We start from the raw sequence: 72,089 nt of genomic DNA on the forward strand, positions 1-72,089 counted from the left end.
GTGTCCGAAGACCGATACCCACGAGAGCATGCTGAAGACTCGAGCTCAGCCTCCCCAGCCACCTGAGGAAGCAGGGTCCGGTCCATCCACGTTTCCGGGCCTATCAGGACTTTGAAAAAGAAAAAGCATGTGTGCCAGGAGACGCCTCAGGTGACCAGACCCCACGGGGGACTGCACATGCGACTGTGCTGGCTGGCCTCTCCTGGTCAACCCTCACGACTCTAGCGGGCGGGTCCCCACCTCCGGAGTGCGTCGCGCAAAACACCTCGGTCAGAAAGAACCCGAGAACCTGGACCCAGGCATACCCTCCAGCGACCTCCATGCCACAGTCTGGGCCGGTCCCACCTCCAGAGGGGTCCAAGGGTGAAGCGAAAGCTCCTGAGGGCGGCCCAGGGTGCCAGACCTCCGAGTCCGAGTCCAGACGCTCCAGGCAGGGAAGACCCTCTCCCTGCCCACCGTACCGGCCCGGCCCAAGTAGGGTCTGGTCGGTCGGTCTCCGCAGCCGCAGAGGCACGGGGAGATGCTGGTCGACCCGGTCAGGCCACCCCAGAACTTGGATCTGGAGCATCGCGATGATCACCCACCTCAGAAACCTAGAGAACCAATCTCCTGCAACAGCAGGACATCCCTAGGCCTCGGCAAAACCGAGACTGTCGCCGCCAGCGTAGCCGGTGTCTGAGAGCTCTGCCTCGGGCCCTGCGGCTGAGTCACAACCCTCATGAAGGTCTCGCGGAAGCTCTAGAGTGGAGGGATAATATAAAAGCGGCCGCCAGGTGGCTCCCGACAACCGGCTTGACCGTCCCGAGGACGGGTCGCAGTCTCCGGCCACGGAGGAAGCCACAGCGCTGGACGCCCAAACAACCAAGCTCCGCCGGGAGCCTCCGCCGCCGAGCGACGCAACGCGATGCAACGCGACCCCGGCCACAGAAGAAGGGAGAGGAGCTGGTAAATATCTCCTCAGGAGGCTGCCATGAAGGAGACGCGCTCCCCCACGTGATTCCAGGGTGGTGGCGGGACATTCCATGGAGATGTTGGCGGCGGGGCTCACACGGGGCGGTGTTGGTGGAGAGAGGAGCACCAGTGACATCTCAGGCTCCCCTGCCTCCCCTCCTCCGAAAGAGGGAGGGAGGGACCGGCAAAGCAAAACCAGGCAAGCGCTGCTCGGAAAATCAAAGCAGGACTTTCGAAAGCATACACAGACAAAGACATGCAAGCCCAGGAGCAAGAAAGGAAAAGAAGGAGACACTTGGACCTCCAACAAGAGAAAGCAAAACTCGCTGGGTAGAGACCATGACAAAGTCCAAAGACAACAAACACAAGCATGCATGGGTGGGTGGGGAAAGTGTACTTGAGGTCAGGAGAACATGGATTTCAAAATAACTGGCCACAAACACCGGAAAGGCAGGTAGCTGGGCGGTCTGGGGTGGCAGGGCTGCAGGGGTGGGGGTTGGGGGCCGGGGGGTGGGTTGAGGGGTGCAGTGGTGAGGAGGACGGAGTCAATAGGGGTCCACTAAATAAACCCTGGGTTCCATGATAACAGCCAATTACATGAATACACAATTTCTTGAAGTAGGACAGAAATGAAATGAAACAAAACCACCAAGCAGAAAAGTCAAGTCGTAGAACAGCTCTGGCAGCTTAAACGTCATAGATGCACACACAGATACACATATGCAAACACACATGTACATGCATGTATGCTGGCATGTATACATGCACATACATATAAGTAATTGTACATGTGCATATGTGCATATATACACGTCTGTGTAGATGTCTACGTGTGTGCATGTATGTATATATAGGTGTATATATGTACATATATATACTCACAGACATACACGTACATACACGAATGGAAACACACATCCATGTGAGTGTGTGTGTGTGTGTGTGTGTGTGTGTGAGCATGTGTGCACACACACCCGTATATATGGGGAAGATGCAAGCACTTTGCAAAAGGGGCTTTTCTGTCCAAAACTAATCAAGGCATCAGACAACTCAACCTCCAAAAGAGAAACAACTCCCAATGAGTGAAGGGGGCAGGAGGCCCAAACACCTTTATTCAAAATAAAGGTAGAACAGACAGATACACAGAAGCACAAGGTAGAAAACAAATCACTGGCAGGGCTGGACTGGGCTGGGGCTGTGGGGAGGGGGTGAAGGGTGGGGGAAGGCTCACGGAAGCACCCAGGGGTCTTTATCTGGACAATGATTATTCTAATTCGGAGGGGAAAGGCCCAGGAGCTGGAATCACAATCGTGACAGCAAGTTCAAAACATCAAAAGACAGTGGCTCCTGATAGATCAAATGTGTCTTTTCTGCAGCTGAGAAAAATGGTGGCGGACTCAGAGAGATCAGATCTCATTACCTGGCACCTCACAGAGAGAGAAACCATATCACTAGGGAAAAGATTCCTGTGATCCCTCGGAACACTCCACCAAAGATTCCCCATTCGACCCAACCCACCAATTCTACAGAGTGCCCACGGAGGGGACAAAGAAGATGTGGACGTATGTATGTGTGATATTGACACCTAAACCTAGGTAGACATCTGTACAAACATAATGATAGAAGTCTGTGTGCCTATGCCTGTATCTATCTATTCATGTGCACGTGTGCGCATGTGCATGCAGACACACACACACACACACACACACACACACAGAGGAATGGGACTCAACCACCAGAAGGGAATGAAATCTCACAGTCTGCAGGAACTTGGAGAGACCTTTAGAGGGTATTATGCTAAATGAAATACCTCAGATCAGTCGTTTCCATGCAGAACCTACCAAATGATACATGGTGAACAGAACAAAACAGAAGCAGGCTCATAGATACCACAAAAGGAACACATGGGTGGTGGTCAGAGGAGGGAGAGGGGGAACTGGTGGTGGGGATGGGGTGGGAGGCAGAATGAGTGAGTGCCACTGGTGAGGGAGACAGACGAAGTGGTGCAAGCTTCCACTTATGAAATAAGTGAGTCACAGGTAAGTCATGACACCAAATATCATTTGTCATGATACCAAGGGTGATGGACAGTCACTAACTAGATGTATCTTGGTGATTGCTGTGTCATGAACTACACTAAAAATCTCATCTGTATAGCTGAAAATTAATGGGGGAATCAAAAAACAAAACAAAAAAAAAAAAAGAAAGAAGGAAGGAAGGAAGGAAAGAAGGCAAAAGAAAACATTGTCAGACAGTTAGACGTCAATCTGAGAAGAGTGGGATTTGGAGGGGGGGAGGTGGGGAGAGAAACTAGGGTGAGAAGGAAGAGGAGCAGGAGGAGGAGAAAGAAAAGGACCAATTGTCTTGAGGGGGAGGGGAAGAGAAAGGATCCAAAGAGTGGACAGGACGGTCAAGTGAGTGCCATAGGGAAAGGAAATGAAGCCAACGAACACACTCCCAACAGTGGTTTTGTGCAGTCCAAGATCAAGATGTGGATAGCACAGTGTTCTCCAGGACACAGCAACACACAGGCCTCACTTGGCAGGAAGTTCAGGATAACCCTGAAAGCTGAAGCGGACTAAAGAAGCCATCACGTTCATCCATGGCTGAAAAGTACCATAGTCCCATGACATTCAAAAATCCTATCAATCCATTGAAAGACTCTCTCACTCACTCACCATTAAAATGTAGAGAACAGAAAAGGAGCGAAACGATGGTGGATGGATGGATGAATGGATGGATTTCCATGATAGTCTGATTATGGAAACCATTGACAGAAAAGCATCCAATTCACTTTTGTAAAGAATCTGTCTTGCCTTCTCGGCCTGGTGTCTTTCCTATGTCTGGATGACTCCCTCCCCCACCCACCACTCCCAGCTTTAAGATCAGCCTCCAAAATGAAGTCCTTTGTGCTCGCAAGGTCCCGCCAGAACTCTCTCTTCGGAGCGCCCTTCTGAAGGGGAACGTTTTCAACAAATTCATAGCCCTGATACAGCTTCAGCCTGTCCATCCCCACCCACTCTCTCTCACCCCATCCCCCGCCTCCCTCCCTCCCTCCTGCTCCTCTTCCTCCTCCTCTGAACTCTTGAGCTCTCCTCGCACTGGCCTTTCACCCCACACGGTGGCAGTATTGGCCTAGGTATCCTCAGGTGTCTCCTAATCGCATCCAAGTGGACTGCCACTGTTTCTCGGCTGCATTGTTGTGGGACCATTTTTTCCTGGCCTTTTCCACGGGTGGGGGAGACCCGGACAGGCCGGGGCCAGGCGGGGTGGGGGAGCCTGCATGTGGGGGGAAGTGTGGGGACAGAGAGGAGGAGGAGGAAGAGGAGCAGTTTGGGGGCAAGTTTTGGGCTTCCCGCAGTTAGAACTGTTCACCCATTGTGGAAACAGGCGTCTGAAACACAAGGGGTTTCAGACTCTCCGTGCGATGTCCACAAGCCATAGCCATTGAAATGTGTTCACACTGGAGCTGCTGTGCAGAGGGAAATCTCATCTGGCTCCATGTGTTCTTCCAGTGAGTAAGCCGGGATCTCAGAAAGAACAGAAATCCAGAGAGTTGAGTGAATCTGACCATCACGCTTTCAGAATCCAAGTGAACCAGAAATGAGGTTCACTCACATGTGGGTTTGTCTTTCCATAGGATTAATCCTTTCTTTGGGCAGATTAGGGTTCCAGGGTCAAAATGGAGCAGAGAGGACAGAGAGTTCCCTTAGGTCCCCTGCTCCTCCTGCAAGCGTGCACTCCCCAACGGCCCTAGGAACATCCTGCCCCAGAGGAGTGTGCTGGGCACAACCCACGTACACGGAGACGTCAGTGTCAGTCAGAGTCAGTCATCCTCGTCCAGAGTCTTCCATCTGCCCTCGCCTTCACGCCTGGCATTGTCCATTCTGTAGGTTTGTATCTGGAGCCCAGTGGCATCTTCCCAGATCAGGGATCGATTGAAAACACCCTGTCCCCTGCCTCATCGGCAAGTGGATTCTTAACCACTAAACCACAAAGCAGGGAAATCCCTTCACAGCCTTCTAAAATCATCTACCCTGAAACATTAAATGTCGTCCTCCAAATCACTGGACCATCACAACTGAAATGAAGGAAAATATGTTAGTTAAAGAAAGTCTTAACTCCTCAGTGCTTCTCTCTCTCTCTCTCTCTCTCTCTCTCTCTCTCTCTCTCTCACACACACACACACAGAGGTGGGCTCGTAGTCCAAAAGAAACCAGCTTTTCTGTTTATCCATCCCACTTGTTGTGACTGTCATGCCGTCACTAGTCAAAGAAGCTGATCTAATATGGAATCTGACGTCTTCTTTCTAGGACACTTCGAGAAGCAGCAAGAGTGCTGGTTTGTGAGAACCAAAGGTCAAACCAACATGATGGAACCCAGGGATGTGTGTACTCAGAGGCCCACCTACATTCAAACTCCAATTCACAGAGGGGAGCAGTGGGAACAGGAGTGTGGACTGTGAGTCAAATCATCACCTTATGAAAAGGCAAATAAGGAAAAAAATAAGGGAAAAAACCTTACTCCCTTATCAGCGTCTGCATGGATCCTCCTAGCCTCAATGATCACACTGACAGTATGTACATGTTGTGTTCTTTTTCCAGGCCTGATCGTTTAGAAACTCTCCAATAAAAAGTGGTGACATAAAGATATCATTCTTGAGTTTGGGACTGGGGCTTCCCTGATGGCTCCGTGGTAAACAATCCCATGCCCATGCAGGAGGCACAGGTTTCATCCCCGGTCCAGGAAGATCCCACATGTTACAGAGCAACTAAGCCCATATGCCTCGGTTATTGAGTCTGTGCTCTAGATCCTGGCCACTGCAAGTGTTGAGCCCACACCAAGCAAAGACTGAAGCCCATGTGCCCCAGTGCCCATGCTCCCAAGAGGAACCACAGCAATGAGAAGCCCAGACACACAACCATAGAGTGGCCCCCTCTCTCCACAAAGAACAGCTTGCAGAGCAATGAAGACACAGCACACCCCAAAATAAATAAATATAATGATTTTAAAGCAATACAGTCTAAGATTGGATGCAATTGGCCAATACCTAGTACTATCACTTGGGAAGCTTACTGAATCTTCTGTAGACAAAATAAAGAAATCATAACTCACTGTGCCATTGGAATTGTGGGAAGCTCTCCATATAGTGCTGAGAGCACAGTTGAGATGTACCAGTGGGGACCACGATCATGCCTGTTATCATTAAGTCCTTCACAGTTTGGGCTCTGGATTGGCCCATACGAACCTGCAGACGATGTATGTCCATCCCTCTCAGCTCACTGCATGCTCACTGGTCCAGGTGTGCCATGCCCCCAGCACCTGCTAGCATCTTCTAGGCCTGTCTCCCCCGTTTTGCTCCATTAATTTTTAATCATTCTCACCTCTTGTCTGACATGTTTTCTTTTCTGTTCAAATAATTCTGGTTCCCCAGGCACAACTTAACATCTTTCTTCTCTTCTCATAGCACTCATCTTGTTGAAATAATTCTTTGTTTCTGCGCTTTGTTCCCTAAGGAGTCTGTAATCATTCCATTCATCTGGGGATTGGCACCTAGGCAACCCTGGTCCATGAAAAGTGTTCAGTGTTTATTGAATGACTTGCTGACTGCAGGGGGCTTGTGGAAGTTTACATGCCATGGAAAGCTGGAAACGGGGAATCATCCTGTGGACACACCCTCTGGTACCATAGTGTTCATGGGAGTGTTTTTGTTGTCATTTTCACTGTATTCCCTAATACCTATACAGTAGCTTTGATTCAAATGTCATATATTTTAAAATAATGAGTAATTAATTGTATAACCTCAGAAGGACTTAGAAAATAGTAGTGGTTGAAAAATTATTGATCCTTCCAACAATCTCACTTCTGAGTATACATCTAAAGAAAATAAAAACAGAATCTCAGAGAGAGATCTGAACTCCCATGTCCATTGCAGCATCCTTCACAATAGTCAAGATATGGAAACAGCCTAAGTGTCCATCAAGGAAAGAATAGATAAAGAAGATACATGATCCAGATAGAGATAGATTGATAGGTAGATATAGATGTAAAATTAAGCAACAGGAATGAAAAATTATTATATTGTAATAGCATGGATGTTACTTAGGGAGTGATGCCATGTGAATAAGTCAGGTAGAGAAAAAAAAGTTTCTAATGTCACTTACATGCCATGGCAATCTAAAAAAATGAAAACTACAATAACAGAGCAGCTGGGGGAGGGATAAATGTGAAGATGTTGATGAAGGGGAAAAAAGCTTCATGTATAAGGTAAATATAACAAATAGCATTGTGATTATAATGGATAATATTATTATTATAGTATTATAATATTAGAAAGTTGTCATGACAGTTGAGGTGAATAATTCTCTTTCCATACAATTGAAGAAGGAAATGGCAACCCACTCTAGTATTCTTGCCTGGAAAATTTCATGCTTGGAGGAGCCTGGTAGGTGACAGTCCATGGGGTCACAAAGAGTCTAACATGACTGAGTGACTTCACTTTCTTTCACATACAACAATGATATTTATGGGTTGTGATAAAGGACAGGAAGAAACACAAGCTGGAATCAAGATTGCCAGGAGAAATATCAATAACCTCAGATATGCAGATGACACCACCCTTATGGCAGAAAGTGAAGAGGAACTAAAAAGCCTCTTGATTAAAGTGAAAGTGGAGAGTGAAAAATTTGGCTTCAAGCTCAACATTCAGAAAACGAAGATCATGGCATCCAGCCCCATCTCTTCATGCCAAATAGATGGGGAAACAGTGGAAACAGTGTCAGACTTTCTTTTTTTGGTCTCCAAAATCACTGCAGATGGTGACTGCAGCCATGAAATTAAAAGACGCTTACTCCATGGAAGGAAAGTTATGACCAACCTAGATATCATATTCAAGAGCAGAGACATTGCTTTGCCAACAAAGGTCCATCGAGTCAAGGCTATGGTTTTTCCTGTGGTCATGTATGGATGTGAGAGTTGGACTGTGAAGAAGGCTGAGCACCGAAGAATTGATGCTTTTGAACTGTGGTGTTGGAGAAGACTCTTGAGAGTCCCTTGGGCTGCAAGGAGAGCCAACCAGTCCATTCTGAAGATCAGCCCTGGGATTTTTTTGGCAGGAATGTTGCTAAAGCTGAAACTCCAGTACTTTGGCCACCTCATGTGAAGAGTTGACTCATTGGAAAAGACTCTGATGCTGGGAGGGATTGGGGGCAGGAGGAAAAGGGGACAACAGAGGATGAGATGGCTGGATGGCATCACTGGCTCGATGGATGTGAGTCTGAGTGAACTCTGGGAGTTGGTGATGGACAGGGAGGCCTGGTGTGCTGCAATTCATGGGGTCTCAAAGAGTCGGACATGAACTGAATTGAACTGAACCACTTTGGTGGTAATTATTTTGCAACATACAAGTGCATCAAGTCAACATTCTGTACGTGTTAGAACTAAAGATGTTACACGTCCTTAACTAAGGAAACTATATTTCAATATGCCTGGAAATTTAAAAAATAAAATCACCTAGTTTTATCATTTTTTGATTAATAGTCAATATTGGCTGCAAAAAAAAAAAAAAGATAGAAAACATTATTTGTGGTTCTTAGATATTGCCATTCAGGGACACAGATTTCAATAAAACCAAGGGAATGTTCCACAGGAAAGAGTCAGGGGCTTAGAATCCTGAAACTCATGAGCTTGTAAAGCCACCTGAGAGCAATTATGATTTGCTGTCATGCAAAATAGGAAATATTTCTTCTTAAATGGTAGACCGTCACAAGTTATTTAGGGAAAGGAGAGAGTAAGATAGGTATTTTGAATTTTGGGAACACTGTTTAGATGATCTGGAGGCCTCTGTTACATAGTAAATGCTCAAAGTTTACATTCCATCCAGACTGAGACATAGACCTCTTCCTCAATGGCCTTCTGTCTCTATTTTGGCGAGCTCTCTTAACACTTCGATTTTTCTTTCACATATCATACCTTTTTTCACTTAAAGATATCATTAAATAATTTTATAAAGAGATCTGGTTTATATTTTAGAGATTATCAGAATTAGACATGATCACTATCTGTTGCATGGTTTCAGGCACTAAAAACCAATATGGGGATAAATTCAAAATCTCTCTTTGCCATAGAGAAAGGATATGTATGGTAAATGATGCCACAGGATTGGTGAGTTCCTCTGGTTCAGCACTCCCTCGACTTGGCTGTGGTTTTGGTTTTGCTCTGTTCTGTTTTTGCTTTCTGACCCACATGATCTCTCTGGATGGGGCAACTCAATCAAAGCTAAAATAAATTGAGTCTGTGTGAATCTTATTCATGCATCAAATGGGGATATCAACGACCTCCATGTGGATCCATAAAAATGGCCTTTTTGTGTTCAAGAGAATCATTTTGTGTTTTCTGGGTGCACTATTTGCTGTCCATTATTTCACATCCCTTTCAGGCATGGCTGATGGAGATGGGCACCAAGCAGCAGGGCGGCAATCTGGCATCTTGGCCTAGAGTGGTTTCACAAGTGACGTATCAGAACCGGGGCTAAGACAGCCATCCCTCTATCCCTCCCTGGGCCCACCTTGGTGGCCGGGGGTGGGGGTGGAGGGGTGAGGTTGAGAGACAGGGGCTGGGGGGGGGAGGAACTGGGCTAGGGGTTGGAGGCACACGAGGCAAGGGGACTGTCCAGGTCCCCCTGAGACGTGAAGGCAGGTTCTGTTCTGCTGAGAACTTCCTGCCTTCAGGCGTGTGAGAGGAGCAGGTTTCTCTCCAATCCAGGGCCATGCATTGTTTTTGCCCTGTTCAAAAAAAAAAAAAGGACAAAAACTTATTTGTTTATCTTGGCTTGCTTTCTGGCCGAGGCCAAAGACCTTTTCCAGCGTGTCCAAAGGGTTTGACAGGATGGGAGGGTGCAGGTCAATCCATTTGTCAAGAGATCCAGAGAATCTGTCACAGCTGTGACTCGGACCTTTTTCAGAAACAGGCCAATTTTGATGATTCCCTGAAAATGAGTCACCCCAGAAGTTTCCTTGAAAGGATCGAGTTGCAGGAGTCTGGGGCGTGCCCCCGCCACCGCCAGAGGGCCTTCTCAGCCCGGCAGGCTGGCCTGCAGTCAGGCAGGCAGGCAAGGGCTATTGTCTGTGGGCCCCACCCCCACTCTCCCCCTGCAGTGCCTCGTCGCATAGCTTCATTCAAAAAAAAAAGAGAAAGCTTTCCAGTCAAGTCAGAGCCTTTGACTTCGCCTCGAGTTTCTCTCTATCGAATGGTGATCTGCTCCACCCACCCCATCCCCATCCCCATTCCCCTATCCGCCCCCCCCCCCATCCCATTTCTCCACCTTGAGACTGCCTCTTTGCTACCGCGCGGAAGAGGGCTGGGGGTGGGGAGGGAGGCCGAGGGACAAACTCGCCTCCTGTCAAGCCAAAGGAGTCTCCTCCTTTTTGTAATCCCGCTCAAGGAAACCTGCTCAAGCATGTGAGGATCATAGACGTGCGTCGAAGCAGCCATCGTCAATTGACATCTTCATCTCCATGGGACGAGGTTTTCATTCCTGTCTACCTTCAGAGAGACAGAAAAGGAGAGAGGGGCAGAGCTTTCCTCTGGTGCTGGCCGACTCTTAAGTCACTTGAATCCAAAATACTCCACAGGGCACGGAGGTTCACCTGCGGTGGGGTGGGATTGGGTGGGGTGGGGATGGCAGCATACTCCATATCCCAGCAGTTCCCTCATCTGACACTTGCCTGGAACCCATGAAAAGCTGAGCTGGTGACTCTGTGTGTGTGTGTGTGTGTGTGTGTGTGTGTGTGTGTGTGTGTGTGTTTGCATGCATGGACGTGTGTACATGAGAGATGGTGCGTGCGCATGGACGTTAGAGACAAAGAAAAAAGGACAGAAAGGAAAGAAAAAAATAATCCTGAAGGAAGGAAGGAAGGAGGGAAGGAGGGAAGGAGGAGGGAGGGACCAAATAGGTTAGTAAGTACGGGCCTCCATGTCGTGGAAAGAGTTTCCGAGCACAGATCCTCTGTTCAGTGAAACAGTTATCCTATCTCTGTGGTGGAGGAGGCTGTGATGTCGATGGACGGGTTCTGGAAAGCATGCCTGGGCTGCAAGCAATTAGATATTTCTTCCTCAGAGGCACTTTTAGAGAAACCAAGGAAACACACACAGGTTCATCCCTGGAGCAGATTTGAAACCAGTCGGTGGAGGGGGAGTCAGTCAAGGAGATTGATTTCTAGATGTCAGGGTCGGGTCCTGGAGCAGGTTACCATTTCCTTTTCCAGGAGGCCTTCCTGGCCCGGGGATGGAACTTGGGTCTCCTCCATTGCAGGCAGACTCTTGACCGTGTGAGCCACCAGGGAAGCTCTGTCAGAAAGGTTCACCAAGTCCTCTAGCTTCCATCCGTAGGGCTTCAGGCACACGGCGTCCCCCTATAAGTCCCCTGTCAGAAGGGTAAGAGAACATGGGAAATGTTCCCCCTGAGAGAGGGTTGTCCCCAGATAATGGAGGCAACTCGGAAAACTTCAGGATCCAGTCCCCCTTTCCGGTGAAGAACCACATGCAAAGGAGCAAACACACATAGCACAGGACTCTCCTATACAGAAGTGTGTATCCCCGTTTCACAGAAACATCTTCTGGGCCCCTAAGGAACATGTGGAAATCACTCTCACCAAGGAGATAAGAATCCTCAATTGAGAGTTTCTGAAGTCTGGAAGGACCAGGTCGAGAGAAAAAGAGAAACGATTCCCTTCTGCTGACAGGGGTGTTGTATGAAGTGACCAAGTGGATGTCCAGCTTTCAAAATTAACATTTTAAACATTGAGTCCTTTCGGTCCTTTGTTTTCTCTTTGTATCTGGAAAGCAACAGATTGAATGGTAGGCCCTTTTATTATTTTATTTATTTATTCATTTTTCCTGTCTGCCTGCCTGCCTGTCTACCTGTCCCACCGTCTGTCTTCTCTCTGTCTCTCTAGCTTTTCACTCAGGTTAGGGAATTTAAAAAATAAATAAATAAAAAATTTGAGAAATCTATATTTCTGCAGGTCAGGAAGCAACAGTTAGAACTAGACATGGAACACAATGGGCTGGTTCCAAATAGGGAAAGGAGTCCATCAAGGCCGTATATTGTCACCCTGCTTATTTAACTTACATGCTGAGTACACATCATGAGACATGCTGGGCTGGATGAAGCACAAGCTGGAATCAAGACTGCGGGGAGAAATATCAATCACCTCAGATATGCACATGACGCCACCCTTATGGCAGAAATGAAGTATAGGGTGGGTTTACAAAGTCGTGTTCATTTCAAGTTTTCAGATTATTTTCCCTTAGAGGTTAATGCAAAGTCATAAGCCTACTTTCCTGTGCTGGCATAGTAGGTCCTTGTTGATTGTTTTGATGATCAGTTTATGTATACATGTTCAACCCAACCTTCTAAGTTGACAGTCCTGCTCCTCCCCCCAATCCTCTTTTCCTCAAGAAGTCCAGGCATCCACTTTACCATCCTATTCCTCAGGTCATCCAACCCCATGGAAGAAGTCATTCCTCCAGTTTTTCCATTGGTTCTCTACACCTTGCCTGATGATGCGAGGTGACTGGACTTCCAGGTGACTGGAAGACTGACAGTTCTGAAGAATTTTGCAAGAGCTTTGGTGAAGGCTCCTAGGATTTGCTTGGTGAAGTAGGTGCCATGTCAATCAGTAGAGACTGTGGAAGGTATGCCCCAAGTGGCAAACACCGTTGTTTTTAGTTGTGGTCGGTTTGCTTGTCTGCAGCGAGGGACAGAAGGAAGGCTTCTACCTTCCACAGAGAAAGCTATACCTAGCATACTAAGGATGTTTGGCCACCCCAGGTTACAGGCGTGACAGGTCAGACTGTAGCAATCTTCATGACAAGGGTGTATTAACAACAGACAGACTCATCTTAAAGGCAACCTGTCCTGTGCAGGTGGAGGGAGGGGAGGGAGGGGGTAGAGGGACGATGAGAAAGGTAAGGAGAAAGAGAGGGACAGGAACACACACAGTATGTGTGTGTGTGGGGGAGTGGTATGTGGTGTGTCTGTGGCATGCACAGGTGCTGTGTGGGTGGTGTGTGGGGCCATGTGTGTGATGTGTGTGTGGGTATGTGTGTGGTGTGGGTGTGGTTTGTACATGTGCCATATGGGGCCGTGTGTGCCATGTGGGTGGCATGGGTGTGTGTGTGGGGTGCGCCTGTGGGTGCAGGTGGGATGGGCAGAGAGACAGAGGCTGAGAGACACAGCCAGGCAAAGAACAACGCAGTGTGTGTTTGTGTGTGTGTGTGTGTACGCATGCACATGTGGGGTGGGTGGTGCGTGGCCGATGTGTGGCATGTGGGGGCAGGCTCTGTGTGGCATGTGGGATGGGGTGTGTGTGGGGGGGCGGTGTGTGTGCACATATGCATGTAGTGTGTGGGCAGAGACAGAGGCAGAGAGACACAGCCAGGCAAAGGACAATTCCATGTGTGTGTGTGTGGCCGGTGTGTAGGGCCGTGTGTGCGTGTGGGGGAGTGTGTGGTGTGTGTGAGGGTATGTGTGTGGTGTGGGTGAGGGTGTGTGGTGTGTGGGGGTGGGGTGCGTTGGGCTAGGTGTGTGTGTGTGGGGTCAGGTCGGGGTGTGTGTGTGTGGTGTGTGTGGGCGGGGTGTGTGTGCAGGTATGCATGTGGTGTGTGGGATTTGCCTGTGGGTGGTGCGGGCAGAGGCAGAGACAGAGAGACACAGCCAGGCAAAGGACAATGCAGTGTGTGTATGGTATGCACGAGGTGTGTGTGAGCATGTGTGTGGTGTGTGGTTTGTGAAGGCGTGGGGTGGGGGGGATGGGCAGAGACAGAGAGACACAGTCAGGCAAAGGACAATGTGCATGGATGGATATTCCGCATAATTTGCTTGTGTTTTCTGAGCTCATTCATCACCTCCGTGATCAAGACCACTCCCATGAAATGTGAGTCTGCCACCCTCACCTCAGCCACCATCTGGCACTTGTATTTGGTCAGGCAGACAGGGCAGTGTTCCGAGTTGGGGAGGGAGGGGGAAGGGGAGGGGCGTGACTTGCTGTCACCAGGCCAGCTTTGATCCTTGCGTTCTGCCCCTGAACCTGACCGGAGCAAATGGATCCACGTGATCTATCATGGGTCTGTTTGAAATCCTTGGCGGGAGAAGGAAGATTCCCCCATGCCAAGGGACAAGGCCAAAAGGAAGGAAATCAACTCCCTTGGGTTCAAATAGCTGTTCTCCAAATCAATCAAGTTTCCAAGACCAGATTTCCAATCCAAACCAAAAAGCCCAGTGGCTACCCATCCCTGCCCCCTTGACCTCTGGCCCAAGGTGCCCCTCCTACACAGCCTCCTTCCACAGTCCCAGGGCATTCAAGAGTTAGCCGGCCTGACCTGCTTCATCCATGGTCCCCCCGACCCCCCACAGGACCATCTAAAAAAGCGAACGACAGGCAGGTGGTGACCGACAACCAACCCACTGTCCAGAGAGCCGGCTGCAGCATAGGAGCTCCCGGGGAGACTGGCAGGGACTCGTTGCTAGAAGGGGCCCATCCTAGGGCACAGTTTCTCCACTCAGTCACCAACGTGGACAGGAGAACAGGACCCACCAACACTTCTCAAGAACGTCCCTGGGTGAGGTATGATGGGAAGGGAAGGGAAGGATTCTTGACTCCCCACCCACGGGGCAGTGGAATACATTCGAGGGGGACTGCAGGCCAACATCAGGTGGCTCAAGCACCTGCCCCGAGAAATACCTCACCATCATTCATGTCCCTGTCACCACCATTTGGGCATGCCAGGAGAAAACCCTTTTGTGACCCTCGACGAGGGCTCTTTCAGCAAGAGCAAAGCAAAAGTAGGAAGTTATGAAACACCTGGAGCAATAAGCAAATTTGGCCTTGGAGTATGGAATGAAGCAGGGAAAAGGCTAATAGAGTTTTGCCAAGAGAACGCACTAGTCATAGAAAACACCCTCTTCCAACAACACAAGAGAAGACTCTACATATGGACATCATCAGATGGTCAACACTGAAATCAGATTGATTATATTCTTTGCAACCAAAGATGGAGAATCCCTTACGTCAGCAAAAACAAGACCGGGAGCTGACTGTGGCTCAGATCCTGAGCTCCTTACTGCCAAATTCAGACATAAATTGAAGAAAGTTGGGAAAACCACTAGACCATTCAAGTATGACCTAAATCAAATCCTTGATGATTATATAGTGGAAGTGAGAAATAGATTTAAGGGACTAGATCTGACAGATAGAGTGCCTGATGAACTATGGACTGAGGTTCGTGACATTGTACAGGAGGCAGGGATCAAGACCATCCCCATGGAAAAGAAATGCAAAAAAGAAAAATGGCTGTCTGGGGAGGCCTTACAAATAGCTGTGAAAAGAAAAGAAGCCAAAAGCAAAGGAGAAAAAGAAACATATAAGCATCTGAATGCAGAATTCCAAAGAATAGCAAGGAGACATAAGAAAGCACTCCTCCGTGATCAATGCAAAGAAATAGAGGAAAACAACAGAATGGGAAAGACTAGAGATCTCTTCAAGAAAATTAGAGATACTAAGGGAACATTTCATGCAAAGATGGACTCGATAAAGGACAGAAATGGTATGGACCTAACAGAAGCAGAAGATATTAAGAAGAGGTGGCAAGAATACACAGAAGAACTGTACAAAAAAGATCTTCATGACCCAGATAATCATGACGGTGTGATCACTGGCCGAGAGCCAGACATCCTGGAATGTGAAGTCAAGTGGGCCTTAGAAAGCATCACTATGAACAAAGCTAGTGGAGGTGATGGAATTCCAATTGAGCTATTGCAAATCCTGAAAGATGATGCTATGAAAGTGCTGCACTCAACATGTTAGCAAATTTGGAAAACTCAGTGGACACAGGACTGGAAAAGGTCAGTTTTCATTCCAATCCCAAAGAAAGGCAATGCCAAAGAATGCTCAAACTACCGCACAGTTGCACTCATCTCACATGCTAGTAAAGTAATGCTCAAAATTCTCCAAGCCAGGCTAGCAATATGTGAACCGTGAACCTCCAAATGTTCAAGCTGGTTTTAGAAAAGGCAGAGGACCCAGAGATCAAATTGCCAACATCCATTGGATAATCAAAAAAGCAAGAGAGTTCCAGAAAAACATCGCTTTCTGCTTTATTGACTATGCCAAAGCCTTTGACTGTGTGGATCACAATAAACTGTGGAAAATTCTGAAAGAGATGAAGAATTTTGACCACCTGACCTGCCTCTTGAGAAACCTATATGCAGGTCAGGAAGCAACAGTTATAACTGGACTTGGAACAACAGACTGGTTCCAAATAGGAAAAGGAGTATGTCAAGGCTGTATATTGTCACGCTGCTTATTTAACTTATATGCAGAGTACATTATGGAGGGGGGCGGGGGCTGGGCTGGAAGAAGCACAAGCTGGAATCAAGATTGCTGGGAGAAATATCAATAACCTCAGATATGCAGATGACACCACCCTTATCGCAGAAATTGAAGAAGAACTCAAAAGCCTCTTGATGAAAGTGAAAGAGGAGAGTAAAAAGGTTGGCTTAAAGCTAAACATTCAGAATACTAAGATCATGGCATCTGGTCCCATCACTTCCTGGCAAATAGATGGGGAAACAGTGGAAACAGTGTCAGAGTTTATTTTTGGGGGGGGCTCCAAAATCACGGCAGATGGTGATTTTGGAGCCATGAAATTAAAAGACGCTTACTCCTTGGAAGAAAAGTTATGACCAACCTAGATAGTATATTGAAAAACAGAGACATTATTTTCCCAACAAAGATCTGTCTAGTCAAGGCTATGGTTTTTCCTGTGGTCATGTATGGATGTGAGAGTTGGACTGTGAAGAAAGCTGAGCGCCAAAGAATTGATACTTTTGAACTGTGGTGTTGGAAAAGACTCTTGAGAGACCCTTGGACTTCAAGGAGATCCAACCAGTCCATTCTAAAGGAGATCAGCCTTGGGTGTTCTTTGGAAGGAATACTGCTAAAGCTGAAAGTCCAGTACTTTGGCCACCTCATGCGAAGAGTTGACTCATTGGAAAAGACTCTGATGCTGGGAAGGATTGGGGGCAGGAGAAGGAGACAACAGAGAATGAGATGGCTGGATGGCATCACCAACTCGATGGACGTGAGTTTGAGTGAACTCTGGGAGTTGGTGATGGACAGGGAGGCCTGGTGTGCTGCGATTCATGGGGTCGCAAAGAATCAGACACGACTGAGCGACTGAACTGAGCTGAACTGAACTGAACGTTCAACAGTGGGATAAATAAACTGACCTTCATGTTAGAAATACACATTTATATTGTGGCGATTAAACAAAAATCAAAAACACGCACTCCTCACACACATAACCGCAACCAACAAATTCGACGCATCTGAAAAAAAAATGCAAACGTCAGAGAGCAGCACATCGATCTGAAGGGGAGGGGGAAGGGGAGAGGGCGGGAGCTCCACTCCGGACCCGGAGCCCATGCGTTGCCAATGATGGCTGGCAGACACACACACACACACACACCACATGCGCCCCGGCCCACGCACATGGTGGGGGCGCGCCAGCACCCGCCAGGCTCCCTAGTGGTGGCCGGAAGGCCCGCTGAAGCTGGGGTGATAGATGGGAAGGGCCCGGCTCACGTCCAGAGTTGCTGCCGCCCCTGGTTCCCTGGGTGCCCAGGCCCCCGCTTGGGGACCTCCCCCGCCACTGGGGCCCCTGCCGCTCTGGGGCCCCACCCCCCCGGCCGCCCCCCGCGGAGGGGGAAGGCGAGGCAGGGTGCGGAAGGAGAGCGGGAGGCGGGGTGGGAGGAAGCCGTGAGGGGCAGGGCGGAGGAAGGCCCTCGGAGGCTGCCCCAGGCTTGGGGGGCTGCGGTGGCGCCTCCTCCAGCCACAGCGCGCATCCAGCCCCGCTTTGAGCCCCAGCCCGACAGACCCAGGCCTTAGAGCCAATCCTTATCCCGAAGTTACAGATCCGGCTTGCCGACTTTCCTTACCTACATTGTTCCAACATGCCAGAGGCTGTTCACCTTGGATAGCTGCTGAGGATATGGGTATGGCCTGGCGTGAGATTTACACCCTCTTCCCTGAATTTTCAAGGGCCAGCGAGAGCTCACCGGACACAGACACGGGCCCCTTTCTCCGGGAGAACCCATTCCAGTATGCCCTGCCATTCACAAAGAAAAGAGAACAATCCCGGAGCTCCCGCTGGCTTCTCTGGGATCGGTTGTGTTACTGCACTGGACGCCTCGCGGCACCCATCTCCGCCAGGCCAGATTAGGGAATCTGAACCCAACTCCCTTTCGATCGGCCAAGGGCAACGGAGGCCATTGCCTGTCCCTTTGGAACGGTGCTCGCCCATCTCTCAGGACCGACTGACCCATGTTCAACTGCTGTTCACATGGAACTCTTCTCCACTTCTGCCTTCAAAGTTCTCATTTGAATATTTGCTACCACCAACAAGATCTGCACCTGCGGAGGCTCCACCCGGGCCTGCGCCTTAGACTTCAAGGCTTACCGAAGCAACTCTCCTACTCCTCGTGGCGTAGTGTCTGCGGGGATGCGATAGGGGGAGGGGTGACCTCCTTCCGGAGCTCCCATCCCTCTCGTGCCTCTCCGACTGCCTGTGATGGCCAGGTATGGGCCCGATGCTCCAGCACCATCCATTTTCAGGGCTATTCTATTTGGCAGGTGAGTTGTTACACACTCCTTAGTGCATTTCGACTTCCATGGCCACTGTCCTGCTGTCTATATCAACCAACACCTTTTCTGGGGTCTGATGAGCATCAGCATAGGGTGCCTTAACCTGGCGTCCAGTTTATCCCACAGTGCTAGTTCTGCTTACCAAAAGTGTCCCACTAGGCACTCGCATTCTACACCTGGCTCCACGCCAGCTAGCCAAGCTTCTTACCCATTTAAAGTTTGAGAATAGGTTGAGATAGTTTCTGCCCCAAGACCTCTAATCTTTCACTTTACCTGATAAAACTGGGTTCATTGAGAGAGCGCCAGCTATCCTGAGGGAAACTTCAGAGGGACCCAGCAACTCTATGGTTCGATTAGTCTTTCGCCCCTATCTATACCCAGGCCGGACAACCGATTTGCACATCAGGATTGCTATGGTCCTCCACCAGAGTTTCTTCTGGCTTTGCCCTTCCCAGGCATAGTTCACCATCTTTCAGGTCCTAACATGTGTGACCATGCTCCACCTCCCCAGCGTGGTGGGCAAGACAGGCCAGTGGAGCGCCCTCAGTGGACTGGAGAGGCCTCGGGATCCCACCTCAGCCGCCAGATAAGGCAACCTTCACCTTCGTTGCACCCCGGCATCTTTTGTGTGAGCCCCTGACTCGTGCACATGTTAGACTCCTTGGTCCGTGTTTCTAGACGGGTCGGGTGGGTGGCCGACATCGCCACTGACCCCTTGCACTCGCTTGGCCTACCGTCGTGACCGAGAAACAATCCCCTGGCCCGACGGTGCACTGGGGACAGTCCGCCCCACCCCGCCCCACCTGGTTGGAGGTGAGCTGGGGTGGGAAAGTGGTCGTGCCCTTGGAGGGGCAGCTCGGCCCCCCAAAAAACACCAGTGTGATCCGCGGCAGGGAGTGCCAGGAGGGGGGAGAGCGCGGTAACAGGTCTGGCTCCCTTGGCCCTGGGATTCGGAGAGCGCTGCTGCCGGGGGGCTGTAACACTCGGTGGTGGTGGACCCGCCACCGTGACGGCAGGGACCCCCGAGCCCCCTTTCCCACCGTCCTTCCCAGCCATCTCGGAGCTGGTCGTGGCGCACCACCGTGGTGGAAATGCACCCAGGGCGCCGCCCACCTCCTCCCTTAGACGGAGGAAAGAGCTGCGAGGGTCGGAGGGAGGACGGGTGGAGGGGTCGGGAGGAACAGGGAGCGGGAAAGATCTGCCGGGCTGCCTGCAAGACCAGACCCAACGCCGGGTTGAATCCTCCCAGCAGACTACGCGGACCCCACTCATTTATCTGTTAATGGTTTCGTGCCATCTTGAACTCTCTCTTCAAAGTTCTTTTCAACTTTCCCTATGGTGGTTCTTGTTGACTATCGGTCTTGTGCTGGTATTTAGGCTTAGATGGAGTTTACCACCCACTTTGGGCTGCGTTCCCAAGCAACCCAACTCCAGGAAGATCTGGGCCCAGCCTGCCTGGGGCCACTACCGGCCTCACACCGTTAACCAGCTGGGCCTTGATCAGAAGGACTTGTGTCCCCCATGAGTGGCGCCAGGGAGTGGGTCTTCCGTCTGCCACACGTCCCGCACCCCACCGCGGGGTGGGGATTCAGCGCTGGGCTCTCCCCTGTTCACTCGCCTTTACTGAGGGAATCCTGGTTAGTTTCTTTTCCTCCGCTGACAATTATGCTTAAATTCAACCGGTCGCTACATCTGATCTGAGGTCGAGTCTCAGAGGGCGCCAGGAGGAGAGTCCAAGAAGGGGTCAGAGAGACCCGCAGCCGACCACCCCAGGCCCCCTCCCCATGCACACACAGCACCCTACCACCCACCGCCTACCCGTCATCCCTCAGGGAGGTGGTGGCGGACAGAGGGAGACACCAAGGAGAGGGCAGGACGGGAGCACAAGCCAGCGATCATGGGACAGATGGGGCGGGGGCAGCAGAGAGGTGGACAGGGTGGGGAAGGGTGGGGGCACGCATGGGCGCCAAAGCCCGAACGGGCAAACGACCCACAGTGCACCCCCTTTACCCACTCCACAGACCTCGCCTTTGCTGTGGAGGCTCCGCGGAGTGAACAGTGGCACGCCCGCAGCCTGCGGGGAGAGCGTGGAGCGGCGGGCAGACGCTGTGGCGTCCCGCGAGTCGCCGCTGGGGCACGTGTCTCGGGGGCTAGAACTCACACGCGGACTGGGTCTCTGGTGCGAGCTGCCTGTCCCGATAAGGCGAGAGCCGCTGGGGGCAGGAAGCGGCCATAAGCCACGGAGGAAAGGCGGGGAAGGCACTGCAGAGCAAGGGGGCGGCCGGGAGCCAGGAAACACCGCCGACAAGGGCAGGATGGCGAACAACAGCAGACTGAAGAAGCGATCCCACCCCGCCACCCCCTCGGGCCCCCTGCTGCGAGATGCAAGACCGTCCCCAACCCCCGATACCCCAGGGGCAAAAACACCCAAAGGCCACTTGTGGCGCGAGGAAGCTCTCAAAGGGTAGACCAACCACAGAGGCCTGGCAGTCCTCCAGGGGACTCGGCGTGACCTCACATCCCCTTCTCCCCTGTTGTGGGCAGCATCCCCCAGGCCACAGAGGCAGGGGACACTGTGTCTGCACTTAGGGGGACGGAGGGCCCAGAGGCCCTGCGAGGACAACCCCCAGCCACGGGACCTCCGGGAAGGCGAGCACACAACATGCGCACACTGGAGGAGCAATTGATCGTCAAGTGACACTCAGACAGGTGTGGCCCCAGGAGGAACCTGGGGCTGCAAGTGTGTTTGAAGTGTCCATGGTCAATGTGTCCTGCAATTCAAATTAATTCTTGAAGCTAGCTGCATTCTTCATCAATGCACGAGCCGAGTGATCCGCCACTAAAAGTCGTACAAGGTTTTCAAGTGTTTTGTTCCCACAGGAGACCTGCCCTTGCCATGGCACATCCCACCCTCCCTCAATCCCTCCCTGGAGTTGGGCAGGGGTTGCCTCTGGCCAGCCAAGTCAGACAGAAAACAGCAGACCGGAAAGGATGGGAAAGGTTTCACACAATGGACCAGGGTGTGCTCGGACACCCCACAGGAGCCGGGGGGGATTCCAACTCTCCCCCAGGGACGTGAAGTGGGGGCACGCATGCACCACACACAGTCACAGCCCACACGATGACTGTGGGGTAGCTCCCTCCCAACGGCCACGGCGGCAGTGACCGTGATGCGCCACGCCATCTGGGCACCTCAAGGGATGGCTGAGCCCAGGGGAGACAGGAGGCACCTCCCAACTTCCAGCAGGCCTGACCATCCCGACCCCAAGGCGGATGGGCGACGCCCCCCCCAGGGGTCTTTAAACCTCTGCGCTGGGATGCGCTAGGTAACTGGAAAGGAGAGGTGGGCAAGGGGCACAGCATGCCCCACGGGCCATGACTTCAACCACCAACCACTGCATCCCCACCCACGGCCGCGCACTGGTCTTGGTGCTGCCAGCCCGTGACTCATGGGGCCTTCAACCAATGGGAGCCTCTGTATTCACTGTGCAACATCCAGGTCTCTCCTGCACACCCAGCCTCTTAGAGGAAATCTTGGCTGACACAGGCATCCGTGACATGACTGGGCCTTCCCTGGTATCCTGTGCCAATGAAGGAGCATACCTCACACTCCCAGACTCATCCAGCCTCCAAGACAAGCTCCTGGTGGCCACAGTCATCCCAGACACGCAGGCGCCTTCCACAGGGTCTTCTACTGTCATTGCAGGGGACCACCCGGCACTCCCCTGGACACCCAGCCTCTTAGAGGAAATATTGGCTACCAGAGCCATCCAGGACATGCTCTTGTCTTCCCTGGAAGCAGCTGCAGAGGAAGAAGGAGTTGAAGAAATTCTGGAAGCACCACTCAGTGAGGATGATTACCAGGCCCTCCTTGCCATGTTGCCAGTCTCCCCAGGCCCTCCAGCTTAGACCTAGAGGAAGGAAGGGGCACGTTCTCCCCCGAGCCCCTTTCAGTTCTTCTTTCCTGGGATGCAGAGCCATGAAGCTCGTGGAGGGGGGCGGTTTTGGGTGGGGGTAGGAGAGAATACAGAGGGGATGTCTAACAACAACTTTGGGGACAAACCCGAGAACTGGATCTTTGGAAAGCTGGGCCTCACCACCCCCCCCCAAGAGGGACACCACACCTGAAGCCTCAAGGAACCCAAGTATTGCAGTGACCAATAGAGTGCCTAAGAGGGGATATGCCATGGACCCAATAAAGAAACCCCCTGCACCACACAGGTTCTTTTGGTCTGGCTCCTCTGTCTTCTGGTCCAATTATTTCAGCAGGCCACACAGGAGAACTCCTTCCCTATGCCAGGAGCAGCAGAGGGAGGGATAGTGGGAGACAGGGGAATGAAAAGGTGGAATATTGGGAGATATAAGGTGGGAGGGGCCCAGTGGATGAAGGGAAAGGGTAGGGGTGAAGGGAGAGAGTGGGGGTGAAGGGAGAGAGTTTGGGAAGGATGAGTGGGAGAGGAAAGGAGGGAGAGAGGGAAGGGAGGGAGGGAGATCTGGGGACAGAGGGAGGGAGAGGGTGGTCGGGGGAGGGGGCTCTGAGTCCACTTTTTGGACTCAGCTTCAAGCCACTGGCAAACCCTGCAGGTATCCCTAAAATGCTGTGTCAGGGACACGTTTCCCTCTGTTTCAAGGTACCTGCTCAGGGCGGGTTTCTCATGGTCAGATCCTCTGAGCCAGCAGTAGGGACCTACCCACACAACTGCTTTCATGACCATACTCCATGCCCATGCGAACACACATGCCCAGTATATCTGCAAAGGCCAATCATCTCCATGTCTCTCTGACCCACAGAGTATAGTGACTGAGCTCACCCTGCCACCAGCATCCCCCCGACACCCGCAGACATACAGATGCTATGTACTTGCAATCCCGTTCCTGAATTTATAGACCCAGTGGTTTCGAAGTACATAGGAACTTATCATGTGAAACCCGTGGTGGGTTTATAAACCTGGGTGGCCAAAGAATACATTGCTAAAGAGGGCCATGGGTGTGCTGTTGTGGTTCGTTCATTTCTTTTCAATTCACTGGGCCCTGTTCACATGGAAAAGAGAAGTGCCTCTCATCCTCCATCCCCCATGTTGCTTCATGCAGCCTTCTTCCTTCTTTGTCTCCTCCTGCCTCCTGATGTCCTCTTTCTTCTCCTCGGCACCCTCCATCTCTTTAAGAAAGAACACACTATTTCCTTGTCCCCTTGTTGGCACAGGTCAAGGCTTCCTTCTGTCCAGAAAGCCCATGATTCCTTCCTTGGCTTAGTGGAAACTCCTTCCTAGCAGTAGGGGGTACACTGTCCCCTTTTGCGGGTATCTCCAGAGCATTTGGGCTGGAGGGTGGGCTGGGGAGGTGTGGGCATCAGGCTTCACATGAAAAAGCCCCAAATGTCGTGAGCTGCCATTCAAGACGCTGGCCCTTCAGGTCTCTTGCAGTAGCCTTGAGCTCCAGGCAACTCAAAGCCCTTGGCATGGTAGTCTGGGACTGCTGTAGGGAAAGGACACCAAGAGAACATGGAGGAGTTAGGGAGGGACCAGAGAAATGGAGGAAAGTGAGAAAGCTAGGAGGAAGCACTGGAGAGAGTGTCCAGTGTCTGGGGATGCATTGGAGAAGCCCACAGAGGCAATTGAGGCCAATGGAACTGTGAATATGAAAAGATGGGAAAACCCAGAGCGTTTTGGAAGGCAAGGCAGGCTGGGAAAGGGGGCCTGGGCAGACACTTCAAAGGAACATAGAGGGATTCCCAGGCAATTAGCACTCTGTGCACTGCTGAGGGCCCCTGAGCCCAGGGTTGATCCCACCTACTGATGGGAGTGCCACAAGCCAAAGCCCAAAATGGCCTGCCCAGCTCAATGCAGACCTTGGGGGTCTGTGATACGGTCAGGGCCCGTGAAAGCCCACTCACTCCATGGGATTCTGTCCATGGTCTGTGCTGGGAAAGAGGCCAGGGGTGTACCCTCCATCTACGCACCCACCTCTATTTACATAAATTGGGGCGGAGTTGCCTCAAGCTCTCCAAAGTCCTGGGCTGCTGGGTCCTGGCCCACTAGGCCAGCAGTCTGCAGCATCTGTGTGGCTCTCCCACCATGGCTTCGTCCGGCTACTCCAGCACCTCCACCGGTACATTTGCCCTCGGTCCCTGGGATTGGATCATGTCTCAGGGGATTTGTGGATCTTGAGGCCAAGGGTTCACCACAAACTTCTCAACCCACCACCAAGAATGGCAGGGACCAATAGGCTGGGCCCATGTTTCCCAGGCATCATGTGTGCCCAAAGAGGCATCGTTTGTTCGTTTTGCACATACATGGCTTCTCCTTTCTCTTTTCTGTGATGATGGTGTTGGTTGAGGGGGAAGCAGTATGGGGGACTGGTATGGGGCTATTTATCCTCATCTTCCTGTGGAAATGGGAGTCGGGGAGCTCTGTGACTTTGCCTCCTTCAGTGGCTTTATCTCCACATTGGCCTAGTGTCTTCTGCCTTCCATCAGGCATTCCTGGTTGGGATTCACTTCGGATTTCTTTCCTTTCCTTTCCTTTTTCACCAGTGATGGCAAATATGGCCAGTACTCATGTTAGCCCCGAGAAGCAAGATTTCCTCCCATTGGTACTGTGATGGAGGGAAATCTGGGAGAAGCCCCATCAAGACGTTTCCCAGGCATCTCCCCAGACTGGTGGAAAAAGGCGGGAGAGTGTGTTGTGATCTTCGGTGGGTGAGATTTCTTGCCGCCTTTGTTTGACGCTGGGTTTGGTTTCCTTTCTGCTTGCTCATGTTTCTTGGATTCCTGCGTCAGTGCAGGTGGGGGTGGGGGTGGAGTGGGGGTGCAGTGAGGGATTTCCCCACTGCCCTTGCCTCTCAGCCTGGCTGTCAGGGTGTAGCCAAATGACTTCCAAATGTACACCTGTCCCCATGCTCCCAGCTTTGCTCAGGCACAGGGGCAACTCCCCTGGGTGGGGAGCATGCTTGGGCTCCTCCGTCGAGTCCTCCCCCAGGTGCACTGAGACTTCCCTTTCTTCTCTTCCACAGGCCCCATCGCCACAGCATCTTGAAGGAGGAGGCCTGTTCTGAAGCTAAGCCAGATGGACGCCTTGCAAGTGCTCTTTCAAAGAACCCCTACCCTGGGATAGCGACCAGAGAACGACTGGCCCAAGAGCTTGGAATTGCCGAAAGCAGAATTCAGGTAGGACCCTGTCTCTCCAGCCATTCTGCCTTTCAGGCTCTCCATGCTGATCCAAGTCAGCTGAAAGCATCTGGCGGCCTTTCTCCTGAGAAGGAATTCTCTCTGTCCCTAGGTCTATTTTCAAAACCAAAGAACAAGATGGTTAAAGCAGAGCTGATCACCGTCTGAATATGTGCACCAAGATGGGGAAGGGGGGCCAACGACCACACCCACACCACCATCAGCACCTCCTCGACCTCAGTCTTCCTCTCAAAGTAATTTAGCCAATGTTCTCCAAAAGCAAGTCCCCAGAGGGATGTTCTGAACCCTCCCCCTCTTGCCAGAGAATTCTCTCTGCTGGTGGATGAGCACAGGAGGCCCAGAAACACCACGTGGGAGAGGAAACAGGGCCATCTGGTGGCTGCAACCATCAGTGTCCCAGATTGGGGCAAGACGCCCCCAGTCAGCATGGGCGGGCAGCACTATTCCCCCTTTGAACTCCCTCCCCAGCCCTCATCGGGAACTTTAGCCTCTGGCTGCCCAGGCAAACTTGGCAGAGGAGCATACTTCAGGGCACTCTATGGCAACATTGGAGGCGTAAAGAGACACACAGGGACATGCATGTGTGTGGAGTGTGCATGTGTGTGTGTGTGTGTGCACGCACACATTCATGATGGATCCAGGCACGTGATCCATCTGTGTGTGTATGCCTTAGAGCCCAGTCCTGGCTGCAGAGCCACCTGTAGTGATTCAGGTGTGTAGGATTCTTCATCCCCTGTACACTGTCTAGGTTATCTGTGCTGTGAACGTTCCATGGACCTTAACGTCCTCTCCTCTCGGTGTGTTCTTTCTTTGGTAGAAGACTCAGCCAGAGAGGCCCGGAGAAAGAGGACCATCATCTCTCCAAGAACAAAGATCTTTGTGCAAGCCTTCATGAGGGTTCACTTCCCGGCGATTGCCGCCAGGGAAGAACTGGCTCATCAGACGGGAATCCCAGAACCTCGAATCCAGGTAAGTTCTCCAGCCAGCGCATGGGCCCAGGACATGACCCTGGAGAAAGGAGAGTTCAGCCCTGCCAAGCGTTTGGAGCTGGATACACGTAGGCTTGGGCTGGAGCTAGGGCTTGGGCTTGGGGGTAGGGGGCTGAAAGTCAGTGAGCTGAGTGGTGGGTTTTGCTGTGCTTGTGGCCGTTCAGGCACCCCTCATTTCCCGGGTCCAAGGGATACATTTTCAGAAAATGGCCCTGCAGAAGTCGCCCTGGGCCTGACAGACCAGAGACCGGGCAGCCAGGTGGGCTGTCAAATGGGCACCGTGCATGTGCCAGCACGGTGATCTGGATAGTCATGACTTCTGATGTGCCTGTCTGCCTTTTGCTCCCCTAGATATGGTTTCAAAACCGAAGAGCTCGGCACCCCCAGCAGAGCCCAAGTGGGCCCAGAAATGGCTGGGTCCAAAGGCTAGGTGGCACATTGGCCATGACTACTCCTGCTCCAGAGGACTGAAGGGCCCCATCTGCTGTCCAGAGCACCTCTCCTCCCCTTCGCCCCTCTCAGCCATAGAAGAGCATGCCTCCCTTGGCTGTAGCTGCTTCTTTTGGGGCCCCCACCTTCTGCATCCCCGGGACTTCCTCTGGTGTCTGTGTGGGTCAGCCTTTGATGATCTTCCTGGTCTCGCCCAGCCCAGTGGCTCTCTAGCCAAGTGGGAAGGCACCACCTTCTCCCTAGTTTGCAGTTCCCTGGCCCCCGTGCTCCCCTGCTGGCACTGCCCCTTGGCAATGTGGGCAAGGGGCCATCCTGCCGCCTGTACAGCTGGAGACACACGTCCCGCGGTGGCCGGAGTCACCCTATGGTGAAGGCATGGCCCCTCTGCTATAGCCATAGCCCCAAAGCCTCAGCCTTCCAAGCTTGAAAAGCTCTTGGTGGCCACGGGCATCCTGGACATGCAGGCCCCTTCCCCAGGGTCTGCTGCCAATGCAGGAGTGCACCCTGCTCTCCCAGGCACACCAAGTTTCCTAGAAGAGCTTTCGACATACACGGGCATCCCACATACTTTTGGACCTTCCACGTGGGCCTCTGTAGTTGCAGTGCAACAGCCAACTCTCTCCTGCACACCCAGCCTCTTAGAGGAAATCTTGGCTGCTAAGGGCATCTCTGACATGCCTGGGCCTTCCATGGGTCCCTCTGCCAACGAATGCGCACCTCTTGCCATCCCAGTCTCACCCAGCCTCCAAGACATGCTCCTGGCTTCCACGTGCATCCTAGGCTCACGGGGTCCTTCCCCGAGGTCCTGTACTGCGGTCTCAGGGGAACACCAAGCTCTCCCCAGGTCACCCAGCCTCCTAGAGGAAATCTTGGCTGAAACGGGCATCCAGGACATGCCCTGGGCTTCCCTGAGGGCCACTGTGGAGGAAGAAGGAGTTGAAGCAATCCTGGAAACACCACTCAGTGAGGATGATTACCAGGCCCTCCTCAACATGCTGCCAGGCTCCACAGGTTCTCTGGCTTAGAGGGAGAGGAAGGAAGGGGCACCTTCTCCTCCGAGCCCCTTTCAGTTCTCCTTTCCTGGGGTACCGAGCCATGGAGATCTGGGAAGGGGGCGGTTTTGGGTTGTGAGAGGAGAGAATACAGACGGGATGTTTACCAACAACTTTGGGAACAAATCCGAGAGCTGGACCTTTGGGAAGCTACCCCCCCCCAAGAGGGACACCCCACTTGAAGCCTCAAGGAACCCAAGTATTGCAGTGACCAATAGGGTGCCTAAGAGGGGATATGCCATGGACCTAATAAAGAAACCCTGTGACCTGCACAGTTTCTTTTGGTCTGGCTCTCCTGTCTTCTGATCCCATCTTTCCAGTTCACACAGAGAACTCCTTCCCTATGCCAGGGGCATAGGGAGAGAGTGGGGGTGAAGGGAGACAGTTGGGGAATGCTGAATGGGAGATGAAGGGGGGAAGAGATGGAAGGGGGGCAGGGAGAATTGGCGACCCAGGGAGGGAAAGGGGGGTCAGTGGAGTGGGGGGAAGCCCACGTCTGGGACTCATTTTCAAGCCACCAGCAAACCTGCAGTTATCCCAACATACTCCATCAGGAGCAGGCTTCCCTTGGTTTCTGGGTGCCTGCTCTGGGAAGTTTCCCGAGGTCAGATCCTCTGAGCAAGCAATAGGGACCTACCCACACAACCGATTTCATGACCAGACTCCATATGAACACACATGGCTGATATATCTGCAAAGGCCAATCATCTCCATGTGTCTCTCTGACCCTCAGAGTGCAGTGACTGAGCTCACCCTACCACGAGCCTCCCCCCATCACCTGCAGACATACAGATATGATTTACTTGCAAACCCGTTCCTGACTTCATAGACCCAATGGTTTTGAAGTACATACAAACCCCTGACTGTTCTCATGTGAACCCCGTGGTTGGGTTTAGAAACGTCAGTGGCCAAAGAATACACTGCTAATTATGGCTATGGGTGTGGTGTTGTGGTTCCTTCAAGCCACGCTCCCTCTCTACCCCCTCCTCAGGATAGAGCCAGGGCAAAAGGTCTATTCCCGGCTCCACTTTGCGGGCAAGCACATGCACCCACACCCACACGCACACATGCACACTGTCCTGTCTGACACATTGCAACTCCGTGGACTAGTTCTAGAGGCCAGATGGTATTTTTTCCCTTTTGCAGCAGATCTTCCCAACGCAGGAATCAAACCGGTGCCCTGCATTGCAGGCGGATCCTTTACAACTGAGCTATAAGGGAAGACCTGAGCACCGGCAAGCCAAGTTCAAGGCCATGCCACCAGGAGAGGAAAGGCTAGCTGATCTCCAGGTCATCCGCCAGCCACCCCTCAGTGCCCCCACATCCCAGCCAATGGAGCGTCCTGACAAGAATGAGGTGTACATCAGAGGAAGGAGCCTCAGTGAAGGCACAGTCTTCCGGGGACTGGCTTCTTTCCCTTGGAATCTGTGTCCTCCTCCACCACCTCCTCCCCTGGTAGCAGTTCTCTGTGCCAAGTGCTCTCCTGCTGTCATGGCCCCTTGGCAGCCTGGGCCAGGGGCCATCCTGCCGCCTGCACAGCCTGAGACACACATCCTGCAGTGGCCCAAGTGACCCTATGGTGAACACACGGCACCTCTGCTAGAGCCACAGCCCCAGACCTCCAACCTTCCAAACTCGACAAGCCTCCTAGTTGAGCTCTTGGCAGCCACAGGCTTCCCAGACACACAGGCACCTTTCCTGGGGGCCACTGCAGATATGTAAGAGTGCACCCTGTTCTCCCAGGCACACCCAGCTTCCTAGACTAGCTCTTGGCGCCACTGGGCATCCTGGACACAATGGGGCCTTCCCTGGGGCCCTCTGCAGAGGCACGAGCACACCCAGCCCTCTTCGACTCACCCAGCCTCCAAGACGAGATCCCAGCTGCCACGTGCATCCTGGGCTCGCTGGGTCCTTCCCTGGGTTCCTCTACTGTCATTGCAGGGGATCATCCAGCCCTTCCCAGGTCACCCAGCATCCTAGAGGAAATCATGGCTGCCAAGGCCATCAAAGACATACCCTGGTCTTACCCGGGGACCGCTGTGGAGGAAGAAGGAGTTGAGGCATTCCTAGAAGCACCCCTCAGTGAGAATGATCACCAGGTCCTCCTCGACATGCTGCCAGCTCCCCAGGCCCTCGGGTTCAGAGGGAGAGGAAGGAACTGGCACCTTCTCCCTCAAGCCACTTTCAGGTCTCCTTTCCTGAGATGTGGAGACATGGAGCTCGGGTAGGGGGGCGATTTTGGTTGGGGGGAGGAGAGAATACAGTTGGGATACCTACCAATAACTTTGGGGACAAACACAAGAGCTGGAACTTTGGGTAGCATGCCCCCCCCCCCCAAGAGGGTGAGGAGGAAATAGGGAGTCATCTGAAAAGGAATTCAGAATAATGATAATAAAAATGATCCAAAATGATCCAAAATCTTGAAAACAAAATGGAGTTACAGATAAATAGCGTGGAAACAAAGATTGAGAAGATGAAAGAAATGTTTAACAATGATATAGAAGAAATAAGAAAGAGTCAATATATAATGAATAATGCAATAAATGCAATCAAAAACACTCTGGAGGGAACCAACAGTAGAATAACGGAGGCAGAGGATAGGATAAGAGAGGTATAAGGTAGAATGGTGGAAATAAATGAAGCAGAAAGGAAAAAAGAAAAAAGAATTAAAAGAAATGAGGGCAACCTCAGGGGCGTCTAGGATAATGTCAAACACACCAACATTCAAGCCATAGGATTTCTAGAAGAAGAAGAAAAACGAAAGGCCATGAGAAAATACTTGAGGAGATAATAGTTGAAAATTTCCCTAAAATGGGAAAGGAAATAGTCACCCAAGTTCAAGAAACCCAGAGCATCCCAAATAGGATAAACACAGGCAAAACACCACAAGACACATAATAATCAAAATAACAAAGATAAAATACAAAGAACAAATATAAAAAGCACCAAGGGAAAAACAACAAATAGCACATGAGGGGATTCCCATAAATATAACAGCTGATGTTACAATAGAAACTCATCTGGCTGGAAGGGATTGGCAGGACATATTTAAAGTGATCCCCTCACAACATGATGGCACTTCTGACTCCCCTGCTGCACCCCTAGAAAAAGCCAAGGTCCTCGATGGAACATGACAGGAGGCATGACATCCCTTTTACACCTCGAGAGAAAAGCAGAGTACCATACCTCAAAATTAGACAAGGCTTGACTCCCTTGTTTAAACTCCACAAGAACACCGAGTTGCCTGTCGAAACTGGACAGGGCCACCGAGTATTCCCACTCAGTTCAAGATGATTCTCTATTCCCCAGCAGTGACTGGAGAGTAATTTCAATGTGCCCCCGCAAGTTGAAAGGAGGCCTGATTTCCCATAGGCCACAGGAAAGGTGCCCTGAGGTCCCCGACACAGCTCGAAAGAAACCCAAATTTCCCGCTGCACCTTGAACAACCCCACGGGAACACCCCCTCTTTGCGAGATGAGGCCCAATTCCCTTGCAGTGCCTCAAGAGCAAACCTGCGAACCCCTCGCAACTCGCAAGGAGACTTACCTGAGGCAAGACAAGAGGTTCCCAGAGGCCCCATCGCAACTCGAAAGGAATCCAAAGCTTCATGCCACAACTCGAGAAACACCACAAACTTACCCCCTCATTTCAAGATGAGGCCCCATTTGCCTGCAGTGACTCGAGACCATTCCAGTGCTTCCCCTCACAACTCCGAAGGAGCACTGATTTCCCTGAAGCAACACGAGAGGTTCCCTGAAGTCCCCACCACAAGTCAAGAAGAACCCCAAGCTTCCAGCTGCAACTCGAGAAAACCACGGCATTCCCCACTCAAAGGGAGATGAGGCCCATTTCCTCTAAAGCACCTCGAGTGCAATCCTGAGTGCCCTCTCAAAACTCGAACGAAGGCTTGACTCACTTTATGCAACTTAAGAGGTTCCCAGAGATACGTGATGTAGTTTGAGAGGAACCATGAGTTTCTGACAACTCGAAAAGGGCCCCGTGTTCCTCAACTCATTTCGAGGAGACGAGGGAAGCCTCTCCTTCAAATTTATCCTCACACCTCAAGAGGAGTCGTCTCACCTACTGAATCTTGAGAGGAACCCCACAGTTCCTGGCAAATTTGAAAGGACACCGAGTATGCATCAACTCCAGATAAGGCCAGATTGCCATGCAGCATATGGAGTGGAACCCTAAATACTGCATCAGAACACAAAGGAAGTATAACTCTCCTATTACACTTCACCAGAAAACATGTTTCCCACCTGAATGCAATAGGATTCCTGACACCCAGTATACAACTCGATAGGAAAGCGGAGTCCCATGCCTCAAAACGAGACAAGGCCTCACTTCGAAGTCGAAACTCAATAGGAAACCTGAGTTTCCTGTCGCAACTAAGTAGGAACCCAGAGTTTCCCTCCTCATCTCAAAATGAAGCCTGTTTTAGCTGTAGCAACTCGAGAGGAAAGCCCAGAGGACCCTCGCAGCTTCGAGGTAGGCCTGACTTTACAGAGGCAGCGTGAGAAGTTCCATGAGTTTACTATCCCAACTTTAGAGGAACCCAAAGCTTCCCACTGATACTTGGGAAAAAACAAACAAACAAACAAACAAACAAACATGAGATTCACCCCTCAAAGTGACATCAGGCCCGTTTCCTCTGTAGCTACTCGAGAGCAAGCACGAGTTTCCTCTCAAAGTCGAAAGGAGGCTTGACCTCCTTTATACAATGCAGTAGGTTCTTCGAGATACCCGTAGCAAGTCGAGGGAACCCCGAGTGTCCCACCACAAGTCGAGAAGAAACACATGTTCCCGACCTCATCTCGAGATGAGGGCCGATTATCCTGCTTTGACGCGAGAGGAATTCCGATTTGGCCCTCTCACTTCAAGAGGAGGCCGGTCTACCTCTTGAAACTCGAGAAGCCCATTGTTCCTGCAGTCGGAACTCAGAAAGGACACCGAGATCCTCCTCAACTTGAGCTAAGGCCTGATATCCCTGTGCTGACTCGTATGAAACACCGAGTATCCCCTCACAACACGAAGGGAGGTTTGACTCCCCTGTTGCATCTCTAGAAAAGGCCAAATTCCCTGCCTCAACTCGACAGGGGACCTGAGACACCTTTTGCACCTCGAGAGGCAAGTGGACTTCCATGCCCCAAAAGGAGATGAGGCCTAAATCCCCTGTAGAAAGTCTCTAAGAGCCCCGAGATCCCTATTGCAACTGGAGAGGAAGCTGAGATTACTGGCTCAACTCAAGGTGAATTCCAATTCCCCTGCAGTGACTCCAGAGGAATCCCAGCGTGCCTCTTGAACCAAATAGAGAGGAACTCAAAGCTTCACACCACAACTAGAGAAACACCACGAGTTTCCCCCATCAATGCAAGATGAGACCCCGTTCCCCTGCAGTGACTCCATGCAATCCCGCATTCCCCCTAGCAACTCTAAAGGAGACTTCACTTCCCTGAGGCAACAGGATACGCTTCCTGAGTCCCCTGCCGCAACTGGAGTGGCACCCCAAGCTTCCAGACGCAACTGGAGAAAAACCACGAGATTCCTCCATCAACGCAAGAGAAGGCCCTTTCCCCTGCATCATTTCGAGAGCAATCCTAAGTACTCTCTTGAAACTGGGAAGCAGGATTGAATCTCTTTATACAACACAGAGGTTCCCTGAGATACCCATCACAACACGAGTGGAAGCCCAAGGTCTCACCACAACTCAAAAATAGCCTCTTGTTCCTCATTTCATCTGGACATAAGGGCGGACCCCCCTCTTTTGACTTGAGAGGAATCCCGACTTTTCCCTCGAACCTCAAAAGGAGGCCTGTCTCACCCATTATAACTTGATAGGTACCCCACGGTTCCTGCTGAAAGAGGAAAGGACACTGAGTTCCACCTCAACTCGAGATAAGGCCTGATTCCTCTACAGTGACTCAAGAGAAATCCCAAGGTTCCCCTCGATATGTGCAAGGAGGCCTGACTTCCACGAGGCAACAAAACAGGTTCCTGAAGTCGCCATCACAAGTCAAGAGGAACTTCTATTTACCCGCCACAACGCGAGAATAGCCCCGTGTTCCCCACTGCATCTCAAAATAAGGGCTGACTCCCCTGCTTCGACTCGACAGGAATCCTGTCTCACCTTTTGAAACTCGAGAAGTACTCTGCATTTCTTGCCAAAAGATGAAAGGACACTGAGTTCTGAATAACTCGAGTAAAGACATGGTTCCCCTGCACTGACTTGAACGGAACCTGAGGATCCCCTCACAACATGAACGGAGGTCTAACTCCACAGTTGCATCTCTAGAAAAGGCCCGACTTCCCTACCTCAACTCGACAAGAGACCTGACACCCCTTTTAATACTCAAGAAGAAAGCGTAGTTACATGCCTCAAAATGAGACGAGACCTAATTCCCCTAAAACTCTACAGGAACCCCAAGATTCATGTCACAACTGGCAAGGGACCTGAGTTTCCCGCCTTAACTTAAGATGTGGCCCTATTCCCCTACAGCAACTCAAGAGGAATCACGACGAAACTCTCAAAACTTGAAGGAGACATGACTTTCTGAGCAAAATGAGATGTTCCATGAATTTCCAAACGCACCTGGAGAGGACCCAAAGCTTCCCACCGCAACTGGAGAAAAACCACGAAATTCCCCTTCAAGGTGGGATGAGACCCTTTCCCCTGCAGCACCTCAAGAGCAATCCCAAGTTCCCACTTTAAAATCGAACTGAGGGTGTGCTTTCTTTATGCAGCTCAAGAGGTTCCTCAAGATACCCGTCACACTTCAAGTGGAATCCTGAATTTTCAACCAGAACTCAAGAAGAGCCCCATTTTCCCCAGTAAATCTCGAAATGAGGGCTGATTCCCCTGCTACGATTTGAGAGGAATCCGACCCTTCCCATACACCTCAAGAGGAGGCCTGTCTCACCTACTGAAACTCCTGAGGAACCACGTGGTTCCTGCTGCAAGATGATACGACACTGAATTCCCCCTCAACCCGAGGAAAGGCATGATTCCCTTGCACCGACTCAAATGGAACACCGAGTATCCTCTCACAACACGAAGGGAGGTCTGACTCCCCTGTTTCATCTCTAGAAAAAGCCCATGTTCCCCTTTTCAACTCGACAGGTGGCCTGACAACCCTTATACAAGTCGAGAAGAAAATTGAGTTCCATGCCTCTAAATGAGATGAGGCCTGACTCCCCTGTTGAAACTAGATAGGAACCCCGAGATCCCTGTTGCAACAGGAGAGAAGCCCTGAGTTACCCGCTTCATTTCAAGATGAGACCCTATTCACTGGCAGCGACTCGAGAGGAATTTCCTGGTGCCCCTCTCAACTTGAAAGATGGCCTGATTCCCCACAGGCAACATGAATGGTTCCCTGAGGTTCCTGAGGCAACCTGAGAGGAATGCAAACTTCCTGCTGCAACTCAAAAAACACCATGAGATTTCCACCTCAGTGGGAGATGAGTCCTGATTTCCCTGCAGTGCCTCAACAGCAGTCCTCTGCTCCCACTTGCAACTTGAAAGGAGACTTGACTTCCATGAGGCAACATGAGAGGTTCCCTGAGGTCCCTGTTGCAACTGCTGAGAAACCCAAAGCTTAATGCTGCAACTCGAGAAACACCTCGAAATTACCCCTTAATGTGAGATGAGGCCCCATTCCCCTGCAGTGACTCAAGAGCAATCCTGCGCTCCCCCTCATAACTCAAAAGGAGACATGACTTCCCTGAGGCAATACGAGAGGTTCCCAGAGGTCCCTGTTGCAACTCGAGAGGAACCCCAAGCTTCAGGCCGCAACTCGAGAAAAGTCATGAGATAGAGCCGTAAGCGGGAGATGAAGATCTTTTGCCCTGCAGCCCCTTAAGAACAATCCCAAGTGTCTTCTCCAAACTCAAAAGGAAGCTTGACTCCCTTTATGTAACTCATGAGGTTCCCCAAGATACACATCATAACTCGAGAGAAACCCTGAATTCCCGCCACTTCTCAAGAAGAGCCCTGTGTTCCCCACCTCTACTCGAGATGAGGGCCGATTCTCCTACTTCATCTCAAGAGGTATCCCGATTTTCCCCTTGCACATCAAGAGGTTACCTTTCTCACCTATTGAAACACGAGAGGAACCCCGAGGTTCCTGCTGCAAATCAAAAGGACACTGAGTCTCCCTTCAACAGGAGATAAAGGCTGATTCTCCCACATCAATGTGAATGGAACCCTGAGTATCCCCTCACAACACGAAGGGAGGTCTGACATACTTGTTGCACCTCTAAAAAAGGCCTAGTTCCCTGCCTCATTTGGACAGGAGACCTGACACCCCTTTTACAACTCGAGAGCAAAGTGGAGTTCCATGCATCAACACGAGCCAAGGCCTGACTCCCAGTTACTCTATAGGAACCCTGAGATCCGTGTCGCAAACGGAGAGGAATCCTGAGTTTCCTGCCTCAACTCGACATGAGGCCCTATTCCCCTGTAGCGACTGGAGAGCAATCCTGCGCTTCCTTTCACAACTCAAAAGGAGAGTTGACTTCCCTGAGGCAAGAAGAGAGGCTACCTGAGGTCCTGGTCACAACTCGAAAGGAACCCCACACTTCCCGTTGCAACTCGAGAAAAACCACAAGATTCCCCCCTCAATGCGAGATAAGGCCCTTTTCCCTTCAGTGCCTTGGGAGCTATCCAGAGTTCTCTCTCGAAACTCAAAAGGAAGCTTGATTCCCTTTATGTAACTCAAGAGGTTCCCCAAAATAACCGTTGCTGCTTGAGGAGAACCCCGAATTTCCCACCACAACTCGAGAAGAGCCCCGAGTTCCCCACCTCATCTTGAGATGAGGGCCTCTTCCCCTGCTTTGACTCGAGAGGAATCCAGACATTCCCCTCGAACATCAAGAGGAGGCCTGTCTCACCTATTGAACTCGAGAGGAACCCCACGTTTCCTGCCACAAGTCAAAAGGACAGCAAGTTCTCACTCAACTGGAGATAACGCCTGATTCCCCTGCACCAACTCAAATGGAGCAACGAGTATTCCTTCTCAACTCGAAGGGAGGTCTACACCTCTGTTGCACCACTAAAAAAGACCCAGCTCCCCACCTCAACTTGACAGGAGGCCTGATACCCCTTTTACAACTTGAGAGGAAAGCCGAGTCCCATGCTTCAGCAGGAGCCAAGGCCTGATTCCCCTGTTGAAACTCATTAGGAACCCTGAGTTCCCTCTTGCAACTGGGCAGGAACCCTGAGTTTCCCGCCTGAATGCAAGATGAGGCCATATTTCCCTGCAGTGATTCGAATGGAACAAGTAACCCCTCACTACATGAACGGAGTCTGACTCCCCTGTAGTATCTCCAACAAAGCCTAATTTCCCCGCCTCAACTTAACAGGAGGCCTGACACCCCTTTTACAACTGGGTGGAAAGCAGAGATCCATGCCTTAGAATGAGACGAGTCCTGACTCCCCTGTTGAAACTCCATAGGAATCTTGAGATCACTGGCGTAACTGGAGAGGAGGACTGAATTTCCAGCCTCAACTCATATTCCCCTGAAGCGACTTGAGAGGAATCCAGAGGTTCCCCTCACAACTTGATAGTAGGCCTGACTTCCCTGAAGCGACACAAAAGTTTCCTTAAGGTACTCCTGGAAACTTGAGAGGAACCCAAAACTTCCTGCTGCAACTCGAGAAACAACACCAGATTCCTCTCTCAATGTGAGATGAGGCTGGATTCCCCTGCAGTGTCTAAAGAGGCATTCCACACTTACCTTCGAAACTTGAAAGGGGACTTGACTTCAGAGGAACCCTGAGTTTCCCACCACAACTCGAGAAGAACCCCATGTTCCCTACCTCATCTCGAGATGAGGGCCGATTCTCCTGCTTCGACTTCAGAGGAATCCCGATTTTCCCGTCAAACCTCAAGAGGAGGTCTGTCTCACCTATTGAAACTCGAGAGAAAGCCCTCAGTTCCTGCCACAAGTCAAAAGGACACTGAGTCCCCCCTCAACTCGAGATAAGGCCTGATTCCCGTGAACCGACTTGAATGAAACCCTGAGTATCCACTCACAACCTGAAGGGAGTTCTGATAACCCTGCTTCACCTCTATAAAAAGCCTAGGTTCCCTATCTCAACTCGACAGAGGCATAGCACCCCTTTACAACTCTAGAGGAAAGCGGAGTTCCATGCCTCAAAATAAGATGAGACCTGACTCCCCTTTTGAAACTCGATAGGAACTCTGAGACCCCATTGCAACTGGAAAGGAACACTGAATTTCCCGCCTCAACTCGACATGAAGTCCTATTTTCCTGCAGCGACTCGAGAGGAATCCCAACGTGCCCCTCACAACTCGAAAGGCCTGACTTCCCTGAGGCAACATAAGAGGTTCCCTGAGGTCCCCGTCGAAACTCGAGTGGGACCCAAAGCTTCCAGCCTCAACTCAAGAAACACCAGGAGATTCTCCCCTCAGTTCGAGGTGAAGCCCTATTCCCCTGAAGCTACTCAAGAAGAATCCTGAGGTGCCTCTCGCAACTCGAAAGGAACCATGACATTCCTGAGGTACCATGAGAGGTTCCCTGAGTTTCCCATCACAAGTCAAGAGGAACCTAATCCTTCCCGCCATTACTGGAGAAACATCACTAGATTCTCCCCTCAACCCGAGATAAGGCCCGGTTCCCCTGCATCGCCTTGAGACAATCCCGAGTTCCCTCTGAAAACTCGAAAGCAGGGCTTGACTCCCTTTATGCAACTCAAGAGGATTCCCGAAACACCCATCGCCACTTGAAAGGAACCCCGAGTCAAGAAAAGCCCTATGTTCTCCACCTCATCTAAAGATGAGGGCCATTAACCTGCTGAGACTTGAATGGAATGACTTTTTCCTCAGACCTCAAGAGGAGGGCTATCTCACCTATTGAAATTGAGAGGAACTCTGCGGTTCCTGCTGCAATTCAAAAGGACACCGAGTTTTCCCTCAACTCGAGATGAGGGCTGATTCGCATGCACCGACATGAATGGAACCCTGAGTATCTCCCCACACCACGAAGGGAGGTGTGACCCCCTTGTTGCATCTCTAGGTAAAGCCCAAGATCCCCACCTGAACTCGACAGGAGGTCAGACACCCATATTACAACTGGAGACAAAGTGGATTTCCGTGCCTCAACAACAGCCAAGGCCTGACTCCCCTGTTGTAACTCGATAGGAACCCAGAGATCCCTGGAACAACTGGAGAGGTGCCCTGAGGTTCTTGCCTCAAATCGACATGAGCCTGATTCCCCTGAAGTGACTTGAGATAAATCCCATCACGCCTCTCTCAAATTGAAAGGAGGCTTGACTTCCCTGAGGCAACATGAGAGGTTCCCTGAGGTAGCGGTCACAACTTGAGACAAATCCAAACCTTCCCACTGCAACTCAAGAAACACCACGAGATTCCCTCGTCAATTCAAGATGAGGCTCGATTCCCCTGCAATGACTTGAGAGTAATCCTGTGCTGCCCTCGCAACTCGAAAGGAGACTTGGCTCCACTGAGGTAACATGAGAGGCTCCCTGAGTCCCTGTTGCAACTCAAGAGGAACCCCAAGATTCCTGCCAGCTGGAGAAAAACCACGAGATTCACTCCTCAATGTGATGAAGCCCTTTTCCCCTCCAGCGGCTGGAGAGCAATCCTGAGTTCCCACTCAAAAATCGAAAGGAGGCTGGACTCCCTTTATTCAACCCAAGAGGTCCCTGAGATACCCATCGCAACTCTAATGGAACCCTGAGCTTCCAGCCACAACTCGAGAAGAGCCATGTTTACCCCAACTAATCTCGAGATGAGGGCCAATTCCCCTGCTTTGACTCGAGAGGAATCCCGACTTTCCCCTTGCACCTCAAAAGGAGGCCTGTCTCAACTATTGAAACTCAAGAGGAACCCAGCCATTCCTGTCACAATTTTTAAGGACACCGAGTTTCCTCTCAACTCTAGATAAGGCCTGACTGCTCTAAACTGACTCGAATGGAACCCCAAGTATCCCCTCACAACACAAAGGGAGGTCTGCCTCCCCTGTTGCACTTCCAGAAAAAGCCCAAGTTTCCTGCCCTAACTCAACAAGACCCCTGACACCCCTTCAACAACTCGAGAGGAAAGTGGTGTTACATGCCTGAACAAGAGACAAGGCCTGATTCCTCTGTTAATACTCCCTAGGAACACCGAGATCCCTGTCACAACTGAAGAGGAATCCGGAATTTCCCGTGTCCCTTGAGATGAGGCCCTATTTCCATGCAGTGACTTGAGAGGTATGATGAGGTGCCCCTCACAGCTTGAAAGGAGGACTGATTTCCTGAAGCAACATGAAAGGATTTCTGAAGACCCTGTTGCAACTAGAGGGAAACACCAAGCTTCCCTCAGCAACTCGAGAATAACTAGGAGATCCCCCCCTCAACTCAAGATGAGGCCCTATTCCTCTGCAGCACCTGGAGAGAAATACTGAGTTCCCTCTTGAAACTCCAAAGAAGGCTTTATTCCCTTTATGCAAGTCAAGATGTTTCACGGCAGACCAGTCACCACTCTAGAGGAACCCCAAGTTACCTGGCACAACTGGTGAAGAGCCCTATGTTCCCACCTCATCTTGAGATGAGGGCCGATTCCCCTGCAGTTACTCGAGAGCAATCCCGCACTCCCCCTTGCAGCTCTAAAGGAAACTTGACTTCCTAGAGGAAATACAAGAGGATCCCTGAGGTTCCCGTGCAACTCAGGAGGAACCTGGAGTTTCTGGTTCAACTCGAGATGAGGCCCTAATCCCCTGCAGCGACTTGAGAGGTTTCCCAAGATGCCCATCGAAACTTCAAAGGAGGGCTGACATCCCTGAGGCAACAAGAGAGGTTCACTGAGACCCCATACCTACCTGAGAGAAGACCAAAGCTTCCCCCGCACCTTGAGAAACACAATGAGATTCCCCCCTCAATGCCAGATGTGGCCTTTATCCCCTGCAGTGAGTCCAGAGCAATCACGAGTTCCTTCTTGAAACTCAAAATGAGGCTTGACCCTCATTTTACAACTCTAGTGGAAAACACAGTTTCATGCCTCAAAAAGACTCTAGGCCTGACTCCTATGTTGAAACTCGATAGGAGGCCCGATATCCCTGTCACAACATGAGAGGAACCCTGAGTTTCCCACCTCAGTGCGAGATGAGGCCCTTTTCCCTTGCAGCACGTTGAGAGCAATCCTGGGACCCCTCTCTAAACTCGAAAGGAGTCTGGACTCCCTTTATGCAACTCAAGGGGTTCCCCAAAATACCCGTCGCAACTCAAGAGGAATCCTGAGATTCCCGCTGAAACTCGAGAAGAGTCCTTTGATCCCCAACTCATCCTGAGAGGACGTCCAATTCCCCTGCTTCAACTCAAGAGGAATGCCGACTTTCCCCTCGCACCTCCGGAGAAAGCCTATCTCACCTATTGAAACTCGAGGGTTCCTGTGGTTTCTGCCTCAAAAACATGGACACTGAGTTCCCCTCAACTCAAGATAAGACCTGGTTTGCCTGTACTGACTTGAATGGAACCCCGGGTTTCCCCTCACAAAAAGAAGGGAGGTCTGACTCCCCTGCTGCACCTCTAGAAAAAGCCGAAGTTCCCCGCCTGAACTAGACAGGAGGCCTGACACCCGTTTCTAGGTCAAGAGGAAAACAGAGTTCCATGCCTCAACACAAGATGAGGCCAAACTCCCCTGTTGACATTCAATAGGAATCTTGAGATCTTGTTGCAACTGGAGAGGAACCCTGAGTTTCAAGTATCAACTCGAGATGAGGCCCAATTCTCCTAGAGTGACATGGGAGGATATTGAATTGCCCCTTGAAACTCGAAAGGAAGCCTGACTTCCCTAAGGAAACACAAGCGGTTTCCTGAGGTCCCCGTAGCATCTCGAGAGGAACCCCAAACTTCCCACCCTAACTTGAGAAAAACCATGAGATTCCCTCCACACTGTGAGATGAGCCCCTTTTCCCTTGCAGCACCTGGAGATCAATCCCAAATTTTCTCTCAAAACTTGAATAGAGGCTTGACTCCCTTTAGGCAACTCAAGAGGTTCCTTGAGTTTCCCGCTGCAACTCGAGAAGAGCACCATGTTCCCCACCTCATCTCGAGGTGAAGTCCAATTCCCCTGCTTCGATTCGAAAGGGATCCCAACTTTCCCCTCACACCTCAAGAGGAGGTCTGTCTCACCTATTGAAACTTGAGAAGAACCCTACAGTTCCTATCGAAAGTTTAAAGGACAACAAGATCCTCCTAATCTCGAGAAAAAGCCTGATTCCCTTGCATTGACTCAAATGGAACCCTGAGATTCCCCTCACAACACAAAGTGAGGTCTGACTCCCAAGTTGCACCTCTAGAAAAAGCCCAGGTTCCCCACCTCAAGTCGACAGGAGGCCTGACACCCCTTTTACAACTTGAGAGGAAAGTGGAGCTCCATACCTCACCACGAGACTAGGCATGATTCCTCTGTTGAAACTCGATAGGTACCCCAAGATACCTGTCTCAACTGAAGAGGAACCCTGAGTTTCCTGCCTCAAAACGAGATGAGGCCCTATTCCCCTGCAGCGACTTGAGACAAATCCTGAGGTGCCACTCACAACTTAAAATGAGGCCAGAAATCCCAGAGACAACATTATAGATTCACTGAGGTCCCTGTCGCAACTTGAGAAGAACTCAAAATTTACCACCGCTACTCCAGAAACAACACGACTTTCCCCTCTCAATGCAAGATGAAGGTCGATTCTCCTGTAGTGACTCGAGAGCAATCCTGAGCTCCCCTTCTCAACTTGAAAGGATACTTGACTTCCATCAGGCAACACGTAAGGTTCACTGAGGTCCCTGTCACAACTCGAGAGAAACCCCAAGTTTCCCACCACAACTCGAGTAAAACCATGAGATTCCCCCCTCAATGCGAGATGAGCCCTTTTACCCCTGCAGTGCCTCAAGAGGAATGCTGAATACTCTCTCAAAACTCGAAATGAGGTTTAATTCCTATTTGAAACTCAAGAAGTTCCTCGAGATACCCATCAAAACTCGTGAGGAACCCCGAGTTTCCCACCAGGACTCGAGAAAAGCCCTATTATCCCCTCCTCATTTCAAGATGAGGGCCGATTCCCTTGCTTTGATTTGAGAGAAATCACGACTTTCCACTCGCACCTTAAGAGGAGGCCTGTCTCACCTATTGAAACTCGAGAGGAACACCGTGGTTCCTGCTGCAAGTCGAAAGGACACCGAGTTGCCCACTACTCGAGTTAAGGCCTATTTCCCCTGCATTGACTCAAATGGAACCCAGAGTGCCCCTCACCACACGAAGGGAGGTCTGACTCTCCTGTTTCACCTCTAGAATAAGTCCAAGTTCCTCGCCTCAACTCGACAGGAGGCCTGACACCCACTTTACAACTCGAGAGGAAAGAGGAGTTTCACTCCTCATCATGATTGAGGTCTGGCTCCCCTTTTGAAACTCTATAGGAATACCAAGATCCCTGTTGCAACTGGAGAGGAATCCTGAGATTTCTGCCTCCATTCGAGATGAGGCCCTATTCCGATGCAGTAACTTGAGAGCAATCCCGAGGTCACCCTCTCAACTTAAATGGAGGCCTGACTTTCCTGAGGCAACATGAGAGGTTCCCTAAGGTCCCCGTCACAACTCAAGAGGAACCCAAAGCTTCCTGCCGAAACTTGAGACAGAACACGAGATTCCCCCCTCAATGTGAGATGAGACCTTTTTCCCCTGCAGCACCTCGAGAGCAATCCTGAGTTCCCTCTTGATATTTGAAAGGAAGATTGACTCCTTTATGCAACACAAGAGGAATCCGAGACACTCGTGGCAACTCTAGAGGAACCCCAAGTTTCCTGTTGCAATTCGAGATGAACCCCATGTTCACCACCTCATCTAAAGATGAGGGTAGATTCCCCTGCTTCGACTTGAGAGGAGTTTCGACTTTCCCCTTGCACCCCAAGAGAAGGCCTGTCTCACCTATTGAAAACCTACAGGAACAATGATTTTCCCCTCTCACTTCAAGAGGAGAAATGTCTCAACTGTTGAAACTCAAGAACTCCGTGTTTCCTGCCGAAAGTAGAAAGGACACTGAGTTACCACTCAACTTGAGATAAGGAACATTTCCCTAGCACTGACTCTAATGGATCCCCGAGTATTCCCTCACAACATGAACAGAGGTCTGACTCTCCTGTTGTACCTCTAGAAAAAGCCCAAGTTCCTTGCCTGAACACGACAGGATGCCTAACACCCCTTTTACAACTCGAAAAGAAAGTGGTGCCCCATGCCTCAATACGACAAGAGGCCTGACTCACCCATTGAGACTCGATAGGAGCCCCGAGATCCCTGTCGCAACTGTAGAGGAACCCTGAGTTTCCTACCTCTATTCAAGATGAGGCCCTATTCCCCTGCAGCGACCTGAAAGGAATCCCGAGTTTTCCCTGGCAACTTGAAAGGAGGCCTGATTTCCCTGAGGCAACATAAGAGGTTGCCTGAAGTCCCCGTCATAACTTGAGATGACCCCAAAGCTTCCCGCCAAAACTTGAGGAATACCACGAGATTACCGCCTCAATGTGATGAGGCCTGATTCACCTGCAGTGATTCGAGAGCAATCCCGTGCTCCCCGTCACAACTCAAAATCGGACTTGACTTCACTGAGGCAATACACCAGGTTCCCTGAGGTCCCCATTGCAATTCGTGAGCACAAGCTTTCTGCCACAACTCCAGAAAAATCACGATATTTTCCCTCAATGCGAGATCAGACCCTTATTCTCTGCAGAGCCTCGAGAGGAATCCCGGGTTCTCTCTCAAAACTCAAAAGTTTGACTCCCTTTATGCAACTCATGAGGTTCCATGAGATATCCATCAAAACCGAGAGAAATCCTGATTTTCCTGCCGCAAACGAGATGAGCCCCATGTTCCCCACTTCATCTCGAGATGAGGGCCAATTCCCCTGCTTTGAATCGAGAGGTATCCCAACTTTCCACTCACACCTCAAGGGGAGGTCTGTCTCACCTACTGAAACTCGAGTGGAACCCCTCAGTTCCTGCAACAAGTTGAAAGGACACCAAGAACACCCTCACGTCGAGATAAGAAGTTATTCTCCTGCACAGACTCAAGTGGAACACTGAGTATCCCCTCACAACACAAAGGGGGGGTCTCAATCCCCAGTTGCACCTCTAGAAAAAGTCCACGTTCTCCCTCTGAATTAAATAGGAAGCTTAACACCCCATTTACAACTCGAGAGGAAAGTGGAGTTCCATGTCTCAAAAAGAGATAAGGCCTGACTCCCCTGTTGAAACTCGATAGGAACCCTGAGATGCCTGTCAAAACTGGAGAGGAAACTTGAGTTTCCTGCCTCAACACTAGATGAGGACCTATTCTCCTGCAGTGACTTGAAATGAATTCCAAGATGTCTCCTCACAACTCAATAGGAGGCCTGACTTCCCTGCAGCAACACAAGAGGTTCCCTGAGGTTCCTGTCGCAACTCAAGAGGAACCCCAAGCTTCCTGCCACAACTCGAGAAAAACACTGCAACAAATGATGGAGGGGCTTTTCAGCCAAAACTGAAGAGGATTTCCCAGGCACAACTTGAGAGGTGTCCCACAGTATATCACACATAGAGAGAAGACCTTTTACCTCCAATGGAGACGAGCTCCCTGAAGGAAATCAAGTTGAGGTCCTCACAACTAGAGCACAGCAATCCCACAAATAGATGTGAGGAACCCACAGTGCCAAAAGCACAGAGAACCTCCCCCATGGAGAAACGCACACCTCAACCAGAGAGGACACAGCCTAGCCCCTTGAGAGAAGCCCTCCACCACAACTTGAGAGGAGCCTGCTGGACATCACATGCAGAGAGGAGCCCCTCTTCTGCTAATACAGATGAACCTTACACCACAAGGGAAGAGGAGATTGCATGCCACCACTAGAGAGACTCTAAACCCCCAACCACAATTATAGAGTAGTCACTAGCCATAACTAGGGAGCAGCCACGCATCATTGCAACAAGACAGGAGCCACCCTGCACATCCCTACTACAGATGAGTCACCCCAAGAGAACTCAACAGGAGGCCCCAACGCAAGTCACCAGGAACCCTGATTACCAACCAAGCTGGAGGAAAACCCCGACTTCCTTGCCACGACTCCAAGGCAATACTGCATCCCATGCTGCAAATCCAGAGGAACACCGATTTCTCACTACAGTTTGAGTGGGGCTCTCAGTCCCCTGTGGAAACTCTCGAGGAAACCCCGAGTGTTCAGCAATGAATAGAGAAGAACTCCTAGTTTGTTCTGAAACTTGAAAGGAGGCCCAACACCCCTCTGCAATGCGAGATGAAACATGACTTCCTTACCTCAACTTGAGTGGAGCCCTGACTCCAATGTTGCCACTTGAAAGGTATCCCCAGATCCCCATCGCAAGTCATGAGAAACCCTGTATTTCTCGCCACAAGTGGAAAGGACAGTCAGTTCCCCCTCAACTCGAGATAACACCTGATTGGCTTGCAACAACTCAAATGGCAACCCAAGTTTCCTCTCACAACATGAAGGGAGGTCTGACTCCAATGTTGCAACTCGAGAAAAATTCTGAGTTCCCAACCTGAACATGACAGGAGTCATGACACCCCTTTCACAACTTGAGAGGAAAGTGGAGTTCCATGCATCAACACGAGACGAGGCCTGACTACCTTGTTGCAACTCAAGAGGAACCCCAAGATCCCTGTCATAACTGGAAAGGTACCCCGAGTTTCCTGCCTCAACTCGAGATGAGGCCCTATTCCCCTGCAGCTACTCGAGAGGAATCCCAAGGTTCTCCTTGCAACTCGAAAGGAGGCTTGACTCCCCTGAGGCAACCCTAGAGGTTCCCTGAGATCCCCATCACAACTTGAGAGGAACCCTGAGATACCCATCGCAACTGGAGAGGAAACCCAAGGTTCCCACCTCAACTTGAGATGAGGCCCGATTCTCCTACAGCCATGCAAGAGCAATCATGAGTTCTCCCTCACAACTCGAAAGGAGGCCTGACTGCCCTGAATCAACAAGAGAGGTTCCCTGAGGTCCCCATCACAACTCAAGAGGAACCCTGAGCTTCCCATTGCAAGACAAGAAAAGCCACGAGATTCCCCCCTCAATGTGAGATGAGGCCAGATTCCCCTGCAGTGACTCGAGAGCAATCTCAAGTTACCCCTCACAACTCGAAAGGATGGCTGACTTCCTTTTGGCAACTGGAGAGGTTCCCCGAGATTCAAGTCACAACTCAAGAAGAATCCCAAGTTTCCCGCCTCAACTCGAGAAGAACCCTATGTTCCCCACCTCATCTCAAGATAAGGGCTGATACCCCTGCTTCAACTCGAGAGGAATCCTGACTTCCCTTAACACCTCAAGAAGAGGGTTGTCTCACCTGTTGCAACTCGAGAGGGTCCCCAAGTTCCCCATCACAACTCATGAGAAATCCCATTTCCTGCCAGAGCTTGAGAAGTACGGCAACTTCCTCTCTTCAGTTGGAGATATGGCCTGATTCCCCTGCAGTGACTCGAGAGGAATCCCAATTTCCCCATCCCAACTTGACATCAGCCCCAAGACCCTGATAAAAAAGGCAGAGGATTCTCAAGAGGAGTTTACCCCACCACAGAGAAGAGTCCTCTACCGGAACCAGAGAGGAAGCCTCATACCACAACAAAGCAGGAGGCCCACCCTGCCACAAAGAGCCAGTAGCTTCTTGCACTTTGCAAGTAGAAAAAGCGCCCTTTCTCATTACAACCTTAGAGGAGACACCCACCTCCCAATTAGAGAAGAGCACTCTACTGCATCTTGAGAGGATCCCAACTACAAAATTTAATGAGTTCCCTTGCCACAATGAGAGAGGCGGCTGCAAATGTCATCTAGAGATGAGATGACACACAGCAAATAAAGAGTAAACACCCACTGAAATGATAGTGGACCACAAGCTGTATCTAGAGAGTAGCCTCCCACACATTGAGGTTCGACAGGGACCAGCTTTCACATAGCTACTAAAGAGGATCTCCCCCAATGTAGCTCACAAGGAGTCTCCACCACAACTTTAAAGGAACCCTTAGTGATATGCTGCAACTCAAGAGGCACCCCGAGTTCCCTGCTGCAATTTCACAGGATTCCTAGGCTGGCCCAAGAAAAGGGGCCATTGCACCAAATGACGGAGGGCCTCCTGGCCAATACTGAATTGGATTCCCCAGGCACAACTAGAGATGTGTTCTCCAGGACATCATACCTAGAAAGAAGACCTTCTGCCTCCAATGGAGATGATCTCCCTGAAGGAAGTCAAGTAGAGACCCTCACAACTAGAGATCAGTGATCCCATGAATTGAAATGAGGAACCCATAGCGCCAAAAGCACAGAGGACATTCCCCATGGAGACATGAAAACATCATCCAGAGAGGACACAGCCTCGCCCGTCTAGAGGAGCCTTCAACCAAACTTCAGAGAAGCCCGCTGACATCACACGCAGAGAAGAGCCACTCTTCTGGTAATACAGATGAACCTCATGCCACAAGGGAAGAGGAGCTTGCACACTACCACTAGAGAGGCTCAAAACCCCTGCAATTACAAAGCGGACCCTGACCACGATAGAGTAGTCCCTTGCCAAATCTAGTGAGCGCTCACCCATCATTGCAACAAGACAGATAGACACATCCCTGGTAGAAATGAGTTGCCCCAAGAGAACTCGACAGGAGACCCCACTGAAAGTCATCAGGAAACCTGAGTACCAAACAATCTCGAGGAGAACCCCGACTTCCCAGCCACTACTCCAGTGCAATCCTGCATTCCGTGTTGCAAATCCAGAGGAACACTGAATTATCGCTGCACTTTGAGAGGAGCTCTCAGTCCCCTATTGTAACTCTTGAGGAAACTCCGAGTTTCCAGCAAGAGAGAAGAACCCCGAGTTTGTTCTGAAACTCGAGAGGAGGCCCTACTCCCCTGGTGCAACTCGAGAGGAAACATGACTACTCCACCTCAACTCGAGAGGAGTCCTGACTCCACTGTTGCCACTTGAGTGGTATCCCCAGATCCACATCACAATTTGAGAGGAACCTAGTGATTTCCACCACAAGTCGAAAGGACACAAGTTGAGTTCCCCCTCAACTCAAGGACTGATTCCCCTGCAGCAACTCAAATGGAATCCCGAGTTTCCTCTCACAAGATGAAGGGAGGTCTGACTCCCCTGTTGCAACTCGAGAAAAATCCCAAGTTCCCCGTCTGAATTCGACAGGAGACATGACACCCAGAGGAAAATGGAGTTCCATACCTCAAACGAGGCAAGTCTTGACTCCCCTGTTGCAACTCGAGAGGAACACCGAGATCCCTGTTGCAACTGAAGAGGAACCCCGAGTTTCCTGCCTTAACTCTAGATGAGGCCCTACTCCCCTGAAGCGACTCTAGAGGTTACCCTCACAACTTGAAAGGAGGCCTGACTCCCCTGAGGCAACCTGAGCTGTTCCATGAGATTCCCATCGCAACTTGAGAGGAACCCTGAGTTTTCTGCCTCAACTTGAAATGAGGCCCTATTTCCCTGCTGTGACTTGAGAGAATCCCAAGGTTCCCCTCACATCAAAAAGGAGGCCTGACTCCCCCGATGCAACTTGATAGTTTGTGACATCCCCGTCACAAACTAGAGGAACCCCGAGTTTCCAACCTAAACTAGAGATAAGGCTTGATTCCCCTGAAGCGACTCGAGAGCAACTTGAAAGGAGTCCTGACTCCCCTGAGGCAACATGAGAGGTTCTCTGAGGTCCCCGTCACAACTGGAGAGGAATCCTGAGCTTCCCACCCCAACTAGAGAAAAACCATGAGATTCCTCTCTCAATATGAGATGAATCCTTATTACCCTGCAGTGACTTGTGCAGAATGCTGAGTTCCCTGTCCCAACATAACACAAGCACCAAGAAACCGATGCAACTGCACAGGATTCACAAGAGGAGCCTACCCAACCCCAACTGGAGAAGAGCCCTCTACCATAACCAGAGAGAAAATCTCATACTGCAACTAAGCAGGAGGCCTGCCCTACTCCAAATAGTCAGTAGCTCCTTGCACTTCACAACTAGAAAAAGAGCCCTTTTTCATTACTATCACAGAGGACTCACCCACCTCTCAATTTGAGAAGAGCACTCTACCGCATCTAGAGAGGATCCCAACTAGCTCAGTTAAAGACGAGTTCCCTGGCCACAACAAGAGAGGTGGCTGCAAACGACAACTAGAGACGAGCCAATCCACAGCAAATAAAGACTGTACCCCACACTGCAATTAGAGTGGAGCCCATGCCTCATCTAGAGAGCAACCTCCCACACATTGCACTTAGACAGGGACCAGCCTGCACATCAGTACTAGAGAGGATATGTCCCACTCTAGTTAAATAGGAGTCTGTACCAGAACTTTAAAGGAACCCCTAGTAATATACTGCAACTCAAGAGGCATTCCAAGTTCCCCGCTGTAATTTCACAGGATCCCTAGGCTGGCTCAAGAAAAGGAGGGCCACTGCACCAGGGTCTCTCTGGACAAAACTTAAGCGGATTTCCCTGGTGCAACTTGAGAGGTGTCCCCCAGGATATAACACCTAGAGAGAAGACCTTCTGCCTCCAATGGAAACGAGCTCTCTGAAGGAAGTCGAGTGCAGGCCCTCACAATTAGAGAGCAGCAATCCCATGAATAGAAGTGAGGAACCCATAGCGCCAAAAGCACAGAGGACCTCCCCATGGAGACAAGCACAACTCAACCAGAGAGGACACAGCCTCGCCCTTCATGAGGAGCCCTCCCTCACAACTTGAGAGGAGCCCACTAGACATCACACACAGAGAGGATACCCTCTTCTGCTAATACAAACAAACTTCACACTCACAAGGAGAGAGAAGCTTGCATATCACCACTAGCGAGACTCAAAATCCCTACAACTACAGAGTGGACCCCAACCACAATGATAATCCCTTGCACAACTAGTGATCCACCACACGTCACTGCAACAAAACACAAGCCACTCTGCATATCCTTGCCAGAGATGAGTCACCCCAAGAGAACTCGACAGGACACCCCACCACAAGTCGCCAGGAACCCAGAGTACTAACCAAGCTCGAGGAGAACCTCAGCTTCCCTGCCATGACTCCTGTGCAATGCTGCATCCTGTGCTGCAAATCCAGAGAAACAGATTTCTCACTGCCCTTCGAGAGGAGGTCTCAGGCACTGTGGCAACTCTCCAGCAAACCCTGAATTCCCAGCAACGACTAGAGAAGAAGACCGAGTTTCTGCTGCAACGTGAGAGGAGGCCCAACTCCCCTGCTGCAACTCGAGAGGAAACACGACTTCCCCACCTCAACTCCAGAGGAGTCCTGATTCCCCTGTTGCCACTCAAGAGGTATCCCCAGATCCCCATCTAAACTCGAAAGGAACACTGTGTTTCCCACCACAATTGAAAGGACATCGAGTTCCCTCTCAACTGAGATAACGACTGATTCCCCTGCAGCAACTCGAATGGAATCCCGAGTTTCCCCTCAAAACATGAAGGGAGGTCTGAATCCCCTGTTGGAATTCAAGAAAAATCCCAAGTTCCCCACCTCAACTCGACAGGAGGCCTGACACCCGTTTCACAACTCGAGAGGAAAGTGGAGTTCCATGCCTCAACACGAAATGAGGCCTGGTTACCCTGTTGAAACCCAATAGGAACCCCAAGATAAATATCACAACTGGAGAGGAACTCCGAGTTTCCTGCCTCAACTTGTGATGAGGCCCTATTCCCTTGCAACTACTTGAGAAGAATCCCTAGGTTCCCCTCACAACTCGAGAGGAGGTCTGACTCCCCTGAGGCAACACAAGAGGTTCCCTGAGTTCCCCGTCACAACTCAAGAGGAACACAAAGCTTCCCGCAGCAACTCGAGAAAAACCACGAGATTCCCCATTCAAAAGGAGATGACGCCCAATTCCTCTGCAGTGACTCTAGAGCAACCCAGAGTTCCCCCTCTCATCTTGAAAAGAGGGCTGATTCCCTTGAGGCAACATGCGAGGTTACCTGAGGTACCTGTTACAACTCGAGGGGAACCCCTAGTTTCCTGTTTCAGCTCAAGATGACATGAGGCTGGATTCCTCTGTACTGACTTGAAAGGAATCCCGAGTTTTCCCTCACAACCCGAAAGGATGCCTGACTCCCATGAGGACACATGAGAGGTTCCCTGAAGTCCCTGTTGCAACACGAGAGGATCCTTCACTTTCCACTGCAATGCAAGAAAAACCACCAAATTCATCCCTCAATGCAAGAGAAAGCCCGTTTACCCTGAAGCGACTCGAGAGCAATCCCAGGTTCCCTCCTGCAACCAGAACGGAGCTTGACTCGCTTTTTGCAACTCGAGAGGTTCCCCGAGATACCTGTCGCAACTCGAGAGGAATCCCGAGTTTCCCGACACAACTCGAGATGAGCACTGTGTTATCCATCTCATCTTGAGATGAGCACTGTGTTATCCATCTCATCTTGAGATGAGGGTCGATGCCCATGCTTCGAGTCGAGAGGAATCCCAACTTGCCCTCGGAGGCCTGTCTCACCCATTGCAACTCCACAAGATCCCTGAATTCCATGTCACAACTTGAGAGAAACCCCGAGTTTCCCGCCACAACTCAAGAACCCCAGGTTCCCTGCCTCAATTGGAAATGTGGCCCGATTCCCTTCCAGTGACTGGAGAGGAATCCCGAGTTCCCCATCCCAACTCAACACGAGCCCCAAGACCCTCATGCAACTTCAGAGGATGCCCAAGAGATTACCCCACCACAATTGGAGAACACCCTTCTACCTGAAACAGAGAGGAAGCCTCATATCACATCTAAGCAGGAGGCCAGCCCTGCCACAAATAGCCAGTAGCTTGCTGCACTTCACAACTAGAAAAAGCGTCCCTTCTCATTACAACCAGAGAGGAGTCACCCACCTCCCAATTTGAGAAGAGCACGCTAAGGCATCTAGAGAGGGGCCCAACTACCACAATTAAAGAGAAGTTCCCCTGCCACAACTAGAGAGGTGGCTGCAAATGAAACTAAAGTCTAGCCAACCCACAGCAAATAAAAAGTGCACCCCCACTGCAATTAGAGTGGAGCCCATGCCGCATCTACAGAGCAGCCTCCCACATATTGCACTTAGATGGGGACCAGCTTCCACATGGCTAATACAGAGGATCTGCCCTAGATTCATGAATCTAATTCAAGAGGAGTCTCCACCACAACTCTTAAGGAACCTTGAGTCATATACTGCAACTTAAGAGGCACCCCGACATCCCTGCTGCAATTTCACAGGATACCTAGACTACCACAAGGAGCCCAGGATCAAATGACAGAGGCACTCTCCAGTCAAAACTGAAGCGGATTCCCCAGGAACAACTAGAGAGTTGTCCCCAAGGATAACACACCTAGAGAGAAGACCTTCTGCCTCCAATGAAGATAAGCTTCCTGAAGGAAGTCAAGTGGAGGCCCTGGCAACTAGAGAGCAGGAATCCCACGAATAGAAGTGAGGAACCCATAGAGCCAAAAGCAGAAAGGACCTCCTAAGTGGAGACACTAACACCCCAACCCGAGAAGATGCAGCCTCGCCCCTCGAGAGGAGCCCTCCGCCACAACTTGAGAGGTTCCTGCTGGAAATCACACTCAGAGAGGAGCCCCTCTTCTGCTAAGATAGATGAACCTCACACCACAAGGAGAGAGGAGCTGGCACACCACCACTAGAGAGAATCAAAGCCCATGCAAATAGAGTTGACCAAGACAATGATAGAGTAGTCCCTTTTCAAAATTAGTGAGTAGCTGTCTGTCATTGCAACGAGAAAGGAGCCATGCTGCATGTCCCTGCTATGACGAGTCACCCCAAGAGAATTCGACAGGATGCCCCACCACAAGTCACCAGGAACACTGAGTATCAACCAAGCTCGAGGAGAACCCCGACTTCCGTGACAGAACTCCAGTGGAATCCTGCATCCCATGCTGAAAATCCATAGGAACACTGATTTCTTGCTGCTCTTCAAAAGGAGCTCTCAGGCACTGTAGCAACTCTCCAGCCAACCCCAAGTTTCCAGCAACCACTAAAGAAGAACCTCGAGTTTCTGCTGCAAATTGAGAGAAGGCCCAACTCCCCTGCAGCAACTTGAGAGGAAACACGACTTCCCCACCTCAACTCTAGAGGAGTCTTGACTCCCATGTTGCTATTCAAGAGGTATCCCCTGATCCCCTTCGCAACTAGAAAGGAACCCCGAGTTTCCCGTTGAAAGTCGAACAGACACTGAGTTCCTCCTCAACTCAAAATAAGGCCTGATTCCCCTGAAGTGACTCAAATGGAACCCTGAGTTTCCCCTCAAAACATGAAGGGAGGTCTGAATTCCCTGTTGGAACTTGAGAAAAATCCCGAGTTCACCGCTTCATATTGAGGAGGCCTGACACCCCTTTCACAAGTCGAGAGGAAAGAGGAGTTCCATGCCTCAACACGAGACAAGCCCTGACTACCCTGTTCAAACTCAATAGGCACGCCGAGATCCATGTTGCAACAGGAGAAGAACCCTGAGATCCCTGCCTCAACTCGAGATGAGGCCCTATTCCCCTGCACCAACTCAAGAGGAATCCCTAGGTTCCCCTCACAACTCGAAAGGAGGCCTGACTTCCCTGAGGCAACACGAGAGGTTCCCTGAGGTCCCTGTCACAACTCAAAAGTAACCCCGAGTTTCCCACCTCAACTCGTGATGAGGTGAGGCCCGATTCCCCTGCAGCGACTTGAGAGAAATTTGGAGTGCCTCCTTGCAACTCAGAAGGATGTCTGACTCCCCTGGGGCAACAGGACAGGTTCCCTGAGGTCAATGTCACAACTCAAGTGGAACCCCGAACTTCCCTCCACAACTCTAGAGAAACAGCCAGATTCATCCCTCAATGTAAGATGAGGCGTGATTCCCCTGTGTTGACTTGAGAGCAATCCCACCTTCCCTGTGGCAACTCGAAAGGAGGCTTGACTCCTTTTTTGCAACTCGAGAGGTTACCCAAGATACTAGGTGCAACTGAAGAGGAAACCCGAGTATCCCACCTCAACTCGAGATGAGGCCCAATTCCCGTGCCCCTGACAACTGAGGTGCCCCTCAAAACTAGAAAGGAGGCCTGACTCCCCTGAGGCAACCAGAGAGGTTCCCTGAGATCCCCATGGAAACTCGAGGGGAACCTCGAGATATTCATCACAACTCAAGAGGAACCCCGAGTTTCCAGCCTCAACTCAAGATGAGGTCCAATACCTGTGCAGTGACTCGAGAGGAATCCAAACTTCCCCACTGCAACTCAAAAGGAGGCTTGACTCCCTTTTTCCAACTGGAGATGTTCCCTGAGACACACGTCACAACTCGAGAGGAACCCCGAGTTTCACGCTGCAACTGCAGAAAAACACCATGTCCCCCACCTCATCTCGAGATGAGGGCCGACTCCCGTGCTTAGACTCGAGAGGAATCCCGACTTCCACCTCGCTCCTCAAGAGGAGGTCTGTCTCACCTATTGCTCCAAGTGGTTCACATAGCCTATGTCCCTATCACCAATGCCGATGAAGCTGAAGTTGATGAGTTCTATGAAGACCTAGAAGACCTCGAAGACCTCCTAGGACTAACACCAAAAAAAGATGTTCTATTCATCACTGGAGATTGGAATACAAAAGTAGGAAGTCAAGAGATATCTGGAGTAACAGGCAAGTTTGGCCTTGGAGAACAAAATGAAGCAGGGCAAAGGCTAACTGAATTCTTCCAAGAGAATGCACTGGTCATAGAAAATAACCTTTTTCAACAACACAAGAGACAATTTTACACATGAACATCACCAAATGGTCAACACTGAAATTAAATTAATTACATTCTTTGTAGTTGAAGATGGAGAAGCTGTATACAGTCAGCAAAAATAAGACCTGGAGCCGATTGTGGCTCAGATCATCAGCTTCTTGTAGCAAAATGCAGTCTTAAACTAAAGAAAGCAGGGAAAACCACTGGGCCAGCTATATATGACTTAAATAAAATCCCCTATGAATATGCAGTGAAGGTAATGCATAGATTCAAGGTATTAAATCTAGTAAACAGAGTGCCTGAACTATGGACAGAGGTCTGTATTATTGTACCTGAGGCAGCAAGCAAAACCATCCCAAAATAAAACTAAAGCAAGAAGACAAAGGGGCTATCTGAGGAGGCTTTACAAATAACTAAAGAAAGAAGTGAGAAACAAGGGAGACAGGAAAAGGTATGTTCAGCTAAATGGAGAGTTCCAAACAACAGCATGGGGAGACAAGCAGGGTTTCTTCAATGAACAGTGCATAAAACTAGAAGAAAACAATGGAAGGGGAAAAATTAGAGATCTCTTCAGGAAAATTGGAGATATCAAGGGAATATTTTGCCAAAAGTTGGGCACAATAAAGGACAGAAACTGTGGAAACCTAGGAAATGCTGAAGAGATCAAGAAGAGAGGGAAAGAATACACAGAACTGTGCAAAAAAGATCTTAATGAACTAGATTACTACGATGGTGTTGTCAGTCACCCAGACACAGACGTTCTGGAGTATGATGGCAAGTGGGCCTTAGGAAGCACTGCTGTTAATATAGCTAGCAGATGTGATGGAATTCCAGTAGAACTATTCAAAACTCTAAAGGATGATGCCATCAAGGTGTTGCATTCCATATGTTAGCAAATCTGAAAGACCCAGTAGTGGCCACAGTACTGGGAAAGGTCAATCTTTATCCCAATTCCCAGGAAGGGTAGTACTAAAGAATGTGCCAACCATCGGACGATTGCACTTATCTCCCATGCTAGTAAGGTCGTGCTTAAAATCTTACATGCCAAGCTTCAGCATTAGGCAAACCTAGAATTTACAGATGTCCAAGTCGGGTTTAGAAAAGGACAAGGAATCAGAGACCAAATTGCCAACATTCGCTGGATCATACAGAAAGTTAGTGAATTCCAGAAAAACATCTACTTCTGTTTCATCAGCTATTCTAAAGCCTTTAATAGTATGGATCATAATAAACTGTGGAAAGTTCTTAAAGAGATGGTAATATCAGACTATCTTACCTGGCTCCTGAGAAACCTGTATGCAGGCTAAGAAGCGATAGTTAGAATCCTGTGTGGAACAACCAACAACCTTGGTTCAACACTGAGAAAGGAGTAAGACAGGGCTGTCTGTTGTCATCTGTTTGTTTAACCTATATGCTGAGTATATCATGAGAAATGCTGAGCTGGATGAGTTACAAGCCAGAATAAAGATAGGCAGAGAAACATCAACAACCTCAGCTATGTGGATGATCCCACTCTAATGGCAGAAAATGAAGACGAACTAAAGAGCCTCTTGGTGAGGTGAAAGAGGAGAGTGAAAGAGTTGGATTAAGACTTAAAGAACACGGTATCCAGCCCCATTACTTCATGGCAAATAGAAGAGGAAAAAGTGAAAGTAGTGACAGATTTCCTCTTCTTGGGCTCTAAAATCCCAGTGGATTGTGACTGTAGCCATGAAATCAGAAGATGATTGCTTCTTGGCAGGATAATTCTGACAAACCTAGACAGTGTGTTGAAAAGCTCTGCTTTTCAGAGACATTGCTCTGCTGACAAAGGTCTATGTAGTCAAGGCTATGGTCTTCCTAGTGGTCATGTGCACTTGTGAGAATTGGGCCATAAAGAAGGCAGAACGTCAAAGAACTGATGCCTTTGAACTGTGGTGCTGGAGAAGACTTCTGAAGGTCCCTTGGACAGCAAGGAGATCAAACTAGTCAATATTAAGGGAAATCAAGCCTGAATACTTGCTGGAACTAAAGAGGAACTAAACAGCCTCTTGGTGAGGTTAAGGAGGAGAGTGAAAGAGTCGGCTGGAGACTAAATATTAAATAAACTAAGAACATGGCATCTGGCCCCATTACTTCATAGTAATGGTCTTCCCAGTGGTCATGTACAGTTGTGAGAACTGGATCATAAAGAAGGCAGAATGCCAAAGAACTGATGCCTTTGAACTGTGGTGCTGGAGAAGACTCCTGAGGGTCCCTTGGACAGCAAGATCAAACCAGCCAATCTTCAGGGAAACCAAACCTGAATACTAGCTGGGAGGACCGATGCTAAAGCTGAAGTGACAGTATTTTGGTCCTATGATACGAACAACCAATTTACTGGAAAAAGTCCCTGATGCTGGAAAGATTGAAGGCAGAAGGAGAAGAGGGCATCAGAGTATAAAAAGGCTGGATGACATCACCAATGAAATGGACATGAACTTGGGCAAACTTTGGGAGATGGTGAGGGACAGGAAGGCCTGACATGCTTCAGTCCATGGAGTTGCAAAGAGTTGGACATGACTGGATGGCTGGACAAAAACAACAATAAATTATGATGAATTACTTTTATAATAATTATTATGAATCAATCTATATTTGAGATGATATGAATAATCATAATACTGGGAATTCAATGACTCCCTTGAAGTATCTGTAACATTTTAAAGGAGGAAATTTTTATTCTCTTAAAGGTTTAGTAATTATGTAAACAGTTAACCTAAGAAAATTTCTAGAAAAATATATTAACAAACACAATGTTTTTTATAAAAACAAACAACAAAAACCACATGATAGGGTTTTAATTTGTTGGAACTTTGTGTTAGACTTCTTGAAATTGTTCATTGACCCCTGGATACATTTCCCAATACTTTCATTTCTATTTCCCCTCATTATAAATCAAATTATTACTTTGAATTTCTTTCTATCCCGTTGATAGATAATTCTCACTTGCATCAGTGTATGGGAATGTTCTGGGATCATATCTTAAACACATTCTCCAGGAAGCTTTTCTTGACCACTGGAGCTTGGTTTATTTGCCTTCCATAACCACTCTCATAGAACCAACATTCAGGACTTCCTTAACCAAAAATTTAGGATATTGTAATTGCTTATTTAGTACACTCTTTACACCCTTAAAGACAACCAACTCTAGCAGGCCAAGGACCATAGCTGTGCTATTCACAGGTGAAATACCTGTATCTGGCTCAACACATATAATATGAACTTGGGTACATGTGTGCTCAGTCACTTAGTCATGCCTGATTGTTTGTAGCCCTGTGGACTGTAATCTGTCAGGCTCCTCTGCCCATGGAATTTTCCAGGCAAGAGTACTGGAGTGGGTTGCCATTTCCTACTGTACTGGATCTTCCCAACTGAGGGATTGAACTTGCATCTCTTGTGTCTCCTGGCAGCAAGACTCTGTCACCAGTGCCACTTGGAAAGCCTTGAATTGGGGACAAAAGAGAAATAGACACATACATTTATAGGGTGACAAATTCTAATATATGCACACATTTGTTTACACATTTGGAAAAATGTTTCTGATAATGTGGTTAAAATTTTCATCATTTCAGCTTGAATTTTCATCAAGCTTCAGGAAGTTTTTCTTAGGGTAATATATACAACTGGTGTTTCTAGTAAAATTATATCATTATGAAAGCATTATCTTTCTTCTTTTCATAAGTACCTCTTATTAGTTGGTAGGGGAAGCACAGTTCTTGCTTATGTAACAAGTGTGATGAAACTTGAAAAGAGTTATCAGGATAAACAGCAACTGAATACAGCAAAGAAATGTCCAGACACCTTTGTATACACACATTTATGTTGCCAAGTAGAATGAAATACATTTCTTAAGAAACAGCTAAATGGCCTTATGAATTCAGATAATAGGATGATCAGTTCTTGCTGGAAAGAACAGAATAGATGCATCTTCATGGAATGTATGATATTTAATTTTAGCCTTAAATACATGTGATGACAGAACAATAGTTGACTAGTTTGTGACAAATGTAGCTAAAATAGAGATTATGATGGTGGAAAAAGGGGAAAGGTTAAAGATATATTTGGGAATTTTGAAAGGTGTATGGGTCATGCAGGAAAATGCCAAACTATAAATACAAGTTTGATTTGAAACAGGGACAGTTCTGAAGTGTAAGGATTTTGCTTCCCATAAGACTATTTGAGGGCTTCTGTAGTGGTTTGATGGTAAAGAATCAGCCTGCCAAAGCAGGAGGCACAAGTTTGATAACTGCTCAGGGAAGATTCCCTAGAGAAGGAAATGGCAACCCACTCCAGTATTCTTGTCTGGGAAATCCCATGGACAGAGGAGCCTGGCAGGCTACAGTCCATGGTGTTGCAAAAGAGTCAGACACAACTTAGTGACTAAACAACAACAAAAGACCATTTGAACAGAGAAGGGATGTTATTAGAGATTTCTTAGAGTTTTTCTTTGGAGAAATTTTGTTTTTAAGGCATAAAAGGAATTAGAAACTGCAAGATGTTTAAACTAGTGCTTCTGATAATTACCCACAGCATGCTGTAAAAAACAAGGTGAAGGGGTTAAAATCTCAATGAGAACAATATCAGATTCAAACACACCATGATATAAACCATATTAAGGATGAATCATGTACCATGTAAATGGAAAAACAGGGTTTACTTTAATCTCAGAGAATTTTTCTCATCTATAATTTTCCTCTCTGATTCCCACCATCCATATAAATTTACTTAGTTGTTCAACTCCCATTTACGTGTAAAAGAGTTATTGAATTGTTAACCTGTACTTCCATGAGAGGCACATTTCTTGGTTTGAATACAGTGTTTATGTACAGTTCCTTTAGTCTTTAGCCTGTCAGTTTTCAATCAATGCACCATTTCCAAAAGTTATGAGTACATTTTAATGGCTACAAAGAATGCTAGAATTAACATCTATTTTCAGGTTTTGGTATGTACATACATTTTCAAAGGAAATGAGACACTCACAGAAATAGTAAAGGCTTAACTATCCTGGGATTAGATATGAAGAAACAAGGTAATTTATTGGTTTGGATTAGATTTTGGTTGCAAGAGCATATTTCTGTAAATCAAACACAAATTTTTTTTTTTTTCATGGCAGATCCTGGAGATGTTTGTCCCAGGGCTAGTGTGCCCTGTGGAACCAAGCATTTTCTTTCTTACTAATCAGATATTCAGGCCTCTTTTTTTAAGTGACCGTAGACACCCCAAAAGCTGCTTCAGTTCCAACCTTCATATTGTAATTCTAGCTAGCAAGAAGAAGGAAAGAAAATTAGAAGAAAGTTATGTTTTAGGAAAATCCCCAGAATCTTCACATGTCATCTTCAGGGATATCTCAGAGGCCAAAACCTAGTCATGTGGACACACTCAGCTCCAAGCTACCTGGGGATATTACTGTACTCTTGTCATCCATATGTCTGCTTAAAGTTTGGAGAAGTTTGGAGAGTATAGCACTGCTAAAGAGAAAAGAACAGTTTTCTTCTATCTGATGTCTACAACACAAATAAGCTAGCTCAAGTGTATCAATAATTTTGTCCATAAAAAGAATTTAGGAAGAGAACCTCACATGATGGTTTTTATGAGTCACAGGATGCAACAATGTCAGTTCATGATTGAGCTCTTCCACGGTGCTTGCTGAGACAGAAATTACCTTCTGTCTCTTGTATGATATTGTTATTTTTTTCTGACAATGGCAAACCTAGTCCTACATAATATAGAGAAAAAAAATCACCTGTTTCTTTTGCAATACCTTCATTCAAATTGCTGCCACAATAGAGAGACTTGCTTTGAAAGTTTTCAAAAGTAAAACTAGGACTAATTGGTGAATTCACAAAACAAACAGATTCAATTCGTAGATTGCTTACCGAATTTATACCATGTACCAGACAGTGTGCTAAGACAACAAAAGTGCGGTTTGAGCTGATCTTAACCTGGTCCGGCCTTCCTGAAATTTTCTGTCTACTTAAGAGTAAATATTTTAATAAAGTAATTAAAAAAAAAGTATATGTACAATTTTGGAAAGTGATACCAAAGAAAGGAAGAGAAACAACATTTAGATGAACTTGCCCATATGATGAAAACATCACTACTTATTGTTACTTTTTTTTTTTAAGGCACGAGGTAGATGACAGCTTTGGAACGCAGTGGAAAAATTTGTGTGTGGAAAAGAGACCTTGTGAAATTAAAGGTCCCACACGAATCATGCATAGATCCTATGTTATTCAATCTTACAGAAATTATGGTATAAGTCCTAAGGGTGTTTTAAAAATATATAGTCTAAATTTCCTAAAGCTCTGTTTCACATGCTATCTTATATATCACATGAAATAAGACTGATAGATTTCATGGTGTTAAAAGGATCAACAGTTCAGTTCAGTTCAGTCGCTCAGTCATGTCCAACTCCTTGAGACCCCATGAATCGCAGCATGCCAGGCCTCCCTGTCCATCACAAACTCCCAGAGTTCACTCAGACTCAAGTCCATAGAGTCAATAATGCCATCCAGCCATCTCATCCTCTGGCGTCCCCTTCTCCTCCTGCCCCCAATGCCTCCCAGCATCAGAGTCTTTTCCAATGAGTCAGCTCTTCGCATGAGGTGGCCAAAGTACTGGAGTTTCAGCTTCAGCATCATTCCCTCCAAAGAAATCCCAGGGCTGATCTCCTTCAGAATGGACTGGTTGGATCTCCTTGCAGTCCAAGGGACTCTCAAGAGTCTTCTCCAACACCACAGTTCAAAAGTATCAATTCTTCGGCGCTCAGCTTTCTTCACAGTCCAACTCTCACATCCATACATGACCATAGGAAAAATCATAGCCTTGACTAGACGGACCTTTGTTGGCAAAGTAATGTCTCTGCTTTTGAATATGCTATCTAGGTTGGTCATAACTTTCCTTCCAAGAAGTAAGCATCTTTTAATTTCATGGCTGCAATCAACATCTGCAGTGATTTTTGAGCCCCCAAAAATAAAGTCTGACACTGTTTCTACTGTTTCCCCTGTTTCCCCATCTATTTCCCGTGAAGTGATGGGACTGGATGCCATGATCTTAGTTTTCTGAATGTTGAGCTTTAAGCCAACTTTTTCACTCTCCACATTGACTTTCATCAAGAGGCTTTTTAGTTCCTCTTAACTTTCTGACATAAGGGTGGTGTCATCTGCATATCTGAACTTATTGATATTTCTCCCAGCGATCTTGATTCCAGCTTGTGTTTCTTCCAGTCCAGTGTTTCTCATGATGTACTCTGCATATAAGTTAAATAAGCAGGGTGACAATATACAGCCTTGATGTACTCCTTTTCCTATTTCGAACCAGTCTGTTTTTCCATGTCCAGTTCTATCTGTTGATTTCTGACCTGCATACAGATTTCTCAAGAGGCAGATCAGGTGGTCCGGTATTCCCACCTCTTTCAGAATTTTCCACAGTTTATTGTGAGCCACACAGTCAAAGGCTTTGGCATAGTCAATAAAGCAGAAATAGATGTTTTTCTGGAACTCTCTTTCTTTTTCCATGATCCAGCAGATGTTGGCAATTTGATCTCTGGTTCCTCTGCATTTTCTAAAATCAGCTTGAACATAGGAAGTTCACAGTTCATGTATTGCTGAAGCCTGGCTTGGAGAATTATGAGCATTACTTTACTAGCATGTGAGATGAGTGCAATTGTGTGGTAGTTTGAGCATTCTTTGGCATTGCCTTTCTTTGGGATTGGAATGAAAACTGACTTTTTCCAGGCCTGTGGCCAGTGCTGAGTTTTCCAAATTTGCTGGCATATTGAGTGCAGTACTTTCACAGCATCATCTTTCAGGATTTGAAATAGCTCAACTGGAATTCCATCAACTCCACTAGCTTTGTTCATAGTGATGCTTTCTAAGGCCCACTGGACTTCACATTACAGGATGTCTGGCTCTAGGTCAGTGATCACACCATTGTGATTATCTGGGTCATGAAGATCTTTTTTTACAGTTCTTCTGTGTATTCTTGCCACCTCTTCTTAATATCTTCTGCTTCTGTTAGGTCCATACCATTTCTGTCCTTTATCAAGGCCATCTTTGCATGAAATGTTCCCTTGGTATCTCTAATTTTCTTGAAGAGATCTCTAGTCTTTCCCATTCTGTTGTTTTCCTCTATTTCTTTGCATTGATCACTGAGGAAGGCTTTCTTATCTCTTCTTGCTATTCTTTGGAACTCTGCATTCAGATGCTTATATTTTTCCTTTTCTCCTTTGCTTTTAACTTGTCTTCTTTTCACAGCTATTTGTAAGGCCTCCCCAGACAGCCATTTTGTTTTTCTGCATTTCTTTTCCATGGGGATGGTCTTGATCCCTGTCTCCTGTACAATGTCATGAACCTCATTCCATAGTTCATCAGGCACTCTATCTATCAGGTCTAGGTCCTTAAATCTATTTCTCACTTCCACTGTATAATCATAAGGGATTTGATTTAAGTCATACCTGAATAGTCTAGTGATTTTCCCTACTGTCTTCAATTTAAGTCTGAATTTGGTAATAAGGAGTTCATGATCTCAGCCACATTCAGCTCCTGTTCTTGTTTTTTTTTTTTTTTTTCTGACTATATAGAGCTTCTCCATCTTTGGCTGCAAAGAACATAATCAATCTGATTTCGGTGTTGACCATATTTAATTCCAAATGCATCCTTCAGGCTCCTCGGAATTACTATGACATTTATTATCTTATTACATGAGGTTTGATGAAGTCTTGACATATATTAACTGCTTGACAATTACATGTTTCTGAGTAACCCATTTGGCTCAAGCTGATGCTCAATTAAACTTCTAGGAAGACAAATAATTCCAAAAAAACGCATTAGTTCCTGGTTTGTGATGTAAATGCTTTGGGGAATTTAAAGAATTTTAAGAAAGCAATATAACAATCTGAGAAGGTTATTAATCCTTGAAGGTTCCTCATTTTACTGAAAATAGTACAGAGCCTTACAAACATTTAATGTAAAAATTTAAAAAGCATTATTCTGCAACAGTAGATTAGAGATATATACTGATGTCTTCTTTTTAATTCTGAAGTTAGTGTATTTGCTCTCCTTAAGTAATCTAATTATTCCACATTGTGAAGCTATTTGAAATTTAGGTTGGCAGTCAAAAGTAGCATAAAAGTGATCTCTAATTTTATTTTCAGAAGTGATGTTTATCTTCAAATGCCTTTCTGTAGCATTTCATCACTCTCTCCAAGTAAAACTGTTTCCTATTTTCATTAACTGCTAAATTAAAAAATAGTGACAATATGATTAGTTGACTTATGAAAGAAATTCTAATGCTTAAAAGTTAAATGACAAAATTATATTAAAGTTTTGAGAGCATCTGATACTACAGATACTTCTGAAAGCAAAGCACAATCCACATTAAAAATATCCCAGTCTTTAGAGTTCAAGATGGCAGTGTTGGAGCTGAACTTGCTCCTCTCATGGATGCAACAAATCTACAATGACATATGAAATAATTCATGCAGAAAGGGACTTGAAAACTGAATGAACAAAGAGTCCACAACAAAAGGGGGAAAGTATAGCATTAAGATGGTAGAAGAGGCAGAGAGACAGTCTTGCCAAGAAAAATGCAACAGTCCAAGCAGTGAATCCCAACTGAGTGGGATCACAAAGGGTTAGATTTTTCTCCTAACCAGCAAAGGATTCAGACTCCACATCAGGAATCCCAACTCCTAACCCTGTATGGGAAGGAACAGCCCCCAAAACACCTAAGTCAGAACTGCCTTTGAGTGTTTGTCTCCTGCAGAGGCATGGGTTAGCAGTGGCCTTCTGTGGGGACAGGGGCTCAGGCTGCAGCAGACCTGGGTCACACAACATTACCCAACATAAAGCCAAAAAGCAGATGACACACAAACTGCAGAACAATTATACTAAAGAAATCTCACACTGTTAAGAAAGCTCTAGGACCCACAACAGATTTCCCAACCTGGGGATCTGGTAAAGGGACTGAGAACCCCCAGGAAATTTGACTTAGGGCACCAGTGGGATTTGACTGCAGAACTTTCACAGGACTGGGGAAACAGATTCTTGGTGAGCACAAACAAAACCTTGCATGTACCAGAAGCCAGGATAAAAGAGCAGTGTCCCCACAAAAGACTGAGTAAGACTTGCCTGTGAGTGTCCATGAGTCTCCTATGGAGGCATGGGTCAATAGTTCAGCCTCAGGCCAAACAAGAGGGAGGGAAAACAGCTCCACCTATCAACAAAAAAAAAATTGTATTAAAGATTTATGGAGCATGGCTCCCCCCATCAGAATAAGACCCAGTTTTCCCCACAGTCAGTCTCTCCCTTCAGGAAGTTTCTTATCCTTATTCCAGAAGCCTCTTATCCTTATTCATCAGAGGGCAGCCAGAATGAAAACCACAATCACAGAAAACTAACCAGTGTGATCATATGGACCACAGCCTTGTCTAACTCAATGAAACTATGAGCCATCCCATGTAGGACCACCAAAGATGGACGGGTCATAGTGGAGAGTTCTGATAAAACGTGGTCCACTCGAGAAAGGAATGGCAAGTTGCTTCAGTATTCCCTTGAGAACCCCATGAACAACATAAAAAGGTAAAAATATATGACACTGAAAGATGAACTCCCCAGGTTGGTAGGTGCCCAATATGCTACTGGAGAAGAGAGGAGAAACAATTCCAGAAATAATGAAGAAACGAGGCCAAAGTGAAAACAACAGCCAACTCTGTATGTGACTGGTGATGGAAGTAAAGCCCGATGCTGAAAAGAACAAATTGCATAGGAACCTGGAATGAATTGCATAGAAATCTAGTCCATGAATCAAGGTAAATTGGAAGTGGTCAAACAGGAGATGGCAAGAGCGAACACCAACATTTTAGGAATCAGTGAACTAAAATAGACTGGAATTCAGTTCAGTTCAGTTCATTTGCTCAGGCGTGTCCAACTCTTTGTGATCCATGAACTGTAGCATGCCAGACCTCCCTGTCCATCACCAACTTCAGGAGTCTACTCAAACTCATGTCCATTGTGTTGGTGATGCTATCCAATCATCTCATCCTCTGTTGTCCCCTTCTCCTCTTTCCCTCAATCTTTACCAGCATCAGGGTCTTTTCAAATGAGTCAGCTCTTCACATCAGGTGGCCAAAGTATTGGAATTTTAGCTTCAAAATCAGTCCTTCCAATGAACACCCAGGACTGATCTCCTTTAGGATGGACTGGTTGGATCTCCTTGAAGTCCAAGGGACTCTCAAGAGTCTTCTTCAACACCACAGTTCAAAAGCATCAATTCTTCAGTGCTCAGATTTCTTCACAGTCCAACTCTCACATCCATACATGACCACTGGAAAAACCATAGCCTTCACTAGACGGACTTCTGTTGGCAAAGTAATGTCTCTGCTTTTTAATATGCTGTCTAGGTTGGTCATAACTTTTCTTCCAAGGAGCAAACGTCTTTTACTTTCATGGCTACACTCACCATCTGCAGTGATTTTGGAGCCCCTCAAAATAAATTATGCCACTATTTCCACTGTTTCCCCATCTATTTGCCATGAAGTGATGGGACCAGGTGCCATAAGCATAGTTTTCTGAATGTTGAGTGTTAAGCCAGCTTTTCCATTCTCCTCTTTCACTTTCATCAAGAGGCTCTTTAGTTCTTCTTCTCTTTCTGTCATGAGTGTTGTGTTGTCTACATATTTGAGATTATTAATTTTTCTGGCAATGTTGGTTCCAGCTTGTGCTTCATCCAGTCCAGCATTTCTCATGATGTACTCTGTGTACATAATTCAGATGACCATTATATCTAGTACTGCGGGCAAGAATCCCTTAAAAGAAATGGAGTAACCACACAGTCAACAAAATAGTATGAAATGCAGTACATGGGTGCAATCTCAAAAATGAAAAAATGATTTCTGTTCATTTCCAAGGCAAATCATTCAATATCAAAGTAATCCACGTCTGTGCCCCAAACAGTAAACCTGAAGAACTGAAGTTGAATGGTTCTATGATGATGTACAAGACCTCCTAGAACTAACACCAAAAGAAGATGTCCTTTTCATGATAGGGGACTGGAATGCAAAAGTAGGAAGTCAAGAGATATCCAGAGTAACAGGCATGGTTGGCCTTGGAGTGCAAAATGAAACATGGCAAAGTCTAACAGAATTCTGGCGTGAAAATGCACCAGTCATAACAAACACCCTCTTCCAACAACACAAGAGACGACTCTACACATGGACATCACCAAATGGTCAATACCGAAATCAACTGATTATATTTTTTACAGCCGAAGATGGAATGCTAATACGGTCAGCAAAATCAAGACTAGGAGCTGACTGTGACTCATATCATGAACTCCTTATTGCAAAATTCAGACTTAAACTGAAGAAAGTAGGGAAAACCGCTAAACTCTTGAGGTATGACCTAAATCAAATCCCTTATGATTATACAGTGGGATGACAAATAGATTCAAGGGATTAGATCTGATAGACAGAGTGCCTGAAGAACTATGGACAGAACTCAATTTCATTGTAAAGGAGGAGGCAGTGATCAAGACCAGCCCAAGAAAAATAAATGCAAAAAGGCAAAATGGTTGTCTGAGGAGGCCTTACAAATAGATAAGAAAAGAAGAGAAGTGAGAGGCAAGGGGAAAAAAAAAAAAACAACAACAAACAACAACATCCATCTAAATGCAGAGTTCCAAAGAATACCAGGAAGAGGTAAGAAAGCCATCATCAGTAATCAATGCAAATAAATAGAGGAAAACAATATTATTGGAAAGACTAGATATCTCTTCAAGAAAACTAGAGATACCAAGGGAACATTTCATGAAAAGATGGGCACAATAAAGGACAGACATTATATGGACATAACAGAATGAGAAGATAGTAAGAAGAGGGGGCAAGAAGACACAGAACTATACAAAAAAAAAAGCTTAATGATGCAGATAACCAAGATATTGTGATCACTCACATAGAGCCAGGCATTCTGGAATCTGAAGTCAAGTGGGCCTTAGAAAGCATCACTACAAACAAAGGTAGTGGAGGTTATGGAGTTCCAGCTGAGCTATTTCAAATCCTAAAAGATGATGCTGTTAAGTGCTGCACTCAAGATGCCAGCAAATATGGAAATCTCAGCAGTGGCCACAGAACTGGAAAAGATCAGTTTTCCTTACAACCTCAAAGAAAGGCAATGCCAGAGAATGCTCAAACTACAACACAATTGAACACATCTCTCATGCTATCAAAGTAATGCTCAAAATTCTTCAAGTCAGGCATTAATAGTACATGAATTGTGAGCTTCCAAATGTTCAAGCTGGTTTAGAAAAGGCAGAGAAACCAGAGATCAAATTGACATTATCCATTGGATCATCAAAAAAGCAAGAGAGTTTCAAAAAACCATCTACTTCTGTTTTAATGACTATGCCAAAGCCTTTGACTGGGTGGATAACAGCAAACTGTGGAAAATTTTTAGAGTTGGGAATATCAGACCACCTGACCTGCCTCCTGAGAAATCTGTGTGCAAGTCAAGAAACAACAGTCAGAACTGGACATGGAACAACAGACTTTTTCCAAATCAGGAAAAGAGTACAGCAAGGTTGGATATTGTCACCCTGCTTATTTAACTTACATGCTGAGTACATCATTCAAAATACTGGGCTGGTTGAAGCACAAGCTGGAATCAAGTTTTCTGGGAGAAATAGCAATAACCTCACATATTAAAATGACACCACCCTTATGGCAGAAAGTGAAGAACTATAGAGCATCTTTATGAAAGTAAAAGTGGAGAGTGAAAAAATATGCTTAAAACTCAACATTCAGAAAAGTAAGATCATGGCATCCGGTCCCCTCACTTCATGGCAAATAGATGCAGGAAACAGTGGAAACAGTGACAGACTTTATTTTGGGGGGCTCCAAAATCGTTGCAGATATTGACTGTAGTCATGAAATTAGAACACTCTTGCTCCTTGGAAGAAAAGTTTTGACTAACCTAGACATCATATTAAAAAGCAGAGACATTTCTTTGCCAACAAAGGTCCGTCTAGTCAAAGCTATGTTTTTTTCCAATAGTCATGTATGGATATGAGAGTTGGACTATAATGAAAACTGTGCATGGAAGAATTGATGCTTTTGAACTGTGCTGTTGGAGAAGACTCTTGAGAGTCCTTTGGACTGTAAGAAGATCCATCCAGTCCATCCTAAAGGATATCAGTCCTGAATATTTATTGGAAGAATTGATGGTGAATCTGAGACTCCAATACTTTGGCCACCTGATGTGAAGAGCTGACCCATTGAAAAAACCCTAATGCTGGGAAAGATTGAAGGCAGAAGGACAAGGGGACGCAGAGGATGAGATGGTTATTTGGTATCACTTAGTCTATGGACATTAGTTTGAGTAAGGTCTGGGGGTTGGTGCTGGGCAGGGAACCTGTCGTGCTGCAGTACACGGAGTCATAAGGAATTGGACACAACTGAATGACTGATCTGAACTGAAGGAACCTTAATAGCATGGTTCAGAATAACCAACAGATGATGGAAGAATTAAAAAAGGAAATCAAAATATGTATAGAATCAAATGAAAATATAAACATGACAAATGTATGAGATTCAGTAAAAGCAGTGCTAAGAGGATGGTTCATAGCAATAAAAACTTTTTAAAATTTAATTTATTTTAATTGGAGGCTAATTAGTTTACAATATTGTATTGGTTTTGCCATACATCAACAAGAATCCACCACGGGTGTACACGTGTTCCCCATCCTGAACCCCCACTCCTACCTCCTTCCCCATACCATCCCTCTGGGTCATCCCAGTGCACCAGCCCCAAGCATCCTGTATCCTGCATTGAACCTGGACTGGCGATTCATTTCTTATATGATATCATACATGTTTCAATGCCATTCTCCCAAATCATCCCACACTCCCCTTCTCCCACAGAGTCCAAAAGATTGTTCTATACATCTGTGTCTCTTTTGCTGTCTTGCATACAGGGTTATCATTACCATCTTTCTAAATTCCATATATATGTGTTAGTATACTGTATTGGTGTTTTTCTTTCTGGCTTACTTCACTCTGTATAATAGGCTCCAGTTTTATCCACCTCCTCAGAACTGATTCAAATGTATTCTTTTTAATGGCTGAGTAATACTCCATTCTGTACATGTACCACAGCTTTCTTATCCATTCATCTGTTGACATTGCTTCTATGTCCTGGCTATTATAAACAGTGCTGTGATGAACATTGGGGTGCACCTGTCTCTTTCAATTCTGATTTCCTCAGTGTGTATGCCCAGCAGTGGGATTGCTGGGTTGTATGGCAGCTCTATTTCCAGTCTTTTAAAGGAATCTCCACACTGTTCTCCATAGTGGCTGTACTAGTTTGCATTCCCACCAACAGTGTAAGAGGGTTCCCTTTTCTCCACACCCTTTCCAGCATTTATTGCTTATAGACTTTTGGATCGCAGTCATTCTGACTGGCATGAAATGGTACCTCACTGTGATTTTGATTTGCATTTCTCTGATAATGAGTGATGTTGAGCACCTTTTCATGTGTTTGTTAGCCATCTGTATGTCTTCTTTGGAGAAATGTCTATTTAGTTCTTTGGCCCATTTTTTGATTGGGTCATTTATTTTTCTGGAATTGAGCTGCAGGTGTTGCTTATATATTTTTGAGATTAGTTATTTGTCAGTTGCTTCATTTGCTATTATTTTCTCCCATTCCGAAGGCTGTCTTTTCAACTTGCTTATAGTTTTCTTTGTTGTGCAGAGGCTTTTAAGTTTAATTAGGTCCCATTTGCTTATTTTTGCTTTTATTTCCAGTATTCTGGGGGTGCGTCATAGAGGATCCTGCTGTAATTTATGTTGTAGAGTGTTTTGCCTATGTTCTCCTCTAGAAGTTTTATAGTTTCTGGTCTTACGTTTAGATCTTTAATCCATTTTGAGTTTATTTTTGTTAATGGTGTTAGAAAGTGTTCTAGTTTCATTCTTTTACAAGTGGTTGACAAGTTTT

General features: G+C 48.2%; 1 protein-coding gene and 1 pseudogene across 1 annotated transcript; one reads left to right on the forward strand and one right to left on the reverse strand.

The window, feature by feature from the left end:
* Window positions 1-21,351: 21,351 nt before the first annotated feature.
* On the reverse strand, window positions 21,352-21,504 carry LOC113878634 (annotated as a pseudogene).
* A 3,226-nt stretch (window positions 21,505-24,730) lies between these two features.
* LOC113877341 (double homeobox protein 4-like) lies at window positions 24,731-28,306 on the forward strand. The gene is made up of 4 exons (XM_027517389.1): window positions 24,731-24,764; window positions 26,660-26,899; window positions 27,183-27,380; window positions 27,675-28,306. Exons 1-4 carry the CDS (start codon window positions 24,731-24,733, stop codon window positions 28,304-28,306), a joined length of 1,104 nt encoding a protein of 367 aa, XP_027373190.1.
* The last annotated feature ends 43,783 nt before the right edge of the window (window positions 28,307-72,089 follow it).

This window comes from Bos indicus x Bos taurus, chromosome 19 (assembly GCF_003369695.1).
Source record: "Bos indicus x Bos taurus breed Angus x Brahman F1 hybrid chromosome 19, Bos_hybrid_MaternalHap_v2.0, whole genome shotgun sequence".
Classification (NCBI taxonomy): domain Eukaryota; kingdom Metazoa; phylum Chordata; class Mammalia; order Artiodactyla; family Bovidae; genus Bos; species Bos indicus x Bos taurus.

What these genes read in the sequence shown, in the direction of transcription:
- LOC113877341 (XM_027517389.1), top strand. Translation starts at nt 24,731, where the DNA reads ATGGCTTCGTCCGGCTACTCCAGCACCTCCACCG. An exon ending in CTACTCCAGCACCTCCACCG is followed by an intron (nt 24,765 to 26,659) that starts GTACATTTGCCC and finishes TTTCTTTGGTAG; the next exon opens with AAGACTCAGCCAGAGAGGCC. An exon ending in AGAGCATGCCTCCCTTGGCT is followed by an intron (nt 27,381 to 27,674) that starts GTAGCTGCTTCT and finishes CCTCTGCTATAG; the next exon opens with CCATAGCCCCAAAGCCTCAG.